The 70,818-nt window shown below is 36.7% G+C and overlaps 13 protein-coding genes and 1 non-coding gene across 14 annotated transcripts; 8 read left to right on the forward strand and 6 right to left on the reverse strand.

Moving 5' to 3' along the window:
- Positions 1–14,231: 14,231 nt before the first annotated feature.
- Positions 14,232–14,636, forward strand: B0T23DRAFT_134313 (uncharacterized protein). The gene has a single exon (XM_062832244.1). It carries the CDS (start codon positions 14,355–14,357, stop codon positions 14,592–14,594), a length of 240 nt encoding a protein of 79 aa, XP_062692565.1. The 5' UTR covers positions 14,232–14,354; the 3' UTR covers positions 14,595–14,636.
- Positions 14,637–14,955: 319 nt separating this feature from the next.
- Positions 14,956–17,090, reverse strand: B0T23DRAFT_404240 (uncharacterized protein; the record flags this gene model as incomplete). Its single annotated transcript, XM_062838879.1, has 4 exons — positions 14,956–15,624; positions 15,654–16,280; positions 16,344–16,792; positions 17,018–17,090. 4 exons carry the CDS (start codon positions 17,088–17,090, stop codon positions 14,956–14,958), a joined length of 1,818 nt encoding a protein of 605 aa, XP_062692566.1.
- Positions 17,091–17,685: 595 nt separating this feature from the next.
- Positions 17,686–18,600, reverse strand: B0T23DRAFT_379007 (uncharacterized protein; the record flags this gene model as incomplete). Its single annotated transcript, XM_062837123.1, has 1 exon — positions 17,686–18,600. A coding segment is annotated over exon 1 (179 nt), but the record flags the coding sequence as incomplete, so codon positions are not given.
- A 606-nt stretch (positions 18,601–19,206) lies between these two features.
- Positions 19,207–21,454, forward strand: B0T23DRAFT_441542 (pyridoxal phosphate-dependent transferase). Its single transcript, XM_062840779.1, has 2 exons — positions 19,207–19,392; positions 19,458–21,454. The coding sequence occupies exons 1-2, from the start codon at positions 19,318–19,320 to the stop codon at positions 21,309–21,311; spliced, it is 1,929 nt and encodes a 642-aa protein (XP_062692568.1). The 5' UTR covers positions 19,207–19,317; the 3' UTR covers positions 21,312–21,454.
- A 12,423-nt stretch (positions 21,455–33,877) lies between these two features.
- B0T23DRAFT_134332 (uncharacterized protein) lies at positions 33,878–35,159 on the reverse strand. Its single transcript, XM_062832245.1, has 3 exons — positions 34,912–35,159; positions 34,234–34,857; positions 33,878–34,178 (listed from the first exon to the last, which is right to left on the reverse strand). The coding sequence occupies exons 1-3, from the start codon at positions 35,000–35,002 to the stop codon at positions 33,961–33,963; spliced, it is 933 nt and encodes a 310-aa protein (XP_062692569.1). The 5' UTR covers positions 35,003–35,159; the 3' UTR covers positions 33,878–33,960.
- Positions 35,160–35,984: 825 nt separating this feature from the next.
- B0T23DRAFT_t219 lies at positions 35,985–36,057 on the reverse strand. The gene has a single exon. It is a non-coding gene; the product is annotated as a tRNA-Lys (tRNA).
- A 472-nt stretch (positions 36,058–36,529) lies between these two features.
- On the forward strand, positions 36,530–38,754 carry B0T23DRAFT_453288 (putative phenylalanine--tRNA ligase beta chain). Its single transcript, XM_062841171.1, has 3 exons — positions 36,530–38,016; positions 38,081–38,159; positions 38,232–38,754. Exons 1-3 carry the CDS (start codon positions 36,693–36,695, stop codon positions 38,380–38,382), a joined length of 1,554 nt encoding a protein of 517 aa, XP_062692570.1. The 5' UTR covers positions 36,530–36,692; the 3' UTR covers positions 38,383–38,754.
- Positions 38,755–52,032: 13,278 nt separating this feature from the next.
- Positions 52,033–52,635, forward strand: B0T23DRAFT_379015 (uncharacterized protein). Its single transcript, XM_062837124.1, has one exon. It carries the CDS (start codon positions 52,333–52,335, stop codon positions 52,606–52,608), a length of 276 nt encoding a protein of 91 aa, XP_062692571.1. The 5' UTR covers positions 52,033–52,332; the 3' UTR covers positions 52,609–52,635.
- Positions 52,636–53,448: 813 nt separating this feature from the next.
- On the forward strand, positions 53,449–55,142 carry B0T23DRAFT_441550 (uncharacterized protein; the record flags this gene model as incomplete). Its single annotated transcript, XM_062840780.1, has 1 exon — positions 53,449–55,142. The coding sequence occupies one exon, from the start codon at positions 53,449–53,451 to the stop codon at positions 54,745–54,747; it is 1,299 nt and encodes a 432-aa protein (XP_062692572.1). The 3' UTR covers positions 54,748–55,142.
- Positions 55,143–56,575: 1,433 nt separating this feature from the next.
- Positions 56,576–58,134, reverse strand: B0T23DRAFT_441552 (uncharacterized protein; the record flags this gene model as incomplete). The annotated part of the gene is made up of 2 exons (XM_062840781.1): positions 56,576–57,813; positions 58,047–58,134. The coding sequence occupies 2 exons, from the start codon at positions 58,132–58,134 to the stop codon at positions 56,576–56,578; spliced, it is 1,326 nt and encodes a 441-aa protein (XP_062692573.1).
- A 1,793-nt stretch (positions 58,135–59,927) lies between these two features.
- On the forward strand, positions 59,928–61,078 carry B0T23DRAFT_316632 (uncharacterized protein; the record flags this gene model as incomplete). The annotated part of the gene is made up of 2 exons (XM_062834946.1): positions 59,928–60,015; positions 60,111–61,078. The coding sequence occupies 2 exons, from the start codon at positions 59,928–59,930 to the stop codon at positions 61,076–61,078; spliced, it is 1,056 nt and encodes a 351-aa protein (XP_062692574.1).
- A 1,011-nt stretch (positions 61,079–62,089) lies between these two features.
- Positions 62,090–63,683, forward strand: B0T23DRAFT_316848 (phosphatidylserine decarboxylase-domain-containing protein; the record flags this gene model as incomplete). The annotated part of the gene is made up of 5 exons (XM_062834961.1): positions 62,090–62,383; positions 62,471–62,644; positions 62,699–62,953; positions 63,056–63,451; positions 63,537–63,683. The coding sequence occupies 5 exons, from the start codon at positions 62,090–62,092 to the stop codon at positions 63,681–63,683; spliced, it is 1,266 nt and encodes a 421-aa protein (XP_062692575.1).
- A 1,562-nt stretch (positions 63,684–65,245) lies between these two features.
- B0T23DRAFT_317229 (uncharacterized protein) lies at positions 65,246–66,935 on the forward strand (the record flags this gene model as incomplete). The annotated part of the gene is made up of 2 exons (XM_062834991.1): positions 65,246–65,432; positions 65,671–66,935. The coding sequence occupies 2 exons, from the start codon at positions 65,246–65,248 to the stop codon at positions 66,933–66,935; spliced, it is 1,452 nt and encodes a 483-aa protein (XP_062692576.1).
- Positions 66,936–69,247: 2,312 nt separating this feature from the next.
- On the reverse strand, positions 69,248–69,684 carry B0T23DRAFT_428424 (uncharacterized protein; the record flags this gene model as incomplete). The annotated part of the gene is made up of 2 exons (XM_062840133.1): positions 69,248–69,537; positions 69,612–69,684. The coding sequence occupies 2 exons, from the start codon at positions 69,682–69,684 to the stop codon at positions 69,248–69,250; spliced, it is 363 nt and encodes a 120-aa protein (XP_062692577.1).
- Positions 69,685–70,818: the final 1,134 nt, after the last annotated feature.

Consider the following 70,818-nt stretch of genomic DNA (forward strand, 5'->3'; position numbering starts at 1 on the left):
AGGCACCAGGCCGCGTATATTAGCCACCTAAGTCTCAGGTTAAAACCCTAAACGCCAGGCGCGCCTTTGTACGTTCCCCTCTTTTCTTCTTCATTTTATAATTTTTTAATAGACCTAGAATTAACATATTAATTTGTCTCTCGTAAATTACGTTATTCGTAATAATTATAAGATTAATTTTATACTTTTTAGGAGGAATTAAAATATCTTACCTTATAAAAGAATGTATTGTATTGCAATAGCGTATATTTTAGAAGAGAAGGCGTCGGTTTAGGCCTCGCCGAAGAAAGGCACTATATTGAAAGTATCCCTAGGAGCGAGTACTTAAGTTAGTAAGGTTTAGAAGTAGGTTATTAGGGCTTAGAAAGATAAGATTATTGTTAAGTAGGTTATTTTTAACGTTAATAATATCCCTATTACCCCCAAATCCGTAGTAAAATAAGATAACGCTTTCTATCGGTATTTATTAAATATTATTACTATTAAGGATAAATAGGATATTTAATTTAAGATATTGGATATATCTAATTTTAAGGACGAGGAGGCGTCTAATAATATAGAAGAAGTAATTATATTTTTCAATTAGGAAATTACCGATAAAATAGCTAATGTACGCTATACCTTCAAAAAGGAAAATTTATATATATTCTTATATATAAAGATTAATATAATTATAAAATATTATTTAAAGAAGGGCGACGGTCCCTCTTTTACCTTTGGGCTATTAATTACAATTAATAAAAAATATTAATTAAATTATCTATACCGTAATAAATCGTATATAGGATTATTACTAGTAAACTTCCCTATTTTTAAAAATATTTATTAAAACCCTATTAATTTTAAAGTAATCTTTTAAAAGATTAAATTGCGTGCTATCCTTGTAAAGGCGGCGTTCGCTTAGTAATGTAAATACTAAATTATTGCTATTAATTTAAATACTAATTTAAATAAAATATATAAATACGCTATAAATTTCTTTAATTATTAAAAGGCAGCCGAGAATAAGAACTTCGAATTTAAAAAGAAGATAATTACCTTTAAAAATACTTTAGCTAATTCGGATATTTTAATAACTACTATTAATAATATAAATAAACTATAAAAATTATATTATAAAAATATATTGCTATATAAGAAGAATACCGACCTAATAAGGGAGTTACAATTTAATTTTATTAAATTTAGTACCGCTATAGGTGATTGCGCCCGAAAAGAGAACGACTGCTTGGAATAGAATATTAGTAATATTAATTATAATAATGATAATCCGGAGGATTACAATAACTCCCGTCCTAATTATCGAAGTTCGTACGACAACCGGAATTTATTGCCCTATTACTACTATAGTCGGAATTCTACGCTAGAGTACGCCCGGGGCTACAATTAAGCTAACTTAAATAATTACCCCGAATATCCTAAATTATTAATCGAATTAAACGAAATTAAATATAATCTCTCCCTAACCTACTACGAATTATTTATAACCAAAAGCTCCCTAACTATTATTAAAATATAGGTAAATAAATTAAAAATAGAGGTAATTATAAAAGAAAACGAAATTATAAATTTAAATACCGTTATTATTCGTCTTATTAAAAAAAATATAGATTTATATAAATAAAAAAAAAAAATTACTATCGATTTAACTTAGTACTTAAAGAATTTATATAATAACTAATATAATAATAAATATAATAACCGAAATAATAAATTAGAAAGAGATAATAATAAATACGAAGGTATACTAACTTCCAACCTATTTACTATTAATACTAGTCGCTTATTAATTAAAGAGAAGGACCTACTGTATTTTTATAATAAAAAGGATAAAAATATAATTTCCTTTAATATTTAGTACCGTTGTATTTAAAATAAATTAAAATTCAATACGGATTACTTTACTAATAATAAAATTAAAAAAATATATATTAAAAACCGTACGGTTAAAAAAGTAGCCCAAAATTTAGAACTATATTTTAAGAATAGCCCGTATTATCTTAAAACCTCTTAATAATTATTAAACCACTTTAAGAATAAGTATTATAATTATAATTATAAAGAGAAGGTTATCCTTAAATTTAATAAATTATAATATAAAATAAATTAAGATTTTTAGGACTTCCGGAATATATTTATATATTTAGCCGGAGAGTATAACCGCTCTACTAATATTTAGAAGTAGGAATTTAATTAGAAGCTTCCTACTAATATTTAAAATGCCTTTCTTTTCGATTATAGGGAGGATACTATTGATTTTATAACCTTTGTACGTATAATAAAGAAATATATAAAGAATAGTTAATACCTATAAAAATTTAAATAGAAGGATAAGAGTAAGGATACTAAAGGCTCTTCTTTTTAATCGAATACTTTTAATAAAATTAAAAATTTATTTTCTTCGTCTTCGTCTATAATTAAGGGCTTAGACTTAAAATACTCCTATTCCCTTAATATATTAAAGAATAAAATTCGCAAATTATTAGAAGAAAATAAATATTTTATTTATAAATAAACCGGCTATTGTTTTAAGAATTGCCCTAATAAATATAATAATTTTAATTGTATTAATAAATTAGTCGAACAATTTATTCGCAAGGCCGAGAAGGATACGGAGGAATTAAAAAATTAATTACCTTAGGGATTGTAGATTCCCTCCTAAAGATTAGGTTAGTAATAAAGGTTAAAATATAAATAGAAATAGATTTCTTAAGCAATTATTTAAATAGGGAAGTATTACTTACCTTATATACTATAATAAATAATAGTAAATCTTTATCTATAATTAATATACTTATTAATTCGAGAGCGAATAGAAATATTTTTATAAGTAGGGTATTTACTTATCGCTTTATTAATAAAACTTAAATCGAATAATTTTAAAATTTTAAATTATATACTATAGAAGGATATAATAGGTAATATAGTAAAATAATTGATTTATATCTCTATAATACCCTTTAAATTTAGAATTAGATCCTTCCGGACAAAGTAATAATTATTATTAATTCGGGGTACGAACTAATTCTCGGTAAATACTAAATATAATATTACCGGGTATTAATTAATACGGCCAACCGTATTCTAATTTTCCTAGAAATTAAAGAAGAGGAAATAATATTAGAAAAGGCGGAAAAGGACGCTTATAAAAAAAGAAAGAAGTTAGCAAACTTAAAAAAAATTAACTATTATATTATAGAGTTAGAAAAGACGGTTAAGAAGGTTCTAGAACTATAATAAATATTGAGCCCCCCGGATCGACCTATTAAATTATTCGAAGAATTTAAAGTCCGACTAGTAGAATAGGATAAAAATAAAGATATAATTAAAATAGAACGGGAATTTTACAACCAATACACACTCTAAGAGGAAGAGGAATAAACGTTACTAATACACTAAAAATATATTACTATATTAAATAAAGAGAGGGAAGTTAATTATAAGGGAAATAACGTATAGGGTCGATACTAATTAAAATAAAACGGGGTTAACTAATATAAATACTATAACAACCTAGCTATTGTAAGTGCGGAAGCCTTCTTAAAATTCGTAAAATAAAAATATATAAGAGTAATAAATTTATACGAATTAGACCGGTTTATTAAAAATTAGTAGCGGAAGAATAAATAAATAGCGGAGGATAAGGAAGACTTATAAGAAAGGGTTAGGAAGGAGGTACTAAAATATACCTACTAATACTTTAACGTCTTTAGTAAAAAGTAATCTAATATTTTATTAAATTACTAACCGAATAATTATAAAATCGAATTAGAAAATAATATAAAATTAGAGGAATTAAGTTATAGCCCTCTCTATAAAATAATAATTAATAAATTCAAAGTATACCGGAAATACATTAATAAAATATTTCTAAAAGGTTTTATTAAAAGTAGTTCAATACTATAAGTTACCCTTATCCTTTTCGTATTAAAAGTAAATAGAGGATTATAATTTTATATTGATTATTAAAAATTAAATATTGTAATTAAAAAAGACTAATACCCCCTACTATTAATTGAAAAGACTATCGCTCGTATTAGCTAAACTAAGATCTTTATAAAAATTAATATTAAATAAACTTTTTATTAAATTCGGATATACCCTAATAATAAAGAGTTAATTACCTTCTAGATTAGGTACGGAATATATAAATATAAGGTCCTATTATTCGGTTTAATTAATAGGCTATCTACTTTCTAATAGTATATTAATAATACTTTGATGAATTATTTAAATAATTTTTATAATATTTATATTAATAATATCCTTATTTTCTTAAATAATTTAGAAGAGTATAAGGTATATATTAAGAAGGTTTTAATTCGTTTGGAGGCGGCTAGATTATAGGCGGATTTAAATAAATATAAATTCTATATAGAAAAGACTAAGTTTTTGAGGTTTATTATTAAAAAGGACGGTATAGCTATCGACCTTTAAAAGATTACTATTGTAAAGGATTAATAGGTACTTATAAATATAAGGAGTATATAATCCTTCTTAGGGTTCTATAACTTCTATTAGAAATTTATTAAAAATTATAATCGGATAATTAAACTATTAATAGTATTTACTAAAAAGGGAGAGGAATATAATTAGAATAAGGATTATTAATCGGTATTCGAAGAATTAAAAATATAACTATTAAATATACCTATATTAATTCACTTTAAATATAATTGGTTAATACGTATCGAAATAAATACTTCGGATAGTATTGTAGCCGGGGTCCTATCCTAAGAAGATAATAGGGATTAGAAACCGGTTACTTTCTTTTCCGAGACTATATATAGAACTAAATATAATTACTCTATCTATAATAAGGAGCTTATAGTTATTATTAGAACTTTACAATACTAGAGGGCCGAATTAATAGGTTTATAAATACCGTTCCTAATTATTATAAATTATAAGGCTTTAAAGTATTTCGGTATAAAACGACTATTTAATTTCCAATAGGCCGGGTAGGTAGAATTTTTAATTTAATACTATTTTATAATCTCCTATCGGCCTAAGAAGAATAATAGAGCCGCCGATACCCTATTAAGGAAATCCGAAGATTTAAAAACTTAGAAAGCGAAGTAGGAGGCCTATTGAATAATACGGATTTTTAAAACCTTCGAAGATAGTTCTATAATATATTCTAATAACCTCCCCGTTATATCGGCTATTAATATTTATATACCCGTAAGTATTAAAACTATTAATACTGTAATTATAAAAGTAGACCCGGAGGTTAGAAGGGCGCTAAAGGATTAAAAACTATTATTGGAGGGCGAACTATTAGAAGGATATATTCTATTAGACCGATTATTCTTTAAAAATAAAAACTATACCGAACTTAAAATTTATTAAAATATAGTTCGTTGGAAGGAGAACGGGTATTAATTCGTTATATATAATAAAATATTAATGCAATATAGTAAGTTAGTTGTACCCCTAGGCACCTTACGGATAAGGGTAATTTATAAATTATATTCTAGAATTATAACTATATACTTAGGATATAATAAAATTAGACAATTAGTCGTAGTATAGTATTAGTAGCCGGGAATAACCGGAAATATCGACCGTTTTATTGCTAATTACCTAATTTACTATACTTCGAAAGTCCTTCGTAATAAAACCCCGGGAGAATTCTACCCCCTCCCTATACTGGACTATAGTTAAAATAATCTTATTATAGATTTTAAATTAATATTTAAGAATTGTTAAGGATTCGATAATATATTAGTTATAGTCGACCGATTAAATAAAATTATTTAAACTATTCCGTACTATACGAATGTAATTATAAGAAATGCAGTGCGAATATACTATAAAGGTCTATACTATATTTATAGGTTACTAAGGGAGGTCGTTTTGAATAGGGGGCTGCAATTTATTACTAATTTTACTAATAAACTAGTTAAAATCCTCAATATTAAATAGAAGTTAGCCTTATTAGGATATAATTAAATAATAGGATAGGCGGAAATTATAAATAAATATTTAAATTAACGCTTATAACCTTTTATAAACCACTTCTAAAATAATTAATTAAAAGCAATTCTAATAATAAATATTATATAGATAGGGATACCCTATAAAAGCCTAGGGGGTTTATAATTATACAAGGTACTTTATAACTTCCCTATACCGGGTACCCTCGATTAGGAATTACAGACCGTCCTTAATAGAGTATAGTTATCGATACGGGAAAGGCTTAATTATAAAAACGCGTAGGGTATAGTTAAGAGGATTCGTAGATACGTCGTTAAAGTAAAGGAATTAATAATAAAGGTATAGGATAGAATAGTAAAGTAGGCGAATTAATACCGCTGTACGCCCGATTTCGATATTAGCGATAAAATTTTTATTATTAAGTAAAGTAAATTATTAAATAGGCCGAATTATAAATAAGATTTCCTAATAATAAGTAGGTAGTTTATAATTAAGGAAAAATACAATTACTCCTACCGTTTTAAAATCCCGAAAGGCTAGCGGGGCACTAACGTTTTTTATATTAATCAATTACGGAAATACCCCGACAACCTACTATTAGGGTAATAAATAGAGGAGCCGGCGGGATAATACGTAAGTAACGATATTGAATAGGAAATAAAGGAATTTCTAATATTAAAAATTTACTAAAAAAGGTTATAATATTAAGTTAATTAGTAGGGATATAATCCAAATCCGGAGTATTACAATATAAAGAACTTTAAAAATTTACTTTATTTTATTAAATCCTTCTATAATTAATATTCGGATTAGCCCGGCCCGCTTAAATAATTAGAATACTAATTATATACGGCGGAAGCGGAGGAATTCGATATAAATTACAATAATAATAATATAATTATATATAGCGGGGTATATTGTATAAAGAAGCTTATCGGGGTACGAAAATAATTATAGAAGGGAGAAGCCGCTTAGGGTCTTATTTAAATATAGTTATAAAGGTAATTCCTTTAATATATTATAGTAAATAGTTAATACAATTAATAATAGTGCGGGGGCTTAGAATTAATTAATTAATTAAAAGCCTGAAGATACCCCCCCTTTATCTAGAAAGCGATTATATTCGAATTAAGGTAATAGCGACCTTTTTTTTTAATTTTTTACGTTCTTAATTAGTAGACGTAGGCGGCGACCTACTTTATATATATTTTAGCTTTTCTTATATTTTTATATAACTCGGGACAAATTTTTTCGTACCGGGGGGTAATATTATAATACTAGCGGACGGGTTCCAATCCTAACTTAATACGGCTAGTAGCCTGGCGGCAGGCACTAGGCTACGTATATTAGCCACCTAAGTCTCGGGTTAAAACCCCAGACGCTAGGCGCGCCTTTACATATTCCCCTCTTTTCTTTTTTATTTTGTAATTCTTCAATAGACCTAGAATCAACGTATTAACTTGTCTCTCGTAAACCACGTCGCTCGTAACATCTTCTATTTTAGAACCGCTTTATTTATAATTTTAATTAGCTAGGATATTAATTAATTCGCTATTCCTTCTAATTCTTCTACTATCAAAACTATTTATAGGACTATAATATATTTATTAATAAATTCTTTAACTTTCCTAGTATTTATAAATACCTAATTATATCCCGTATTACCCTCCTTCAATTCTTCTATAATTCTAATATAAATAATTACTAATTGTATTTAATAATTCGACCTAATAAATACTTTATTTTCTATTATTTAATATATAGTATATAATAATTCTATAATTTAAATATAATTAATTGTATTATAGAATTCGCCTTTTATTATATTCCCTAATTTTATTAGTTCGTTACGTAATATTATAAAAATTAATTAATAATTAACTACTAATATTAAAAATACTCTACTACTTTAATTCTCCCTCCTATAAATATTCTAATTCGGGTAATAGAAGTTTATATTGCTTATTATAATATTTCTTCCCCTTAACCTTAATATAATCTCTTTAAAAGGGGTCCGCTAATACGCCTCAAATCCGGCGTCTTAAATTAATAAGTATATTAATTATATTTGTATTTCCTTAATACTTTTTCTTAACCGTATTATTATTTAGTTGTTTCCCTGTTTGTAATTTTACTATTCGGTTGCAAATCGTTTACTAATATATATTATTATATATTCCTAGTTAGTACTATTTAATACCTAATAATAAAATATTTTAATATTAAATATATTACTTATAATTATACTTTAACCCGACTCCTATATTACTATAATATTATAATAATCTTCTATTTTAAATATAATCTTTATTCTATTATATAATTTCGTTATATTCTAATAAAGGATTTTTAAATTTATTAAATAAACGGATAGAGTTCGGTAAATTTCTAATATAATTAGGAATTTACTTTGCGTATAATATTAATTATATTAGTAATTTACTATTACCGTCTCGTATATACTCTATCGAATCGGACTTTAAATATCCTATATTCCTTTTTATAAGTATTATACTTCTTAAAAAAACGAACTTCCTATTATTAAATTTCTAAATTTTTAAATAAAGTATCGGGGACGTTAAAATCGCTATCTTCTACGTTAGGGCGGATTTATTAGAGGGTCGTAGGGGTAATTTAAATAATTTCTTAATAATCCTAATTTAGGGTTAGTATATTATTAATAATAATTAATATAAATTATAGAACGTATTCTTTCGGTCGCTCTATAAATATTATTAAAGTATAGTTTCGTATAGTTTTTATAAGTAAATATTCATTTAATACTACAATATAACCTTTATAGTTGTAAGGGAAGTACTTCCTAAATTTAAATCGCTAATTAGAGGGGTAGTTAGCTTCAGATTCTACTATAGTCGTACCGGGGTATTTCTTTTCAGTGTAGCGGAAGTACTATACTTCTTTCTCATTAGGGTAAAACCAGCCTACTTAATTGAATTCTTAATAATTATAATATTATTAGAAAATTATATTTTATTCGAAAGGTTTATAATAGAAGGCGTTATTTATTTAGAGGAGGGAATCTCTTATTAAATATATCCTATTATTTATTATTAATATTTTAAATAATAAGGAACCCCTTTTACTTCTATATTTCTTCTATTATACCTTCGCCCAAATAATATTAACGCCATTCTTCTCGAATAGGCCCTTTACTAATGCTTTTATTTTAAAATTATTAATAAACGCCTATAGTACGCCTTAAACTATTACTAAAACTATTCTAAAAATAATTATCGTATTTTAATAAAAAACGTACGTAGCCTAAATCTAATTCTTAAAATACTAGTACCTTCCTTCTTTACTAAATATTACTATATAATTTCTACTAAAATATAATTTTATTACTATTTTAATTTCGGCTTTAGAATATTTTTTATTAATTATATTAATCATTTCTACTATTAAACATCGCTTTTTATTAACCGGTAAAGGTTTTCTATTTAATTTAATTATTAAATATTATTCAATTCGGAGGAGGATAATAATTTAAATACTTATTAATATAAAATAGGGTCTCTTCGGGCCTATAGGGGGGATGTTCGTACCCGTAGCGATTACAGCCTAAGATTTTAATAGGAGGGACTTTTATATTTTCGCTATTTTAGCAATTATCTTCTTTAATTCTTTAATATTATTCTAAAATTATTTTGTATTATAATTATTTATTTAAAAATTCTAGCCGCGGGCGCGTAGGGTAGCCGCCGCGATCCCGAAAAGTTTTTCAACCTATACTACTCGAACGGAGAATAGGTTATTAATACTAGAAAAATTTATAGCCTCTTTTATAAATTTCTCTTATATTTCCTAAAGTAAATTCAAAATTTCTAAAACTTCCGCCGGCTTTATACCAGCTCGGGGTATTATTATCGTCGCGTTAGCTCCGGTCGCCCCGGGTACGTATCGGCTCGATACTAACCCGCCCCCAACGCTTCCAGCCGCCTCGATACCCGCGCTTTCGATACGCAACTAATGCGGCATCGTAGAGGGGGGTAATCGGACGTCCCGAACACGATTCTAATATTAAAAACGATTTTGTCGCTGTCGTCGACTAAGTACCCGCGTTTTAACGTTTTCGCGAGCTTTTTTTTTTTTTTTTTTAGGGGGTAATATAAATAAGAGAATTTAACGTAAAAATATTTATAGGAGAGCTGTTATTACTAATAATAAAACCGCTAATAAAGGCTACTAGATTAATATTAATATTAATATCGCTAATACTATAATAATTAAATTTCAAAGAACCCTTATAATCGAAATTCCTAATTTGGAATATATTAAATAATATTGTAGGGAGACTATTATTAATAAATTACACCTATATTGCAATTTAAAAAGCCGTTACGGACTAATATAACTATTATAAGAGGGGGGTAAGTAGGAGGCTACTAATATTAGTAAGGCGTATAATTTTAATTACTATATTTTATATATTATTTTAAAAATTATAAATACTATAAGGGACTTTAAATATATAATAGCGTAGTAATAATGAATATTACAATCTTTTGTTGAATTTTAGAAGGAGAAGACGTTAATAAAAAAAAAGAAAAAAAAAGAAAAAAAAAAAATAGAAAAGATAATAAGGGGAAGATAATATACTTTTAATTTAGTAAGTATATGTGTTAATTAAACGGAATATTTTATATAAATTTAAAATTAAAGTACTAATGAACGCTTAGGCTAAAATAACATTATATCCTAAATAAATAAGGGGACGGATATTATTAAAAGATAAAAAAGGAGTAGCCGATTAAAAGGTAATTATAAGTGTAAAGCGAAAGGAAGGAGAGAATAGAATAAAAAGGAAGAAAATAAGGAAGAAAAGCGAATATATTAATTGGATTTATGAAGGAAATAGGGATTAGTATATAAATATATAGTAAAGATACGTACGTTTATAATGGAGGCTAGTTTAAGCGAGGGGGTAGGCGAAGTAATTATAGGATTAAAGGAGGGGGTAATAAATATAATTATAAAGGTAAGGATAGAAAAAGGAAGAGAAGAGAAGTGAAAAGGGTAGGCGGAAAGGGATATTATATAAACGAAGGAGGAAGTCCTTATATAAATATAAATTAAAATAAGCGAATATAATTTAAGGTAGGCGAATATAAAATAATATAGGGTAAATAGAGTATTAAATAATTATATAAATAATAAAAGGGGGTAAATAGAAGAATAAAACGAGGATAATAGTTAAAAGGGGAAAGATAAGACGAATAAATAATAATAATAGTTGTAAAAAAGTAGGAGAAAAAGGCGGAAAATAGGAAGGTACGTAATTCGAATTATAATAGGGAGAATGGAGGAAATAATTAAAAATCGTACTATTAAAATAGAAGGAGTAATATAAAGAATAAAGCGAAGGTAATAGGAAAGTAATTAAAAAGGAATAATATAAATAAAGGAAATTTATAGAAGAAATAGTATATAAAGTTATAAAAGGTAGAAGAAGGAAATAAAGGTCCTAAGGATAGAATTTATAAAGAGGGAAATTGTATTTAAATATTGTAATAAATTGTAATAAATATAAATAATAGAGAATAGCTTATAAGAGGAATCTTAGATTTTAATTATACAAATATTATATAATAAGTATAAATAATAAAAGGTACTTTACGAGAATATTAAGCCGCATTATAAATATAAATAATAAAAAGTGTCCGGTAAGAGGAACTATAGAGCGTAATTACGTTAATATCCTAAGGTACTTATTAATACTCTTGAATTCAATATAATATTCCTTATTGAATAAAACGAAGTTTACTACCTCGTACGCCTATAGAATAATAGTCTTAGTAACGGTCGAGAACCCGGTTAACTTTTTAAACTTAATAATAGTTTCGTATCCATATTTAAAATTTATAAGAATAGACATTATAATATTAATATTCTAGTAGGCGGAATACTAATACTTTATATCTAATGTTAGTTTCGTATCCGTATTTGGAATTTACGAAAATAAATATTATAATACTAATATTCTAACAGGCGGAACGCCAACGCTTTATATCTAATTCTAGCTTCGTGCCCGTATTTAAAACTCACAAAAATAAACCTTATAATACCAATATTCTAATAGGCGGAACGCTAACACTTTATATCTAATACCGGTTTCGTATCCATATTTAGAATTTATAAAAATAGACCTTATAATACCAATATTCTAATAGACGGGACGTTAAATGTTTAAACCTAATGCCTATTTCGTATCTATATTAGAATTATAAAAATAAATATTATAATACTAATATTCTAACGGACAGTATATTAATACTTTAAATTTAATACCGGTTTTGTATCTGCATTTAGAATCTATAAAAATAAATATTATAGCGCTAATATACTAGTAGGCGGAACGCCAGCTCTTTAGATCTAATACTAATTTCGTAGTTGCATTTAGAATTTACGAAAATGGACAATATAATGCCAATATTCTAACGGCGGTTCGCTGGTAATAGAGCGGTTATAATTTAGAATACGGCGTTGGCGGCTATAGCGAATAATACCTAATAATACTATAGTACCCGGTATTTATTATAGAGGTTTTAAAGATGGAACCTATAAGGGGGGGGGTCGTATTAAGAAGTTAAAAACTTGTATATAAAGGTACTTCAATGGCTACTACTCCCCTTCGTTAATTAAAGTGTAAAATCACTTACAATAACGCTTATATTGGGTTAGACTTACGGGAAGGATAATCCGGCACTGCGCCGAGGCGCTAGATTAGTATGAGGCTCTATAATACTTGTTAGCAGAGGAATAGAGTTTATATAGGTATAAAAGAGGTTTAACGGAGTATATCTTATTATAGTTAGTAATTATTAATATATTTTTAGATTGACCCCTAATTTATTATCCCCTACGTATAGCTACGACCGTAGTTACTTCAGCCTACCTTTCGCCTACGTTCTTAATAATAGATTAATATTTAATAGTTCTTTTATTATAAGAAATAAACTTCCGAAGAGGTCGATTTCCGGTATATACCTACTAGTAAGTAAATCGCTGATAGATTAATTAAAGTATTACTACTTAATACATTTATTAAATTTCGTAATACATTAGGACTTCGTTAGAAAATTTACCCTAATACTATACTATTACTACCTATTTATACTAATAAATATATACTCTATAGCTTTAGAACTTTATATACTCTGTGTATAACTACTACGTTAATTATTATAGTACTATAACTATAAGAATTTTAATACTATTCGATTATTTACTATCTTTCGGTTCCGTTCTATTATAATCCCTACAACCTCTATTTTAGGGCGCGTACAGCCAGACGGTTTAAATTACAATTTTCGAATTCCCGCGAAATTCATTTGTATAGGATTTGCAAAAAATCGTCTTATAATAAATTTCAACCTTTCAAAGCAAATTTACCCATCATTCCATTTAACTCGATAAACGGATTCTAAATTTAATTTCAGCTTTACTATACTTTACTTTAATAGTAAAATATAACCAAAATTACTTTAAAAAAATAATATTTTCTTTATTAATAATACAGGGACCTTTTTTCCTATTAGGTTTTTACTAGCCCGTATTTATCCTTTGGTAGTTTAAGAAGAGAGGAATACGAATAGCTTTAGTTTTTGAACTATATTTAGTTTAAGGGGGAGTATTAAATATATAACATTTTCGATCTATATATAGATAATTTATTCGCTCTCGTTTTATATTTTATATATATATTTTTATTTTCACTCCCTCCTTTTCTCTCTCTCTCTTCTCTAATACTCAATCAACAAGTTCACCACCATACTCGCTTACCCTTGTGATGTCTCACTTCACTTTAATAACAGAACCCAGCACTACCAGTACCAGGGAGTCGTCCACGCTCCACTGTCCCTCCCGTAGCCCCGTGAGTTACGCCCTCACGCGCAACCCACCGCTCGACCACTGGTCCATTTGAATGTGTTGCATTTTCTACCAGGACTTGTGCTTTATAAATGGCCTTCCCAGATCGACGCATTCACCACCACTCATCCATCATACCTTGTTCCTACCTACCTACCTGCCTGGGTACGTTTACTTTGTGCACGCCGAAAAGATAAACTAAACAAGAGCTGTTCCCAAGCCGCATTTATCATTCATAATTCACGTGGAGACTTTCTTCCCTTGCGAAAAATGCATGGCACACCTTGTTTGTTCCTGCATATTTCCATTGCCTTTGGCAATGTCGAAAGAAGACATGTTGAATGGATGGATATGTTTCGTAGTAATGGTACTGGGTAGGGCACGGATAGAACTGATTGTGACAAGGAGGTTTGCTGAAAGACGGCTGGAACGTGAAAGACGACGTCGGTTAGCCTACAGAACTGGAACCAGCAAAGTTGAGAGAGGCGATTGGCAAGTATGTTTTTGTGGTGAGTTCATTCCTTATGATGTTTATGTTGTTGGTGGTGGTTGGGGAGTGCTTGTCAAGACTGGCGACTAGTACACATAGTTGGTCTGAGCAAATATACATTGTGAGTTCAATGAAAAAGAAGCGTAGATATATCATGTTCACAAGCGGCATCCAGAATGACATCGACCCTGCCACCAATCATGCAAGAGGTCAGGATATACACACGCTGGCTGAAGTGCCTCAGTACCACTCGCCAACTACTAACGGCAATTGAATTCGTAAACAGTGAATCCTTTTGCCGCTTTATGTTGGACCGAGCAGCCGCCCAACATCCTCCCTTGTAGCACTTGCCATCTTGCTATACCTCCAAACAAAGAGCCTTGCGACACTGTCCAAGGCACCAGGGATATCTTAAACAACAGAGAGGAGAACCAGCCAAATTAACACAGACATAAAAAAAAAAGAGCCAGACTTCTTCGCTTCGACAAGCCGGAAACCTGGGATCATCCCGGTAAAACAACCAAAAGCTCCTTGCCTTGCAAGAAGCAACTTGGAACTTGTTCAACTTTCCTGTTTTTGAGCTTCGCCAATACGCGTTCCAAACGAGACATGCCCTGCACATCGGAAGCGAACATCTAGGCCAAAGTTGCTTCCACCTCCTCCGCCAGTGGTCTGCCAACAGCCGCTTGGGTTTCCTCTCTACTAATAACCTCCTCACTTGTATCAGTCTCGCCTGTGCTGCCCCCTTCGTGGTTGTGGACTGAAACCAAAACGTCTTGTAGACGGCGCTGGCACCACTCGACATACTCACCCTCCAGCTGAACATCAATCAAGGCTTGATCGCCTAGCAATGGTTCTAGCGCTGAATCGTTGTGTTCTTCAGCCGGTTGGTAAACGGGCGTCGAGACTTCAGAGTCCGGTGACGGTTCTGTATCTTCGATGGCTTCGTGGATGATGAACTTCTGGTCTTTGGCTTTGGTCGTTGGCTCGTGTTGCTCGTTCACGCTGTGAGGGGTGGCATCTTGCTCATTTTCTGCGACCTCCATTCCAGTGGACAGAAGTATGGCCGGTTTCTGGACCTCGCGTTTCACTGAGTGCTTGTCTTCCTCAACAACTTGTCGAGGGACACTTGCCAAGTTGTCCGAGACAATGTGTTCCAACACAGAGTTCTTCTCCGGAACCTGGACTTCCAAGTTGGCTATCAGCTCCTCTTGCTCTTCGTGCTGGAGACAAGTGAGCGCTTGCTCATTTGCCGAAGATTCCAATCCAATGGTTGGTTTGTTGATGTTGAGCGCTGCTGTCGGCTCTTTCCCACTATGACTTGTTGAATGACGGCTGGCTGGATGACCGCCACCCCCTGCTCCAGTTTAGAATCTCTCTCAAGGGCTTCGATCTCGATCGCAGGCTTCTCCTCATGATTATTGGCGTCAAGGGGTGTATCTTGCTTAGGCGTCGGGCTCTGCTCCTCAGTTTCGAGTGTCTGCTTCTCGGAAACACGAGGATGCTCTTCGCTTGCAAAAGAAAACGGGCGAGTGGCGGGATACTGAGGCATCTCCAAGGAACTGTTACTAAAGCGGAAGGAATGTGAAGCCCAAGGAGGTGGGCTGTAAGTCAGGTCGTCGTTGGGTGGATGCAAAGAAGGACTTGGGACGTTGTTGTCACGCGTTCGATGCGTTCTCCTGCCGTTCCTCTTGCGACGATCATTTTGTTTGCCCAAGGGTCGTGGTGGCCGTTGGCGAGCTTTCTCCGCCGCAATGTCGTCTAAAAACAGAAGATGAACGGCGGGCGGTAGTGCTGTTGCGTCCACATCCTCACCGCTGGCTACGAAAATATCTCTTCCATCCTCAATGGGACGAGCCCTTCTCGCAATGAGATCGGCTTGGTCGTTCTCTTCGACGCCGGCATGTCCTTTGACCCAATGAAGCTCCAGGAAAACATCAAAGCCGGGGATGTCTCCGACCTCATGGGACAGTTGTTCAATCAAGTCAGTGACTTTTGCTATAAGGTCTCGATGGAAGCTTACGTTAAGATTCTGATACTTGATGAGCCGGATAACTTCATGTGCATCCGAGAAAATGCACAGATTTACTCTCCGGGCGCTCGCTATATCAGCCGGCGAGATAGCGATAGCTCGAAGATGGTGAATCGCAACCTGAAGGGCTTGTAAAATGCCTACAGCCTCCCCAATGGTACTGGTAATCATGTTTGGCATCAGCCAGGCCATTTCGAGTCTTTCGCGATAGTGATGGGTGCCGGGGAAGAAATTGTCAAAAACAACAGAGTATCCGCCGGGCAAATCGAGTGTCTTTCCTTCCACCGAAGCATCCGTGAAGAAGGCGATTGTGAAATCATTTTCTGTGGAGCGTTTCGCGGAGGCTATGGCCTCCCTGGCCGCGGCAATCGCCTCTTCCTCATTCGGATTTTCGTTTTGCACGAAGATCTTGCCGCGAAAGGGTTGAGGAAAATATGAGTCTAGAGCAAGTGGAAAGTATGGTCAGCGAGTTGTGTATTTGCGCGCCTGAGCAGGCACGTGTTTGGGTACTCGGGCCATCTGTAGCCATGATGTCTAGGTACTAGCTGACTCGTGTGGTCTTTGACAGTACACCATTAAGGTAACGACCCTCTGATTTCCAGGGCAGGGTCGTTAAAAGTCGTGGAGTCTTTTGGAGCTAGTTGTCATGCAATGGGGTTACTAACTGAGAGGCTTGTGCCTCTTTGCGGGCGGCTCCTGTTCAGAAGCTGGATGGTCGGGTGGTTGTCCCTTGTCCATTGTAGCGGGCATTTCCATCAACTTGGAAACTCAAATGAATGGCGCCGCTCTAGCTAAGCTTCCAGGGTCGCGGACCAGAGGACGCGAGCAAACGAAAGGAGATGGGAGCAAACTGGATAGTAGCAACCCGTTGAACCTGATCTAAAGCAAACAAGCGCGGGCCCGAATACGCGTGTGATCCGAGGATGGGTTCAGGTCGAGGAGTGCTGCGCGTGTTGTCAAAGGACGGAAGAAATGATTTTCGAGCCGGGAGCAGTTTTTTAGCATTGGTTTGTGGCGCGGGGTTGTTTACCGAGTAAGTAGAAGGTCCCGCCGGGTCGTGTCGGTCGGGGAAACAGATGACTAAAAATTTGGCGGTTGCTCCAACCGTCACCAGCTGCCGAGACGTTGTCAAGTTCTCAAGGAAAGGATGATCGAAACAACACAGCCAAACCCGCAGTGCATTGCAACTAGTTCTTGGCCCCGTTCAACGTAGTGAACGAACAGGCATGCTACTCATAATGAGTGTATTTCAAACCAAAAAAACATAAAAAGATTGTTGGGTCCAGGGATCGAACATGGGACGTGACTGCAAACTGGAAGGGAGTAGAAGAGCCCTATTTGACACAGCCGGAAGGCGCCAGCTACAGCACTACTACAGGCTACGGAACCTAGCACTGCACCAGGGGGCGTCCTCGCTCTACCGTCCCGCCTGTAGCCCCGCGAGTTACGCCCTTTGCGCAACCCACCGCTCGACCACTGGACCAATTTTGTTTGTTGAGATGTTGGATCGAACTCTCGACTTATTAACCCCCTAGCACGTGCGGTCGCTCTCACAGCAGTTTCAATGCACATTCATCGTCCAATGTAAACAAGACATACCTTACCAACATGACCTTCCCCTTTTTATTCTACCAAACCAACTGAACCATGGCATTTTCCTTCAAACCACCGCGCCCTTGACTCTGCACAATCCGACATTTTTGCAACCCACCTCACTTCTCACTACTACCTATCCTTGTAATCCACCGTCTCGACCTCAGTCTCCGTCTTTCCATCCTTGCTGCCGCCACTACTACTATCGCTACTCGCCTTCTCTTTTGGTCCAGAGCCAGATGCGTCCTTACTCTGGGACGCCAATGAGGAGGAACTCCTCTCCTTCTTCTTCTTCCAGTTCCCGGGCCACATCATTGCATAGACTTAGGCCTGGTCCTCCATGGGCAATTAGAACAATATGTTGGTCATTTGCGGAGAGGCTCAAGGGTATGTAACAGTGCTGTGTGGTGAGCGTTGGCTTTGGCTGTACTGTGGTCTTGCGTGATGATGAAGTTGTTCTGTAAAAGGGAAAACTCGGGATTTTATAATGAATTGCTTCTGGGAATCTTATGGAATGTGGGAGGCTCTGGTTAACGGTCTGGAAAAAAGAGAACACAGGTATGCACTGCGAAAGAGGTTGGAAATGTCTTTATGGCCTGGAACTGGAAATTTGACGTTGTTTTTGACATAATTCTGGGGCTGTCGTGAATCAGGGGTATGCATGCTCGGAAGCGATTCCCCCCGGTGATCTGCGTCAGGGGTGCTGGTCTTGGCGTGGTATGGCTCCATCGACAAGGATACATTACATTGCACCACTCCACTGTATCATTCCGACTCACGATACGTTCAGGTTGATGCACAATTCGTGTACATACCTTACTCACCAAAAAGAAAGTATTCATCCGCGCTAAAACCCATGTTCTGGTCCTTTGTGCAACGATCGACAAACAGAGCACTCCAATCCCTAAACAACGCCCATGATTCACAACGCCGACCAGCCAGACTTAACCGCCCATTCCTCCTTGTCCAACTTGAAATCACGTGTACTATTCAGTTCGTTGTGTGCTTTGGCCCTCTCTGTCCATGTTCCTTTCTGTCGCACTCTTCCACCAGTTCTTCCCAACACATGAGACATGACATCAGCGTTCTCCACTGCCACATCAAGCTCCAACACAGCAACACTCCAGCGTCTTTTAGGTGCTTGGCACATCTTCAGCTCGGCGATCGGTGCTCCACTCCGACGAACTTCAAGGGGTCAATGATTGTGTCGCCTTGCTTTTTCGGGCGCTGGGACATTGGCTGAACGTGGCTAGCTGACACGCATCACCGCCTTTTGTGATATTCGCGGTGGATATATAAGATCGGAACTTTGCCCCTTCAATTTGTTGCGACGCCGACATATACGGTATATACACTAGTGACTACGACAAAGATGGGTGAAAAGGGAATCATCGAACATCCTGAACTCCTCAAGCTTGGGGAGCCTCTTCCTCCTGGAAATCCCCATGTAAGTCGGTCGCAAGTCATCTCGCATCCATTTGTTGAACAAACTGACCATTTTTACCTACACAGGGAATAAGCGTCCACCTCCCAACATGGGAAGACACACTCGGCTGGGCAAAGCGAGACCCCCGCGTGGTGGACACCATGAAAACCGGCTACCCGCGCTTCTTCATCCCGCGAGTAGTCGAACGCCTAGCCGACCGTCTTCTCGAGCACTTCGCCCAACTCCACAGCCACTCAGACAATGATATCGACCTCAAGGACAAACGTGCCTTGATCGTCTCCACCGGCCACCACGCGCTCATGTGTCGCCAATTCTTCCGCCAGAAGTTTGACCCTGCTTCTGATCCAGAAGTTACCTTCCCCATCCTCATCGCCCACTGGGACGGCACCATCACCCCCGTTCGCGAGCCCCCAACAATAAAAGCTCAACCACCACCCCTCCTCGGCCAAGAAGACATCTTCCTCGTCCCCTACCCCACCGACATGTTTCCCTTTGCCAAATCCTTCTGGCAACACACCGGCTTTGGCATCTCCAGTCGACGCGCGACTTACTGGATGGAATGCGCCCCTTTTTTTCAGTCCACTCCCCCCACCAGTTCAGACCACCCACGTAAACCACCAACCCCTTTCGACGAAACCACCACCACCACCGCCCTCTCCTTACTCCGCACCCGCCTCGCAAAAAGCTACTCCACCCCCTTTTTGCCCGTCTCTCCCTCCGACATCTTCCTCTACCCCACAGGCATGTCCTCTACAGCCGCCCTCTCCACCGCCATCAAATCCCTCGTTTTGTCCACCCCCAGTTCTACCCCTAACCCCTCAGTTCCCCCCCGTGCCCCCTCCGTGGCTCTATTCGGCTTCCTCTACGTCGATACCCTTAAACTCCTCTCCTCCCTCCTCGGCTTCACTCTTCACCTCTTCCCGTACTCAACACCACTTTCTTCCCTTTCGGAGTCCCTGGAGGGCGACCTGCAAATCGATCTATTGGTGACAGAATTCCCCGGGAATCCACTAATGCAATCACCTGATGTTTCTGGTCTTTATAAGCTTTCGAGACGACATGGGTTCGTATTGGTGGTGGATGATACTGTCGGAGGTACCGGAGCGAACGTGAATGTTTTGGGAAAATGTGATGCCGTGGTGAGCAGTTTGACGAAGATGGTGAGTGGGGGGTGTGATGTCATGGGGGGGTGTCTGGTTTTGAATCCGCGGGCGGAAGGGGGGAGGTATGGGGTGTTGAAGGGGATGTTGGAGGGGGGGGAATTGAATGGGGCGATGGAAGCTAGTAGGGAAGAGAAGAAGAGAGATTCGGGGTATGCGGCTGGTCTGAACGGCGAGATAGAAGGGGTTAGGGGAAAGAGACAAGAGATAAAGGGTGAAATTACCCCCAAGGAACAAGGGGCCCAAAGAAGAGAGGAGGAAAGAGCTTGGTTCCCGGCCGATATTGCAGTTATGGAACGAAACAGTCGAGACTTTGTCCACCGCGTCCGAAAAGCGAGCGCCAATGCCGAATGGCTGGTACACAACTTGCTTCGACCACATACCAGCGTGCAAGAAGTCTATTATCCCAAAGGGTCATTGACAGAAGATATCTACGAGCAGTTTCGGGTTAAACCTACCGATGAGAGTCTAGAAGAAGAAGGCGGGTACGGCTTCCTAGTCTCTATCAAGTTCCTCACCCCAGCCAAGGCCAGAGCATTCTATAACGCTATGGCCGTGGCTAAGGGGCCGAGTTTGGGAACAAATTTTACACTTTGTTGCGCGTATACGCTGTTGGCGCATTATCGAGAGCTGGAGTGGGCAGCCGAGTTCGGGGTGGTGGAGGATCTGGTGAGGATTAGTGTCGGGTTGGAGGGTAAGGAGTGGTTGGGACAGAGGGTGAGCAGAGCACTGAAGGCGGCTGGGGAGTGTGACGAGTGATGGTTGAAGAGGGAGGCCTGCAGGAGATGAAAGGGAATGTTAATGCTTACCTAGTAAGACTGTACTTAACGTTGATTAGCGTGTAATTGGGACTGTGGACAACTGGATGGATTAATAACAGATACCCTCTATTACCCTTAATACGGGCCTTTCGAGCAAGGCATTGTGCCTTTCGTCCATAACCATATCCCCTATGCATGCCCTCTCCGGTCTTCTCCAGGGACAATGTACCGAACAGCAGAGTTGGGAATTAGTACAGTACTAATTAGTAGTACTAGAGTACTAGACTTTAGTACTAGTACTAGTACTGCCTTAGTACTAGACTAGACTAGTACTAGTACTAGACTAGTACTAGACTCTAGTATACTAAAAATACTAATTTTTGAAAAATGATATTTTACAATATTTAACGCTGAGTTTAAATTATAGAAAAATAAATAAGTAAAAAAACGGTATAATTACTAAGTAGGGATTTTTCTTTATTTAAATAATAATTTTTTTAGGTAGATTTGATAGAAAAGTATAGTAATTAAATTAAGAAAAATATATTCAATAATCCAATTTAATATTTGAAACTTACTATTTTTATTATTATTTACTATATTTAGAATATAGATAAAATACTCTATTTTAAGTAATACTAAAATACTAATTAGTACTACTCTAGTACTGAAACTACTAGAGTAGTACTAGAGTAGTACTAGAGTAGTACTAGAGTAGTACTAATTAGTATTTTAGTAGTACTAATTAGTATTTTAGTAGTACTAATTAGTATTTTAGTAGTACTAATTAGTACTTTTAGTAGTATAAATATAAATTTCTTTTAAAATATACTATAATAGTAATAAAAAGACTAATGTAAATTTATAGATTATATTAATATTTAATAAAGCTTTATATAGTAGTACTGTTTAACATTAATTATAATATATTTATAAGTTGAATAATAAAAGAAAATTATATTATAGTTTAAATACTTCTAAATAGTATAAAATAAAGAATGTAAATAATAATAGTAGTAGTAGTAGTAGTAGTAGTAGTAGTAGTAGTAGTAGTAGTAGTAATAATAGTAGTAGTAGTAGTAGTAATAGTAGTAGTAGTAGTAGTAATAGTAATAGTAGTAGTAGTAATAATAGTAATAAGTATAATAGTAGGGTTAGTAGTAATATAATAACTTTATTCTTCTTAACCCCCCCTAATAACTAATACCCTTTGAGCCTCTACATTTCTAAAATTCCAAATCTACTATTTCACCTCCCCTAAATTCTTTTCGGTCCTTTTTTTCAATACGAGATTAAAATCGTACGTTATTACAAACCCTTGGTTGTTAGTTGACTATATAATGTAATTGTACCTACCCTCTATTTTTTAAATCCTACTTTCCTATTTTAATTAAGATTTTTATATCTTTTAATTAAATATAATACTTTTAATAAAAATAACGGTTAATTCATTTAAATATTAATATAATAAGGTATTCTTATAACGAAAAATCTAATTTATATATATAGCTTCCTTCCCTTAGAAATTCTAATTCTTTTTTTCTCCAAATTATCTACACTCTTCTTTACTACCCTACCTTCTTCTACTCTATTCCTCAACTTCACTCTTCCTCTTAACCTTCTACAATGGATTTCTTGGAAACCTTCCTTCAGGAAGGTAACCAACCTCCTTCCAATTCCTTTCTTTCGGTTCGTTTACTTCCTTTTTTCCTACCTTTTTTTCTTTTATTCTTTTTCTACTATTCTTTTTCTTCTATTCTTTTTCTTCTATTCTTTTTCTTTTTTCCTTTTCTTTTATTCCTTTTCTTTTATTCTTTTTCTTTTATTCTTTTTCTTTTATTCTTTTTCTTTTATTCTTTTTCTTTATTTTCTTTTTCCTTTTTCTTCTTCTTTCTCTTTCTTTCCCCCCCCTTCTTCTTTTCTTATTCTTCTATTCTTTTTCTTCCATTTTTCTTCTTTTATTATTTTCTTCATTTTTTTCTTTTTTCTTTTTCCTTTATTTTCATTCCCTTTTTTTTTCCTTTTTTCTTTTCTTCTTTTTTCCTTCTTTTCTTTTCTTCTTTTTTTTCTTCTTTTTTTCTTCTTTTTTTTCTTCTTTTTTTCTTTTTCCTTTCCCCCTCCCCCCCCCCCCCCCCCTTCTTTTTTTTTTCTTATTTTTCTTCTTCCCCCCCCCCCCCCCCCCTTTACTTTTCTCTTCTTTTTTCCTATTTCTTTTATTTCTTTTTTAATTCTTCTTTTAATCCTTTTTACTTTATTTTTTAACCTTTTTCTTTATTCTTTTTATTAATTTTTATTTAGAATGACGCCCTCCTTTCTCTTCCTACAATGAAAGATTTCGAACAACCGGACCCGAATTTCTTCGATTTCCAATCTACTTTCGAAGTACGTTATTTCCTTTTTATTCTTTTTTTTCTTTTTTTTTTACTAATTATTTTTTAGCCTCTTCCTACCTTCGAATTTATTTTCGAACCTCTTCAACCTATTAGTTCTTCTAATAACCAACCTATTGAACCGGTATTTTCTTCCCTTTTTCTTTTTTCTTTCTTTTTAAAATTCTTTTTATTTAATTTATTAATTATTTTTTTTCTTTTTTAGTCTTCAACAACTATCCAATCTTCCAAACTTTCCCAACCCAATTAACTTTCCGGAATTTCCCAACCGAATTAACTAATTATAGTTTTAGAAATTCCCGGTTATAGTATTATAGTAATTGGAAATAGTTTTATTTCTATTCTTCCTTCTAAGGTTGATTATTATTTATTAATTTTATTTTTTATTTATTATACTAATTTCTTTTAGACCTCTTCTTCAAAGAAGAATCCTTCTTTTTTACCTTCTCCTTCTCCTTCTTCTTCCACTGAATATTTTACCCCTCCTCGTTTACTTTCTCCAGATCCTCTTTCTATTAACCTTCCTTCTTCTTCCTATCCTTCTATTCTTCCTAAGAAAAGGGGTAGGCCTTTTGGTGCTAAAACTAAGAAAACTAGGGGGGGGGTTGTAAAGATTCGTAAAAGCCGTAGATAATTTTCTAGGATTTTTCCTTTTTTTTCTTCTTTTTTCTTCCTTTTCTTTTTTTTTTTTACTTTTTCCCCTTTTTTCTTTTTCTTTTTCCTTTTTTCTTTTTTTCCTTTTTTCCTTTTTTCATTTTTTCCTTTTTTCCTTTTTTCCTTTTTTCCTTTTTTCCTTTTTCCTCGTCTTATAGTAGTAAAATAAAAGTAGTTGCTATTTTGTAAATAAATCTATATAAATGCTTTTTGATATTTTTGTAAATAAAAGTATATATAATTAAGGAAGTATTAAGGAAATTTATTTAAATAGAAATACTATTATATTTAAAAGATTTTAATATTACTAATTTATAAAAGTTATTCAAAATTAAATTATTTATCTTTTAAAGGATATTATTCTTTTTCGTTTTCTTTTTCTCTTCATTATTATTATTATTATTATTATTATTATTATTATTATTATTATTATTATTATTATTATTATTATTATTATTATTATTATTATTATTATTATTATTATTATTATTATTATTATTATCATTATCATTATCATTATTATTATTATTATTCTTATTATTATTATTATTCTTATTATTATAATTAAACTTTATTATAATATTAGTTCAAATATAATTTATTCTAGTTACTCTATACCCTTATTAAACTTAATACCTATAAAGAATATTACGATTCCTAATTGAAACCATTTAATTATTATTTAAAATACTAGAGTTAGTACTAAAAATACTAGAATTAGTACTAGAAATACTGGAGTTAGTACTAGAAATACTAGAATTAGTACTAAAATACTAGAATTAGTACTAAAAATACTAATATTAGTACTATAATATTAGAAATAATTTATTTAAAATTGAAAATAATATAAATATAATATTTTATATTATAAATATTGGAAACTTCAATATTAATATAGTTAGAAATTTAATATTTATATAATAATAAAAGAAATATATTATAAAGAAATATAAAAAAGATTTAATAATAGAATTTATTAATTGAATATATTATACTATTATATTTGTAATATAGTATTTACTCTAAGGTTTATATTAATAATATATATAAATATTAATAATTCTTTCAAATTCTAATTTATAAAGAAATTTAATTTTATATAATTTATTATTATATAATTCAATCCCTAATACTTAAAATATATATTAATATTATAATAATTAAAAAATAATACCTTCTCTTCTATATTCTTTTAATTCTTCTTCATTCAAATCTTCCAAATTAATATCCTCACTATTATAACTATCCCCTTTATAAATAATAGTATTACTACTTCTTAACCTTTCTCGAATATTAGTAATACTACTACTATTATTTTCGTTAAATTCCTCATCCCCTTCTTCTTCCTCCTCTTCACTTTCACTAGAAATAGCAATAGGGTTTCTTTTATTCTTTCTTCTTTTTTCTAAATCCCTTTTTTCCTTCAAAGTAATAAATCTATTTTTATTACTTTCATTATTATTATTATTATCACTACTATTACTACTATTACTACTACTACTATTAGAATCATTTTCTTTACCTTTTCTTTCCTTCTTTTCTTTATTATCTTCAAAGAAATTACTAATATTATTATATAAATATTGATTAATTTCTTCAATACTAGTAATTCTCCAACTTTTTAAAAACATTATTTACTTCATTAATTTTGGATCAATTTTAGTACAGCTTCTAATTATAATTAATTGACTATAACTAAATTCACGTTCAATACTAGCACTAGTAGCTGGAATTCCTAAATATTTTCTAGCCATTATAGCTAGAGTAGGCCATTTCAAAGCTACAGTCTTCCAATAATTTAAAGGATTTATATTCTATTAAATATTTTATTAGTAAGGGAGTAATATTAATAGGGTATTATTATATAATAGTATTATTTATTATATTAAATATTTAAAATATAATAATAGTAAATATATAATATTATTAAATGATTAATATATTATATATTATTATATATATTTATTAACTTACCTCTAGAGATTCTGGCCGGCCTTCTTGTAAATTTTGGTCAATTTCATTTATTATATTCTAGCTTTTACTTTTAATAAAGAATTTATTCTTTTTAGCTTTAATCTTTCGAGTATCGTCTTCTGTAGTTGTAATTTCTTCATTTCGAAGCCGGGTAGTAGGGAGTATAGTACTAAGAATATTATTAATTATAAATATCTTTAATAAAAGAAATATTCAAAATAATAATAATAGTATTAATAATAATAGTATTGATAATATATTATTATTATTAATATTGATATTATTATAATTATTATTATTATTAATATAAAGTTTATTTATACTTACAATTTATATTCCTTTTTAATTATATTTAATACATCTATTAAAATAGTTGGGTAATGATATAGTAGGCCTGGTTCTTGGCCTTCCGAGCCATTTTCGAAATAGAATAGTTTATATCGTGGATCTAGAAATAAAGCTAGAATATAAGGTTTATACTTTTCCAAATCTTCCTTTTTCAATTTTTTAGGAAAGTATTTTTCTAATTTAGTAATACCAACCCTAATCGCTTGAATTATATCCTTCAATATTCCTTCCTATTATTAGTTAGTATATATTCCTTCAAAAATAGACACTATATATAAATATATATATATATATATATATTTATATATATATATAATTATTATTATTAATATTAATATTAATACTTACTTCACCTATTTGATTTTGGTTTCTTTCAATTTCGTTAATAATTTTCTTAAGGGTAGCAAATATATCGTAAATATATAGAAATGCTAGATTAATAGTAGTATAGACCTGGCCTTGTAATTCAATAGAGGGTTCTACAAAGATTTCAAATAGACTTTTCAAAATTTCTAAATATTTAAAATCCTTTTCAGAAATTTAGTTTGTTAAAATAATATCGTTATTAATATTTTTATAAGTATAAATAACTGCGTCTTTACAATATAGAAACCAGTCTAGCATTCTATAAGTAGAATTCCACCTCGTAGCATTATCTAAAGTATAATATTAATTAATATATATTAAAAATAACTTTATTATATATAATATAATATTATAATATTACTATTATATAATATATATATATATATATATATATAATAAAGAATAGTAATATTATAATATTATAATTTAAAATAAATAAAACTTACCAATAGGGATAGTATAACCCTTCCATTTAGAATTTATACTACCTTGCCATTTTGCATAATCGATTCCATATTTCCAAATATCTCTACCGTTTTGGGTATTCTTAATATAATTCGATAAAAGTCGAATTTTATTAACAAAATCTAATAAAATTAGTATATAATATTATTTATATAAATTAATCTTTTATATAATATTTCCTACCTTTTAAACTACTTTCTTCACTAGGTAAATAAGGATCTTTTTTAATATCCTCAATATTTAAATATTCATTAATATTTTCTTCTTCGTCTCTAGTTATATAAATAGATGATCGAGGACTTTGGCTTCCTCTTTCTTCTATTATAATATCCCGTCGACTTATAAATAAATCCAAAATATCTCTAACTACTAAATTTATAATATGAGATGCACATCTAATATCAAATAGATTATTTTTAGTAAATTCAATATAATACCTTTTAAAATATTCTTAAAGAAATTTAATATTCGAATTAGTATTATCACGAGTAAAGTTAAAAGAAAAAAATAATTAGTTATTTATATTATAATTCTAAAAAGTAATAAATATATATATAATACTATAATATCAATAAATATATATATATATATATATATATATATATATACATAAATATAATTACTTACCTTATAATAACTGAATTTCCATTCAAAGGTTTATATTCTTTAATAATCTTTAAAAAGGCTTTAAGATAAAAATAACCCGTAATTGAATATTTTGAGGGTAAGGGTTCAAATCCTAATTAAATATATAATTAATATTTTATTAAAATTTATTATACTATTACAATTTACTTATTAATTTATACTTATATTTGAAATTTTCGTTTATATAATAGATTTTCACCCCAAAATACGAATCACCACTTCTAGATTTCCAGGAATCTAAAATAATAGAGATTTTTCCACCTGAATTAATATGTTTAATTAATTCTAAATTAAAGGCTTTAAAATAACTATTATATAGTGTAGAAACTTTATTACGGAGTTTCTTTCGATTTAAAGCTATAGTATTTCTATAATATTATATTAGTAAATTATTTATATATATATAGAATAATTAATTAAATACCTATTATAATAATTTAAAAGTTCTTTAAAGGAATCGGATTCAATAACGTTAAAAGCAATATTATTATCAATAAAAAAATTAAGAATTTTGGAATAAGCTATATCTTCATTAAAATCCGAATATGTAATATTTCGAGGTCTTTTAATTGATATATTTTCCATTTGTTCAAAGGGAGTAGTTATTTCTATAATATATTAGTATTTATATTCTATATTTAATGATTATAATAAAGTACAAATATTTATATATATATATATATATATATATATATATATATATATTATATATATTTTATAAGTAATTATTAACTTACTAGCTTGCATTTGAGCTTCCATTTTCTCATTATAAGGTTTATTCTTATGGTTGGCCTTTAAATGTTTTACTAAATTCGAAGATTGAAATCCTTTTACATTTTCGATCTTACTATAATTACAACTATTAAATTATTAGTATTAATATAAGCTTATAAATAGTAATGATAATAATAATAATTTATATATATATAAATCTTATATTATTTGTTTACTTCTTTTACTTACTATTTACAAAGTAGTTTAATTCTACGAGGTTTAGTTATATTAATTGGTAAGAGTTCAACTTTAAAATGCCCAGCTTTAATAACATAAGCTTTTGAATCGAATGTAAAATCTATTGTATTTTCGTAAATATTATTAGAATTATCTTGAAAACTATTCGAAGTTGGGATAGGGGAAGTATTTTCAATTGTTCTATTTTTTCCTTTAATATTCGTATTAACATTTAATTTATTAACTTTTTGGGTAGTTTTATTTTGAGTAGAGGGGGTAAATTCAATATTATCCGATTTAAAAGGCATTGTATAATTTATACTAGAATATAATAAGGTTTAAAAGGTATAATTATATATATAAGTATATAAGATTGAATATAAATAGAATGTTGTAGATTTCTAATAGTTAAGTTTAGGAAAAAAATATAAAGTTAAAAGAAGGTGGAAAGTTATACTCTTTATATTTTAATAGTTTATTTAAAAAATAATAAGATTATTAATTTAATATAAGATTTACTTAAATAATTAATTTAATTAATTATTATTATTTAATTAAATAATTAATTTAATATTTAATTAAATAATTAGTTTATAGATTAATCGAATAATTAATTAATTAATTAATAAAATTTATTATTATAAGTAAATTGATAGTTAATTCAATTATTGAGAAAATATTAATAATTAATTAATTTATCTATTTATTATTATTATTATTAGTCTTATATACGCTAATTATATATATAGTCCGCCTAGTGGGTACGCGGTGCTGCTTCGCTCGTAGTCGGTGGGAAAAACCGTACCGTAATGGCCGGGTGAAAACCCTCCGCTTCGCTGTCGCAACGGCGCCGTGTTGGCTCCGTGCCTTCCCGATTTCCTTCCTCTCGGTATGACCTTACCGTTATGACTGAGGCTATGAACTTGTGTTGTGTGTGTGGCCGACCCGGCTCCGGCCTGTAGCCGTCCTTCCTTCGTCCTCTTGCCGTGGCTTCTTTGCGGTTGGCGGTCTTTCATCCCATTTTTCCTCAATTACGTCATCCCGGGCCGCCCAGATATTTCTATAAAGGAAACTTCGACCCGGCTTTCTCCTTCCTTCCCTTCTTTCTTCCTTACACTATGCTACCGCCTTATCTATTTATTAATTAAATGATTAATGTAATATTTTGTTTAATAATAGTAATATATTAAAGAATCTATTTAATAATTAATTAACTCGTAAGATTAGTTAGGGAATTAATTCAACGATTAACAATTAATATTAGTTTTAATTTAGTTACTATTTAATAATTAATGATTAATTGATTAATTAATTAATAAATAAGAATTGATTAGGAATTAATCTGAATAAATATTAATTATTATAATTAATTAAGGAATTAAATTAATAATTAATAGTTAATATTAAATTAATTGAATTAATTATTAATTAAATAATCAATGTAATATTTTATTTAATAATAGTAATCTATAAAGGAATCTATTCAATAATTAATTAAGTTGTAAGATTAGTTAAAGAATTATTTTAACGATTAACAATTAATATTAGATTTAATTTAATCACTATTAAATAATCAATAACTAATTGATTAATTAATTAATAAATAAGAATTAATTAGGAATTAATCTAACTAAATATTAATTATTATAATTATTTAAGGAATTATATTATATTAATTAATAACTAATATTTAATTAATTGAATTAATTATTAAGTAGAAAAATAAATGTAATACTTTATTTAATAATAGTAATATATTAAAGAATCTATTTAATAATTAATTAAGTCTTAAAATTAGTTAGGGAATTAATTTAACGATTAATAATTTATATTAGAATTAATTGAATTACTATTTAATAATTATTGGATTAATCTATTAATTAATTAATAAAGTAGAATTAATTAGGAATTAATCTAATAATATATTAATTATTATAATTAATAAAGGAATTACATTAATAATTAATGATTAATAATTAATTAATTAAATTAATTATTAATTAAATAATTAATATAATATTTTATATAATAATAATAATATATCAAAGAATCTATTTAGTAATTAATTAAGTCTTAAGATTAGTTGGGGAATTAATTTAATAATTAATAATCAATATTAGGTTTAATTTAATAATAGTTTAATAATTAAAGATTAATTTATTAATTAATTAATAAATAAGAATTAATTAAGAATTGATTTAAAAAGGAATTAATGATTATAATTAATTAAGGAATTAAATTAATAATTAATAATTAATTCTATTAAATTAATAAAAAATTAATAAATTTAAATAATTATTTAAGAATATTAGTCAAAAAATTTCTATATATATCTCCCTTCCCCTCTTTACTTTTAATCTTTCTTATTTCCTATTCTATAACGAATTTGAATACTTTATTCGTCTAATAATTACTATAATAATATACTAATTACTAATTTAAAATTTATTAAATCTTTTTAATAAATTTTATAAAATGGCTACTACTACTTCCGCCTTCCCCTTTGTTAACCACTACGGTTATACTTCCATTCAATCCCGCTTCGAACAATTAAAAGATTCTATTATAACCTTCGAATAAAACCCTAACCAACAGAAGATTATGGAAATCTTCAACGAAGCTTGGGCTTTAGAAAGGGATATAATTTAGGAAGTAAATTTTGTATTTTTATATAATTTTATTTTATTAAAATATTAATAATATTATAGTATAACCTTCGTAACGATAAATATTTTGGCTATTTTATAGCTGCTCCGCACTTCTGCTATTCGTATTCTACGGTACGTATTTATATATATATATATATATATATATATAAATATATATATATATATTTTATTTCTTATTATTTATTTTATTATTTATTAAATATTTATTAATTTATTTATAGAATAATTTCCACCCTCTTACACTCATTCCGAAAATCCATCCTTCTACCAATTTTGAAGAAGATTCTGAAGAATTCTGGGAATTGGAAGGCGATATTAATTCTAACGAACACCAAGAAATCGAAGAATTACAAACCGAAGACCCAAGCCCGATTCTTTCTAATATATATAAGGAAATTCAAGCCCTTAAAATCCGATTTACGAATTCGATTACGGTTTGGAATAATAACCTTAAGAGCCAGGAAGAGATTGAAAGAAAAATGAAAGAAGATCAACAAAAGGAAGATATTTATAAGAATTTGAAAGAAGAAAATCAACGGCTACGAAAGAAGGTCGAGGATTATAAAAGGATTATAGAATTCGGGGAGGATCTAGAATCGAATATGGAAGCCCGGGATAGAAATGCTTTTAAAAGTAAGTAATTTATATATTTATTTATTTATCTTTTATTATTTTATTTATTTACTAATTATATTATTAGAAAGTCCAAGGACTTATACAAAGCGGGTTCGAGCCTAGAGAAACAGAAAGTTCATTGTAAGTAATTAATAATTTTAAATATAGTTAAATATATATATATATATTATTTATTTATTTATTTATTTATTTATTCATTTATTTATTTATTTACTAATTATTTATTATTATTATTATAGGATGATAAGATTTTCTGGGTTTGTGATAATTCCCGTTGCAAGAAGCGCTTTCTTAACAAGCATGCTTTGCAGTACCACTGGCGCCAGCAGCAGGATTTGAAGAAGGAGGGTAAGGCTTATAAGGCTTGCTTTAAAGGAATTTAAAACTTATATTAATAAATAATAATAAGAATTCTTATTATTATTATTATATAGGTTTTAGGATTTTCTTATCTATTTGCTTTTTATTTTCTTATATTATTATATAGTATAGCAGATTGAAGATCTTTATATATATAAATATATATATACGTATATTTTATCTTTATATATATAATAATAGAAGGTATTAAAATTAAGTAATATATTAATATAAATATAATTATATAGACGTATTATATTATTATATATAATATTTACTATTATTAGTATTTAAGAATAATTATATAGATATAATAAGGTATTATAAATTAGAATTTACTATATATATTAGTAAAAATCTAAATAAGTATTAGAAATATTAGACTAATATACCTAATACTAGTCTAGTATTTTCAGTACTAGACTAGTATTTTCAATACTAAACTAGTATTTCCAGTACTAATTTTAGTATTTTTAGTATTGAATTAGTATTTCTAGTACTAATTAGTACTACTCTAGTATTATTAGTAGTACTAGAGTAGTACTAATTAGTACTAATTAGTATTTTATTTTTCTTAATAACTTTTTAGTTTTTTACTTTCCTAGAAAACCGTTACTAGTACTGAAAAGAGCTCGTTTTCTAGTATATTTTCTATACTAAAACTATTTTTTTGAAAATACTAAAAATACTTTAGTAGTACTAAATACTAGAGTACTAATTAGTACTAGTACTGGGTCTAGTACTAGTACTAGACCTCTAGTACTAGTACCGGTCAAATACTAGACTAGAGTAGTACTAATCCCAACTCTGCCGAACAGTAATCTTACCTCAGCAGCGATGAGGATAACTCAAGTTCAATCAAATAAGGGTTTAAAGTTGATTGAGTGGGTTAAGTAACCAACTTGAATTGATTGATTGCTTAATTAATCAAGTAATTGACGATAGAGCAAAACACTAAAAATTTCGAGATAGGGTAGGTCCGAGCTAGGGTAGCGATCTTTAGGGATAGAAAAGTATGGGCTTCAACCCTAACCCTAGAATTCCGCCGGGCGGCCAATTAATGTCAATCAAGTTGATGACCCTCAATTACTTGGTCAACTCTACGGGGGACCTCGAATTAATTGATTATATTTGCTTGATTGCTTGAACTTGGCTTGGCAACTTGAGTTATCCTCATCGCTGTACCTCAGTACGAGGACGGCATAACCGACAACCGCCCACCATCGTTAACAAGAATCAGACCGTTGCAGAAGCTTCCGGCACGGCTCGCAAGATACAGGACGGTGCCAGCCATCTCTTCCTCACCACCAAACTTCCTAACAGGGATAAAATGCGGACTTTCAAAGGACTCGGTCCCGGGATCACGGTTACCGATGAGTCCGGCGGCGAGCTCGGAAGGGAATACTGTAAATCTCATCAGCATCAGCATTTCGAAATAACCGCAAGGGACTACACTTACACCCCGGAGCCAACGCATTCGCCCGAATGCCATAGGGAGCCAAGGCAGAACTGGCCTGCTTGGTTAAATAGATCATCGCAGCCTTGCTACTTCCATATGCCGGCGTCGATACCGTCTTCCGGCTGAATCCCGCAATACTAGCTGTCACGATGATCTGGCTCTGAACAGACGGGACATTACTCCCGGCTACCACCGGCTTGCCAAATCCTCCCTTCTCGACAGCGTTCTTGTTGCCCGCCTCCAGCAACTCAAGGAAGGCGACCATCGAAAAGAAGGCGCCGGTGACGTTGGTGTGAAGGGCACTGGTCATCTCCTCCATCTGGTAGTTGGTGAACAGGTTCTTGCGGACTTCGGAGAGAGGGAGGCTAGTATCCCACTTGTTGGCAGGACCCAGGACGCCCGAGTTGGCGACAAAGAGATTGATGTAGCCGACATCGTTCGTGATCTTGTCGACGCACTTTTGGAGGGCGTCCTTATCAGTGACATCGCAGATGATGGCGACGATGATGCCTCCCTCGGGGTTAGCTCGGACGGCGGCGGAAAGAACATCGGCACGACGGCCGAGGATGTAGACTCGCTTAGCACCATTGGCGGCAAGGGCTCTGGCCATCATAAGGCCGATGCCTGGAAAGTTGAATGGTTAGCCAATGGACGAAGGCGAACGTCAAAGAGGTTCACCTGTTCCGCCTCCGGTGATGACTGCAACGATGCCGTTGACATTGAACAAGTTGTTCACGGCGAGGTTTGACATGGGGGTTCCGGAAGTCATTTTGACGGTAGATCTTGGTGAATTCGATACAGAAGATGTCCTTGGAGATCTGTCTTGTGAGTCGATGTTGTTTATTCTGTCACCGTCAAGTTCAAAGCCGCATTTCAGTTCACCAAACAATCGATGATGTTGTGTGGATGGAGGTTTGAGAGCTTAAGGAGCTCATGAATGGTTGTGAACGGATTCCAAGTCAACTGTTCTAGTTCCCAGTTTATGTAGCTTGCAGTGGCTGCTCTTTATAGCGCGATGCATTCAAGCTTCTTTTCTTGGTGGTGTAGATGCACTTCGTGTTCGGATTTATTGGCCAATCTCCATCATCTCCTGCTTCTGTCGCAGATATCGGAAGTGTTGGGGGATCGCCGAAATGTGATGTAGGACAGGCCGGCAGTTGGAGAAGCGACCGATGTCCAGAGCCTGGTTGGTTGCGTTAAAGCCACTTTCAATGGCATGCCAGGTGACAGTGAATGGCGATCGTGTTGGCTTAGCAGCAGCCAATCAACATTGTCAAAGTTTTGGTATATGGGGGTATGTAAGTTGGTGAGGAGAATGTTGAAAAGTCGGGAATAAGGACTAGGGAAATGCTTGATTGGCATCTTAGTTGGAGAAAGGAAGAATGGATGGCCGGCCCAGGTTTAAACACTACCACGATGAAACTTCAAGGCGGGGGGCCTCCTTCCAGACGTCAATATTCAATAATCATCACCATATTCACTCAGACTGGGGGAAAAGAGGTGCATTGACAAGGAACGATGAACCGAAAGTCAGTCCGTGATATTCGTGTTGGTGGGAATAGCATCGCTCAAAGCTTGGACCAAGAGGCAATCCTGAACAGTGTCCCGAGGCCAATACCATGCCTCGAAACCGCCATTCGTGGAATTCCATTAAAAAAGAAAATTCCACGATATGAATGACAGGAATCACGACATTGACATAGACAGAGAAAAAGTGCAAAAAGAAAGGCGTGTTTCAACGCCGGGAATTGAGCCCGACGTGGGGGTCGAACCCACAACCTTGAGATTAAGAGTCTCACGCTCTACCGATTGAGCTAGCCGGGCAGCCAAAGCTGCCGTTTGTTGACAGGACTGAACGGAACTGGCGCTCAAGAGCCCAACCGACTTGCGTTGCCCTGGTCAACAACAGGTAGGCTGAACAGGACGGGATCAAAGAGGCATTACCGAATGCGCGTTAAAGAGGAGAAGATAAAAGATGGTAGCTGCTAATGAAGTGATGCTGAGCCAGTAAGTCGGGCATTGTTGGAGTCTCGCATCAGTCAATCATTCAGACCTAACGGCGTTGCTGGCGGTGAGATGCAATGGTGAAGCTGCGGGGAGACGGGAGACGGAGACAATGACATGCCTTGACGGGACGGGTTAGGGTTGTGTACGGCTAACTCTGCGGCCTCCAAGATTTTCCGCCGGCTGTCATTGGCCAACCAAGCACACACTCACGGACTGGAAGGGTCCACATGTCCGATTCGCGGGGCCGGCCCGCGTCTGGAATTTGGGAAATTGTGAGTCAAAGCCCCACCATGCCTGTGCCAGACGGAGACTCCAGTACGGCGCCGCACCCCCCCGGAGTTTGACCACTGAACCGTCAGCTCCAAGCCCCCCACGATCCGCTTGCCGCTCCGATCGAGTCCGTTGCTTCACTTTTGTTCCCATACACACACACACACACACAACCACACATAATGGCGCCTCCAACAAACACCACCGCGTCCTCCGAGGACCTCGCGACCGACATCCTCGCTGCCCTCGACAAGTCGCAGCCCCTCCTCTCCAGCGATGCCTTCCCCAGCGCCACCTTCGTCGACCTCAAGGCCGCCCTCGACAGGCTGGCGTCGCGCGAGATGGTAAGATACGACACCATTGAGCGCCAGGAAGCCCTCCTCGAACCCGAAGCCGAACAGATCGTCGCCAATGGCTCCCACGAGGCCCGCGTCTTCGAGGCCCTGCGCAAGGCCGTCGAGGGCCTGTCGGTCAAGGAGCTGGAGGAGGCCATCGGCGACAAGAACGTGGTCAAGATCGGCCAGGGCAAGGCCTTCAAGGAGAAGTGGATCAGCAAGACCAAGGACGGCAAGTTCACGGCCGTCGCCGACAAGATCAACGACACCACGCAGGAGCAGATCAAGACGGTCCAGCAGACCAAGACACACCCCGACCCCAAGATCCTCGCCGACCTCAAGAAGCGCAAGCTCATCCGCACACAAAACATCTTCTCCTTCAAGATCCACAAGGGCCCCAAGTTTGCCCTCAAGATCCCCGAGGAGGCCACCGACCTGACCGCCGACATGATTGCCTCGGGCGCCTGGAAGACGGCCACCTTCAAGCCTTACAACTTCAAGGCCCTCGGCGCCACCCAGAACGGCGGCGCCCTGCACCCGCTCAACAAGGTGCGCCAGGAGCTGCGCAACATCTTCTTCGAGATGGGCTTCGAGGAGATGCCCACCGACAAGTTCGTCGAGTCCGGCTTCTGGAACTTCGACGCCCTCTTTGTGCCCCAGCAGCACCCCGCCCGCGATCTCCAAGACACCTTCTACATCTCGGACCCCAAGGCCGCCGACTTCCCGCGCGCCGACTCGCCCGACGACACAAAAGACTACCAGGCCTACTGGGGCAACGTCAAGGCCGTGCACCAGGACGGCAAGTACGGCTCCATCGGCTACCGCTACCCCTGGTCTGGCGACGAGTCGCTCCGCCTCGTCCTGCGCACACACACCACCGCCATCAGCGCAAACATGCTGCACAAGCTGGCCGCCACCAAGGGCCCCGACGGCAGGCCTCTCCCGGCTCGCTACTTCTCCATCGATCGCGTCTTCCGTAACGAGACCGTCGATGCCACACATTTGGCCGAGTTCCACCAGGTCGAGGGTGTCATTGCCGACTACGGCTTGACCCTCGGTGGTCTGATGGAGTTCATGGAGATCTTCTTTGGCAAGATGGGTCTGCATGATTTGCAGTTCAAGCCCGCTTACAACCCTTATACCGAGCCTTCAATGGAGATTTTCGCTTACCGTGAGTGGCACCTTTAAGTTGTGGCTGAAGAAACCGAAACGCTGACAGACAAACACAAAAATAGACAAGGGCCTCGGCAAGCTCGTCGAGATCGGAAACAGCGGCATGTTCCGCGCCGAAATGCTGGAGTCTATGGGTCTTCCGTACGTCTATCCCCTTTCCTCCCTTCTCTCACTTTTCATATCCTCGCAAACCCGTACTAACACCCCCCACAGCAAGGACATGCGCGTCTTCGGCTGGGGTCTCTCCCTCGAGCGCCCCACCATGATCAAGTACGGCATCTCCAACATTCGCGAGCTGCTGGGTCACAAGGTGGATTTGGAGTTTGTCCAGGGTAGCCCGGCTGTTTTGCTTGGCCAGGAGTAGATGTGGTCAAGATAAAACAAAAAAAAAAAAAGAGTTAATGACTGAAAGAAAGCGTACCTACTAGACGATGATACCGAATATAAAAAGGAGTTTGATGTTCAGGTTGGGCTTTTCAGTTTCCTGGGGAGTAAGGGGAAGTGATGTCATTATTGATGTTGTGGCTTTGATGATATAGTTGGATAAGAGTAACCCTCCGCGCACCCACCCCATTCCCTACATACACCCAAAAACCCCCAAGGTAGCTGGCATGTAAATAACCGTGTTTTAGGTATAAATTTCATTGTTTTACATATCAGGGACCTTGGTCAGATTTCTAGGTTACTTAATTGCGTGATTCTAGTAATATCTATATAGTATTTAGTACAAAATAATATTATTAAAATTAATAGTTCTATTTAATTAATATTAGTTATAAACAATCAAATTCAATTATATTCTACTACTAAATACTAATATCTAATAGCTTAAATAATTTAAAGAGTTCGTTAAACGAGGAAATTAATAATACCTCAATAACTCCCTACTCCTTTACTTTTTACTCCCGTACTCTCGCTACCTAATACCTTCCTAACTTATTATCGCTATCATCATCGTTAATAACCTTAATACAATTACGTACTTCGTCTTAAGTATTAAACTATTTAATTATTAGGAACGTAGGCGAAAGGTAGGCTGAGGTAACTACGGTCGTAGCTACACATAGGGGATAGCAAGTTAGGGGTTAATCTAAAGATATATTAATAATTACCGACTATAATAAACTATACTCTATTAAGCCTCTTTTATACCTATATAAACTCTATTCATCCGCTAATAAGTATTATAGAGCCCTATACTAATTTAACGCTTTAGCGCAGTACCGGATTATTCTTCCTACGAGCCCGACCTAATATAAATATTATTATTAGTAATCCTATACGTCGGTTAATAAAGGGGAGTAATAACCGCTAAAGTACTTCCGTATACGAATTTTAAACCTCTTAATACAACCCCCCCCCTTATAAGTTCCGTCCTTAGAACCTTCACAATTCGTAGTAAATTCCAGTTAAGTAGTAGAGGGCGTTAGTATCGTACTATTATAATATTATTAGACTATATTACCGGCGAAGGTACAATATCCTCGCCCTTTAATTCGGATAAACCGTTATTTATAATAACCGTTAACGCTGTATCCCGAATATTATAACCACTTCGCTACTAGCGAACTACCTATTAAAATATTAACTTTATAATATCCCCTCTCCTAAATTCTAAATATAAATACAAAGCCGCCCGCTAGAATATTAATATTATAATATCCATTCTCCTAAATTCTAAATATAGATACGAAGCTAACTACTAGAATATTAATATTATAATATCCATTCTTATAAGCCCCTAATATAGCGAGCCGCCTGTTAGAATATCGGTATTATAGTATCTATTTTTACGAATTCTAAATACGGATATAAAGCCGGCTACTAGAATATCGGTATTATAATATTTATTCTTATAAATTCCAAATACAATAAACCGCCCGTTAGAATATTAATATTATAATATTTATTCTTATAAATTCTAAATACAAATACGAAGCCGCCCGCTAGAATATCGGCATTATAATATCTATTCTTATAAATTCTAATACGGATACAAAACTAGTATTAAATTTAAAACGCTAGTATGCCGCCCGCTAGAATATTAATATTATAATGTCTATTCTTATAAATTCTAATATAAATACAAAACTAGTATTAAATTTAAAAAATTAACCAGGTTCCCAACTATTACTAAAACCGTCATTCCGCAAACATATAAGGTAGTAAACCTCGTTTTACCTACTAAGGAGTGCTATATTAAATTTAAAAATATTAATAAATAATTACAATCTACTATAATACTTAAATACAATCCCCCTCCCTATAAATTCCATCCTTAAAACCTTCATTTCCTTCCTCTACCTCCTAACTCTATATATTACTTCTTCTATAAACTTCTCTTATTTATATTATTCCTTCTTAATCGCCCTCTTATTACCCTCGCCTTATTTTTTATATTATTCCCTCTATTCTAATAATACAATTCCTAATTACTTTCCCCTATTTTCCCTACTACTATCCGAATTATATACTTTCCTATTTTCCATCTTTCTCTCCTACCTTTTTATAACCGCCCTACTACCTATTCGTCCTATCCTTCTCTTTTTAATTATTACCCTCGTCTTATCTTTCTATTTACCCCCTCCTACTATCTATATAACTACCTAATATTCTACTTACCCTATATTATCTTATATTCGCCCGCTTTAAATTACATTCGCCTACCTCAATTTATATTCGTATAAAAACCTCCTCCCTCATTTATATAATATTCTTTCTACCTACCCTCTTTACCTCTCCTCTCTTCTTCCTCCTATCCTTACCTTTATAATTATATCTGCTACCCCCTCCCTTAATTCTACAACCGCCTCACCTACCCCCTTACTTAAATTACCCCCTACTATAAATATATATATTTTTATTATATATTTATATACTAATCCCTATCTCTCTTATAAATTTAATTAATATATTTATTTATCCTTTTTATTTTCTTCCTTTTCGCTCTATCCTCTCCTTCCTCTTACTTTATACCCGTAATTAACCTTTAATTAACTACTCCTTTCCTATCCTCCAATAATATCCGCCCCTTCGTCTATTTAAAATATAATATTATTTTAATTTAAATATTTATTAATACCCTAGCCTTAAATTTACGCGAAATATTCCGTCTAATTGGCACGTATACTTGCTAAATTAAAGGTACGCTATTTTCCCTTTATTACCTCTCCTATTTTTTTTTTTTTTTTTTTTTTTTTTTTTTTTTTTTTTTTTTTTACTAACGTCTTCTCCTTCCAAAATTCAACGAGAGATCGCAATATTCGCTATCGCTACGCCACTACATACTCGAAATCCCCTACGGTATTTATAACCTCCGGAATAATATATAGGATATAATAACCGAAATTATATACTTTACTAATATTAATAGCCCCCTACCTATTCCCCTCTTATAATAATTATATTAATCTATAATAATATTTTAAATTATAATATAAATATACTTTATTAATAATAGTCTCCCTATAATATTATTTAATATATTCCGAATTAGAAACTTCGATTGTAAGGGCTATTCGAAACTTAACTATTACAATATTAGCGATACTAATATTAATATTAATCCAATAGCCCTTATTAATAGTCCTATTACTAATAATAGCAACTCTCCTATAAATATTTCTACGCCGAACTTTCCTACTTATATTACTCCCTCTCTTAATTGCAATTAGGGTCCTTAATATTAAATAATTAATAGGAGGTTAGCGTTTATAAATAGGAAATTAAACGAATTATTAAAATTCGTAAGGAAGGACTATAAATAAATAATATAGAATAGTATTTATAAATATTATTAATAAATATAGTAGCGTATAGGAATATTCTTCCTAAAGTTATAGGTTTTAATCCTATATCGACGATAATAGACGCTACTGAAGATTTTTTTATTTAGGGCGATAATAGAAAATATAGATTATACTTTATTTAATACTTTATTAATATCCTATATTAAATTAAATTACTTTCCCTTTCTATTTTTTATTTTATTTAGTATTTCTATTTTATATTTCCGCTTTATATTTCTATTATTATATCCCTACTTTACGCCCTACGTCTATATTTTACATTTATATTTTACATTTACATCTTACATTTTTACATCTATATCTTACATCTACATTTTACATCTATATCTCACATTTATATCTTATATCTACGTCTTACGTTTCACATTTACATCTTACGTTTATATTTTATATCTACGTTTTATATTTATATCTTATATTTATATTTTATATTTTACGTCTATATTTTATATTTATATTTTATATTTTATATTTATATCTTATATTTTACATTTTACATCTATATTTTATATTTATATTTTGCGTTTTACATTTATATTTTATATTTCTATTTTAAATTTCCAAATAATTATTATTCTCTTCCTACTATTTAATTAACCCTTATTAACTTAATAATCGGCTTGCTGCTAATACGCCGCTGCTATATTTCCCTAGTTTTATATTTTTTAAAAAGGTTTAAATAATTTATATCCTTTTATAAAACCTACGAATTCTTATTATTTAAATACCCCTTCTATTTAACCTAGAATTAATATTAGCAGCCGGATTTATAATATTTTATAAACGCTTTAATTTTATATTAAATATTATCCTCTTTAATATTTATAATTTCCCTTCGCAATACTACTATAGTAGGATCCCTATAGTATAATTCTAATAGAATAATAGAGAATACTAGGTAAATTTAATAATATATAGAGAGTACGAATTGGTATACTATTTTCTTTTCCCTAATAATTTTAATAATTTAGAAGGGTCCTAAAAATTTATTTATTAATTTAGCGTTTAGGTAGCATTATTTAATATATTTCGTATTAAATAAAACCTAATGTCTAACGTTGAACTCCTTTAATTTCCGAACTTTATTATATTATTTCGTATACTTTCAATTAATAACCTTTAAAGTTACTATAACTTCTAATTATTTATAAAATAATTCGTTAATCCGATTAATAATTACTATTAGAAGGACTATCCTCTACCCTTATTCTAAGTCCGCTAATCCTTAAAAATAATATTCGAAGAGTAATTCCGAAGGGGATTTTTTAATAGCGGTGTGGAAATGATTGTTGTATATTTATTGTACTAATATAATTTTTTCGGCCTAATCGATCTACTCTATATTATAGAAGATTCGGAAATATAATTCCAAATTCTAATTTTATTTCTCTATTTATCCGTCCGTTTAAGAATATTAGGTTATATTAAGGCGTTTATAGATATTTAAGAGTTTATAGTAAATTTTTTAAAATTGGTTTATAAAAAGGCTGCCTCAGTTTAATATAATAGAATCTGGGAAGTTAAATTACTAAAAGATATTTTATTAGAAAAGGAATATAAATTGTCGAATATTAATTATTTTCTATATAGGGATATATAAAGCGTATTTAATAAAATGGTTGATAATAACGAAGATTATATTATAAATCCAATTAAATATAAAATTGAATAATTTTAGTATTCTAATAATAAAATCGTACAAAATATTTTACTAAAGGATAATAGGGATAGGTAATAATTTTAATAGTTTATATAATTAGTAATTATAAGGTTTAGCCTTCTAGTATATTAGATATTTACGAATGTATAATTCGATATTAGCTATAATAGTAGACTAATAGTAGAATTGATTAATACATTTCAATATCTTCCTTTAGCCCGGATATTTAATTATCGCTATATTATAGTAAATATAGAATAGTTCGGCCCGTATCTATTCTAGAATATAGATTTAATATTAATACTATAGAGTTCTATTTTCCCTTATTTTCTAATTCTTCGCCTGTTTCCTCCCTTCGCCGTTCTTCTATATTTCTTTAATAATAAATAGGTCTTCCTTCTATACTTCTAATAATTATTATTCTAATAATAGTAATTATTCTTTATCCTTTTATACTTTTATTACTACTATATATTTATCTATATTTCCTATAATAATACTTTTATTCTCCCTCCTTAATTTAATAATAGCCTCGCCTATAAATTTTACCCTTTTCCTTACTACCCTATCCTTTCTATTATTACTCTTAATTTCCTTTTATTTCTTCCCTTCTTTATTTAATTCGCCCTCCCCCTATAAATTCTACCTTTCTTCCTATAATTCAATCTTTTTATCCTTTAATACTTAACCCTCTTTTATTTTACTTATATTCTATTACTATTCCCTCTCTTCTACTACTATCCTCTAAATCTCTTTTTTAATTAAAATAATCTATTTTACTAATACCTTTACTATTTAATTTTCCTTTATTACCCGACCCTTCTCCTCGTCCCCTTTAATAATTTTTATTAATAGGTAGTCGCCCTTTATTTTCTATTCTTCTTTTCGTAATTATAATTTCTTCGATAATTTATTTACCGGATTTAACTTTCCTAAATAATATTTAATTTTAAAGTTATATATTATTAATTCTAACGTCTACTAATTCTACTTCGTACTAACCTACTCCTTTTTTTAAAAATATTATAAATTTAAATAATTTGTAATTACTAAGAATAATTTATTCGTATATAATAAATATTATTTTTATACCTTTAATACTCTTACGATTATTAATAACTCTCTATTTCTAACCCTATATTTAATTTCCTTCGGTAATTTCTTCTTTAAAAAGAAAATTACCGGGTATTATCTATTACTATACAATTATATAAGAACTGCCCTAATTATAAAATTTAATACGTCTATTTCTATTCGGATTTATAACGCTAAATCGAAGTAATATAATATAGGAGTTTCCTAAAATAATTTTTTAAATTCTACGAATATTTCTTCTACTTCTTTTATAAATTCGAATAACTTTCGTTTATCCCCCTTTAATAATTCTATTAGGGGTATAGTTATTTTAGAATATAATATTATAAAATATTAATAGAATCCTATAAACTTTAAAAAAACCTAAATATTATAAATATTCGCCGGAACCTCCTATTCTACAATTACTACCACTCTCTTTAAATCTATTGCTATATTTTTTAAGGAAATAATATATTTTAGGAATAATATTCGTTTTATATAAAATTCGTATTTATTTAAATTTATATAGAAATTATAATTTTATAACCGTTAAAGGATTTCTTTAATATAATTAATATAATCTTTTTTATTTTTATTATAAATTAGAATATTATTAAAATAAATAATATATATAATATTTATTAACCCTATTAACGTATTATTAATATATATTTAAAATATTACTAATACGTTCGTTAATTCTATTAATATAATTAAAAATTTATAGTATTTATACTTTATACGAAACGCCATCTTCTCTTTATCTCCCTCTCAAATCCGAATCCTATAGTATGTATCCTTCAAATCTAATTTTATAAAAACTTTAATTAATAATAACCGATTTAGAATTTCCTAAATAAGGGGTAATACCGTCTAATTCTTCTTCGTAACCTTATTTAATATCCTAAAATCAATATAAAGCCTTAATTTTCTACCCTTTTTTAGTATAAAAATAATAGAAACGCCCATTAAATTAATAAAGGAATAAATCTACCCCTTTCAAAGTATTTCTATTAATTATTCGTATAATATTTCTAATTCCTTAATATTTAATATATAAATTAATCCCTAAAGCGCTAATTCCCCTTCGATTAAATTAATATAATATTTTAACCAATTATATTAGGGTAGGAGTATAGTCGAAATTTCGAATACCAACTAAAATTCTTTATATTCTAACAGAATAATTAATTTAAAGATAGTAGGTTTATTTTCTATTTCCTTTAATAATTCTAAGGGTTATAGTAGTATTAATTCTATAAGGGGTACTAGAATAGAATAGACACTATTAAATACTATTCAAAAAACTTTAATTAGAAGGGTAAGGGCCGGAGGCAATTCGGCTAATTCTATTACAATAAATAAGGTTATAAATTCTAACACTAAGGAAGGGGGGATTTTAAACGGGATATTCATATATATAGGAGGGCGGAAACCCTCCTTTACTCTTACTATTTCCCTAAAATCTAATAGTAAAATTAAATCCCACTATAACCCCACTAGGACAGCTATAGCGTTATATATTTCCTTTACCAGTATTATACTTAATATAAAATTACTAACCTCAATACAAAACTAAAACGACCATCGCCGCTAATTAATATCGGAGTTCTATTTATAAAATTAAAAGTAATTAAAAATAATTTCTATAACCAGAAATTTAACTACAATAAAAGTAACTTACTTCGTCTATTTAATACTATAAGAATTATATATTCTAATAAAATAAGTAATTATATTATATATAAGAATAAATTAAAGGGAAAAATTAATAAAATAATAGAGTATTAGATTAATTTTTATATTTAATAGGAATAGATACTTACTAATTAAATTTAATTCTACGTCCGAATTTATTAACCCTTACATACTCCGCCAATCTCTATAAATCCTTACTAACAACTTTATCTTTAAATATATTTATAATCTACCTATATTATTCTAAATAATTATAATTATTACTCTAACTATAATCGGTTCGGCGTTCGCTCTATATAAGGAGGTACCTATAGGAATAGGGTAATTCCGTACTAAATAACCAACCTGGTTATAATTGTAATAGGTTTAGTTCGAATATACTATTATAAAATAACCCGTTATACTATATTCATAGTAAATATTTAGTAATTTCAGTTAAATATACCGGCTATATATATAGCCTTTCTAATAATAAAAGGAATAAATAAAATTAGAATTTATTTAAAAAGCAATAGGGGGGCGACGGGGAAAATTGGAAGGGTTATTACTATAGAATAATTAAAAAGGAATATTTAAAAAGGAAGTAAGAGGGTACAAAAATAAAGAAAATAATAAATTATACCTTAAAAATACCTAGTATTAGCAATATAATATAGATAGTTCAATATTCTCTAAACCTTTTAACCGTTCTATATATACTACTACTTTATTTATTATATTAATACCGGCCGTTAAAAGGACGCTTTATTTAAAGAGAGGGTATAATTAATTAATTTAAATAATAACCTAAATATATTCCGGTTAATTGTATAATAAATTAAATTCTTTAGTATAATAGTAATTATAGAAATTACAAACAATTTCTAAAGTACTTTATTATATATATTCAAATTTATTGAAAGTAGATCGTTTAATAGCCTAGGTATTACTATTATATTCAATCTCCAAGAAGGTACAAAGGTCGCTCTATATAAACGTATTATAAATAGTATTATACTTAAGTTTATTATAAAGAACTAATATATATTTAATTTATATATTCTTAGGATTACCTTTAATATAATTAATAATAAATAAAAGGGAAGTATAGGGGTATTTTTAAAAATATATATCGATATTATAAAAATAATTCTATAATTATAAGAAACTTTCGCTAGTAAATTTAATAATATTATATTTAGGATAATATTTAATATAGGCTAGTATAACCGTAATTAATAAAGGGGTAATTATAATAATAACTACCGACGAAGGAATAGTAAGGAGAAATATAGTAGAAATATAAATCTAATTATAAAAAAAGTAATTTTAATAATAGAACCTAGTAGGGATAGGGGGGTAATTTCCTACTAAATCTTATTCAATAAAGCCTACGAACATAAACTACTCCTATTAAAATATATACGAAGGAAGGTAATTGAAGAGGAATTTAATTATAGCGAACCGAAATTCGAATAATTACTATTTATACGTAAATTTATCGGCTTCCGAAGTTTGGGGATACAAATAGGGAATTTAGAACAATATAGGAGGGTAGTCTTCGTTATTATTTTCTTCAATAAATTTTATAGTAAATTAGTATTATTATAATAAAGACGGAGAAAGTTAAGTTATTTTAATTATAATAACTATAAGGGTAGTAATATAAGAGGGATAAAAAATAGCCTCGGTAATATAAGAAATAGACCGGCTACTATATATATATATTTTAATAGTATTAGCTTAATTTCCAGAGGAAGAGTTATTAATTTATTAAGAACGTAAGCAAAAAGTAGGTTAAAATAACTACGGTCGTAGCCATACGTAGAGGACAGTAAATTAGGAATCAATTTAAAAATATATTGATAGCTACCGACTATAATAAATTACACTCTATTAAACCTCTTTTATACCTATATAAACTCTATTTATCCGTTAATAAATATTATAGAACCCTATACTAATTTAGCACTTCGGCACAGTACCAAATTATCCTTCCCGCGAACCCGACCCAATATAGGCGTTATCGTTAGTAATCCCACACGTCAATTAACAAAGGGGAACAGCAGCCGCTAAGGTGCTTCCGTATACGAGCTCTGAGCCTCCTAACATTAATATTAGGCCCCGCCTTATATTAAGAATAATTACACTATACTAATACTCGTATAGGTTGGGTATTCTTTAATTTACTACGGAATACTACTACCTTCTTATTAACTTTCTTACTTCGGGCTACTCTAATTAATAAAGTATTTAATAAAATAACTTTATTTCTAAACGGACTACCCTATTTAGAAAGGCGACCTTTAGGTATACCCTTAGTAGCTTAATAAAAATATAAATATTTATTTACCGTATTCTAATATAATAATTAATATAAAATTAACCCGGATAAAGGATAATAGTAGTCTTACTTATTATTAAACTAAATACTAAAATAAATAGCAATTATCCTTTATAATTAAGACCATCTTACTAGCTTCCCTCTTTACCTCTATTTTATAAATATAAAGGAGACTATATTAGGTTCTAAACTATTTAATATATAGCTTAAAAAATATACCGGGATAATTTATAGTAGGGAGGGTAACTTTTAACTAATTATATTAACGTATAAGTAATTTATATACCTATAATATAATATTAAAAGGAATATTACCTACCTATAAGCACCCAATCCAATCTATACGTATACGAAATAATAATTTAATAATAACTTCTTTAAAGTAAATATAATAGTAAATAATATACTAGTTACTAGCTCAATAAAGATCAATTAAACCGCCACAAATAAATAAACTATACGATTTTAAAGAACTATTATTAAATTTACTTAATAATATAGTCCGCTACCTACAATTAAAATAGTACTTAATATAACAACCAGCCTACTCAATCTTACAAGGGAATAAATCACTTGTAATCCAACTAATAATAATTTCCTAAGTATCCCCAAATTAATAATATAAAAATAATAAGGCACTTTCAAACTCTACTATCGATAAAGCATAAATTATATATTACTATATATAAAAAAGCCCTACTCTTATATTAGCAACCTTATTAGGAAGCGGACTAAACCTAACCTATATTCTAATAACTATTTTAACCTTTTAATATATACGGTATAATTAATCGAAATTATTTTAATTACTCTAATCGATTAGCTCTCAATATAACCGTTATATACGTAAAATTAAATTATTAGAATTATTACTACCATCCTCCTCTTTTTTAAACTCCTTATTACCCTCCCCGTTATCTTTATTTTACTTATTATTAAGTTCTATACGCTCCCAATCATCCTTAAAATACTTAACTACATTACAATTAATATACCATACATAACATTAATATTAAATAGTTAGAAAAACTTAATCAATAGCCCTAATAAATTAACTATCACCGTTAATAATAATAACTAATAACTTAAGGATTAACAACTCCTCTATCGTCTTCCTAATATTATTAATAAACTAACCAAATCCTTTATCCTTCTTATTATTAATAACTATTTAAAAGACTAATATAAACGACTTTTTAAAAGTAACTACAATACTTTATATAATTAATATATAGTAACGGTTCGTCTTATACATAATATTAAGGAGTAAAATATATAAATATCGTTTCTATATCTTCTCTTATTTTTTTAAATACTAGAAACCGTACTATAATATATTTAATTCCTCCTCTTATTAACTTTTATTATCCTTATAATAATTAAAAAAGTAATATTAGAGTATAATAAACCTATTACTCTCGAAATTGTATACGAACGTTTATATATTAATATAACCCCCGTTATCTTATCAACATATCCTTTATTATATATTCTTAAAGTCCTTATACGTAAGTAATAGTTTAAAGTAATACTTTTTAACTATTATATATATAATACATATAGTTAACTCCCATTAACAAAGGAGATTTGCAATATCCTAATAATTATTAGTATTTAAAGACTATTATTTAAAGATTAAATAGTTTAATAAAGCTTATAATAGAGAGTAGCCTTTATATATACAATCGAGTACCCTAATAGTATATTTATAATTATTCTTTTTCAAATATTATACTATAATACAGAAGGGATATTTATTAGCAATCTTTCGAATAATCGTACGTCGTTTCTTATAAGAATTAGCGTCTAGATAGGATATAGGTTCGGCGTAATCGCATTAAAAGACTTTATAATAGAATTTACTAATATATAGTCCCTTCTTAAAATAGTCAGTACAAAATATAAATACCCCAAATCTATACCGACAATACATTTTAATAACCTTATCTATTATAGAGTCTAAGTCGGTTAGTAATAAAATAAAGGCGCTATTATTAAGAGGGATAGTCCATTTAATATTACTATTAAAAGAGGTATAATTATTTACAAAGGTAGATAACGAGGAAGTCGAATTGTAACGATAGTAAAGTTACGTTAAGGAGGAGGTATTTTAGGAAATTAAAAACAATATTTATTAATTATTAATAATTATACGTAATTAATTATATTTATAGACGATTAAAGGCAATTAATTTAATTATATATATTAAAAGTATTATATTATTATATACTAGTAATACGTTACGACGTACGATAGCTAGTAGTATAAAGTAAGTGCAATTGGCCGTATAAAAAAAGGGGGAAAAAATCACTAAGGTATAGCGATGTTACATACATTAAAAAGACGAAATTTTACGGGTAAAAACGGGATTTACAATGTCAGGTGTCATCGGCTGTCTGGGCCCACTATTTTGGGTTTTTGGGTGTATGTAGGGAATGGGGTGGGTGCGCGGAGGGTTACTCTTGGATAAACCATGGAGTTTGCAGTTTGCACTAGGAGTCTGGTATTCGACCCGTTGGGGCATTCGGGACAATCAGGAGCTGGTGGAGGTCCCAATTCTGTGAGCAACACCAAAGACAACACCAAAGACAGGTACCGGATAAACCGCCCGCAATCATCCTATCTCCATCCCTCTTAATCCCATCTCATTCGGCTAGTTCCCGTCACGAACACCCCCTTCCTTCCCCTTCTCCTCAGAGTCTTCAAACTCCTGGCAATCTGTCTTGTCCCTCATAAAAAAGGTGAGACCTTTCGGGCATTATATGGGCGATCAGCGCAACTTAATGTACTAGCTTTTGTACCCTCGGCGAGCCTGGCTCTACCAGTACACTACAATAGCCTGTCTCTGCCAGTACTTCAACCCCTCTCGCTTCATCAGTTCGGTTTCCTTTGGTTTCGTTGCCTATTTGGCTCATTCGACTTCTAAACATCTCTACAGCAACTCGCCAAATGGCCAAGTAACGAACATCCCTATTCCATGCATAGCGGGCGGCATCAATGTTCACATCCTCAATGCCTAGCTACTGAGTCTTTGTCTTAACGACTGCGGCTTGGGGTGTGTCCGATACAATAGTAAATGGCCCAGTAAATGGAATCCGTAAATCTTGGAGAGTTGTGGTCCGTGTAAGGTACTTCGATAAAAATGGGTTAATTCCTTGCGAAAGTCACTTGCCTGGTGTATTCTCTAACAATTTCTCGAGATTTTCTAGGCTTTCGTTGGACCAGTAAATAGCTTAGTTAGTATGTTACTCCACTTTTCTGTAAGCGTGGTATGTGGTTGGTTAAAAAAGGTCTTGGCGGGCCAGATTTACAGAAGATTGTTTCCGGACCTTTGGAGGTGCGGAAATACCTTTTCGTAAATGCACTGACCATCTTTTTCAACGTTTGTACTTCCACAACCTGCCAAAATATTTACTGGGGGCATTTACTGCTGTATCGGACACACCCTAAACAAACCCCCTTTTCGATGCAGCCATGGCGGCTTGGCGTCGCTCTTTAATCCAACGTCGTTGAGTTCTTGCTGGGTTCAGTTGTTAGACTCCTTTTTGTCAACTTTGACGATGCGGTAACAACAAATTCGTCGACCCATAACATTCAGTACAAGAAACCCTGAGTGTATCCCATTTCAGGGCTAATGTTAGCAATATGACGGCAGATGTCATCAGACTTGGGGAACATGCCAAACCTTCATCGGCACTCCTTCAAGTTTCACAACAGCCGGCAGTCGTCGTCGTCCATCGCGCTCAATGTCCGCTGTCAGGCTCTTTCAAGTCCTGATCTCAGACTTACTTACCCCCTCCGGGGTTCTGCCCATCCGAACGCTCAACTCGCCACCCGTCTCAACTTTCTCCGTACTCCTGACACAAACAACTACGAAGTTCCCTGTTTCTTCCCCCGTGCGAACTCCCATCTCCAGACAAACCAATGTTCTCTCTCTGTCTGCAGACGCCCCGAGTCAAAACCATCCCGTCGTCAGGATTTCGAGTTTCATCCCGCCTATCCCAGTTTCTTCTCCATCGTAGAAGTACCAAAAGACCACAGGACGAAAGGAGGGAACCGAAAGAAACACGGACCGCCGGGTGATCTAGCAGTTACAAGCGACCACGAAGAAAAAGTTTTCCATACTACCATAGTGGGTAATGTCGATCCGACACCACTTCGAAAACACAGCCATGACACAAGCAACAGGACAGCCATGATTCCAGGAGTCATGTATCGAAAAATCTTTTAACCGAAACATTTCCCTGGATGGTTTCACAAGTCAACACCAACTGACATCTGATAGCTCACTTCGCGCTGCTTCGAAACTGTCATGGTTCGAGACGTGGAGATTCGGCCATCGTGGTAGCAGGTCTTGCCCTATCGGGAAACCGACCATTCCGTTTTGCGCCTCCCTTCACAGCCCCTCACGGACCCACGGATGTCAAACACTGGTTTTCTTGATTCCGGATACCGAACGCCAGATAGCGACGAGTACGAGTTTGGGTTTATATAACCATCGTTCGCTCTTTAGCTTGAAGAGGAATTTCTTCTCCTCTGTAGCAGCATCAGCAGCAACAACAACAACAACAACAAGGACACATTTTCTTGTCTCCGTTCGACTTCCTTCGAACATTCACAGAGTCGAGTCTGGTACTCCTTGACTTCCTTTCTTCTTCCGCTGCCGGTTATCAGCTTCTTCACTTACCACCTTTTATCATATACTTTTTTCGACCATACCTCCAACGCTCTCATCTGCCGGCCAGTAACTTCACAACTTGTGTCTTGACACCAATACTTCAAAAGACCCAAACTTACCTTACCCAATCCATTCCTACGACTGATCCACACAACAACCCAACAACACTCACTTCAACGTCAACATGAAGTTCTCTTCGTTCTTCCTCCTCACCTCGGCTCTCTCCGCCTACGCGGCCCCGACCGCCTTTTCCCCCGGCGGTTCCAATTCTCTGGCGGCCCGCCACCCTGACTCCCCCGGCGTCATCGCTTCTCCTTCACCCACCATCCGCGCCGGCGTTCGGCGCTCGGTACCCGTCCGTCGCGATCCTAGGGCCGTGGTCTTTGATGATGGTAGCAATCTCGAGCCGAGTGTAATCGGCAAGAGAAAACATCGTGGCGGTGCCGCTGGCAGTGCCACTGCCGCTAGTACTACTGCTAGTAGTAGTGGAAGTACCGCTAGCAGTGGTGCTACAGCTGGTGGTGCTACGGCTGGTGGTGCTACTAAGGGAGGTGCTGATAAGGGAGGTGCTTCCAAGGGCGGTGCTGCTAAGGGAGGTGCTTCCAAGGGTGGTGCTTCTAAGGGTGGTGCCGCTGCGGGTGGTGGTGCTACTGCTGCTGGCGGTGGAGGTGCTGCTGCTGGTGGAGGTGCTTCTTCTGGTGGAGGTGCCGCTGCGGGTGGTGGTGCTACTGCTGGCGGTGCTACTGCAGGTGGAGGTGCTGCTACTAAGGGTGGTGCTTCGAAGGGTGGTGCCGCTGCTGGTGGAGGTGGTGCTTCCAAGGGTGGTGCTACTGCTGGTGGAGGTGGTGCCGCAGCTGGTGGTGTCGCTGCTGGTGGAGGTGGTGCCGCAGCTGGTGGTGCTACTGCTGGTGGAGGTGCTGCTAAGGGTGGTGCTTCCAAGGGTGGTGCCGCTGCTGGTGGAGGTGCTGCTAAGGGTGGTGCTTCGAAGGGAGGTGATTCCAAAGGCGGTGCTTCTAAGGGTAATGCCGCTGCTAGTGGAGGTGGTGCCGCAGCTGGTGGTGCTACTGCTGGTGGAGGTGCTGCTACTAAGGGTGGTGCTTCCAAGGGTGGTGCCGCTGCTGGTGGAGGTGCTGCAGCTGGTGGTGCTACTGCTGGTGGAGGTGCTGCTAAAGGTGGTGCCTCGAAGGGAGGTGATTCCAAAGGCGGTGCTTCTAAGGGTGGTGCCGCAGCTGGTGGTGCTACTGCTAGTGGAGGTGCTGCCGCTGCTGGTGGAGGTGTTGCTAAGGGAGGTGCTTCGAAGGGAGGTGCCTCTGGTGGTGCCGCTGCTGGTGGAGGTGGTGATGATAGTTCTGCTAAGGGTGGTGCTTCGAAGGGAGGTGCCGCATCCGGTGGTGGTGCCGCTGGTGGTTCTGCTAAGGGTGGTGCTTCAAAGGGAGGTGCGGCTGCTGGCGGTGGTGCCTCTGGTTCCGCTGGTGCTCCCTAAAGCAGCGCCACGCAAGCTAATACGCCTCCTCCATGCGGCGGTTTTCCTTGCGATGTCGGAGTTGAGTTTGAGGCCGAAGCCAATGGCAGTCTCGTAGATGAGGAAGATTGTGCTTCACATGGGACCGAATTGAACAGGATCGGTTATTTGCTGGTAAGGTAGATGAATGGACCACAGAAATCGGCAACGGATACTAGGATGGATGACAAGTTAGCTTTGTTCGGCTTTGGCTTTTCTTGCATAGCCTTGTTATCATAATTAGGCATAGGGAGTTGGGGGCTTGTTGGATGTATTTTGGAATTTGAAGCGATACCCACGGTCGTTATTGCTTAGGGTAGTGATTTCGAGAACGGAAGTGTCCGAGACATTCGCTACTTGTAGCTGCTGTAGATAGAAACGTCGAATTGTCAATCAAGATTTGGGAACGAAGCGCGCAAGCTGTAAAGGAAACATTGCTGCAAAGCGTCCCAACAACAAAAAAGTGACGTGCGACAATGAAGCATTTCGTAATCGCGACAATGGATAGATTGTAGGTTGGTAAAGCAGATGCCGTGCATGTGTTTGAGTGGTGTGATGGGGTGGGTGGTCTTATAGAAACTCGGCACAAAAGAAAGAAGTTGTCGGTCGTTCCAAGAATTGGTGTTTGACTTTGGGTTGGGACCACCGTCTTCACCAAGAAGAAGCCACGGGTGAGGGCGAGCATGTCTTTGGCGTTCGAGTCAATGAATGCCAAGCAAGCAAACACTGTTCCTGACAGAAGATGCAGGTACGGCCCGCAGCCCCCCCACCAAGTCTCTCGCGCCTCAAAGGGTTGGAGCGACCGACACAAGAAGGAAGCAATGAAGCAATGATTGGCATTCTTCGTAGAAATGAAAATCAAAGAAGCAAAAAAGGCCAAAAAAATTTAAAAATATAGAGCCTAACGGGATTCGAACGCGGGACGCACCACTTTTAAGGTGGACGTGAACAACTGGAAAGGAGTAGAAGAGCCTTATTTATTGCGTAACCGGAAGACGCCAGCTGTAAATTACGACTGCCAAACCTAACTTACTATCCCAACGATGGCCATTTGGACAGGCAGGCGCCGTGAGGCACACTGGTGATTGTCCGGTCCCGGAGTTTGTCGTCTCTAAGGGGTAAGTTACGTCGGACAGCCCCCGCATTCGTCGGAACCCTAGTAGCCCACGAGCAGCAGTAACGCTTGCGCACCACGCCGCTCGGCCACCGGCCCATGGAAGTTTGTGTTGCAAGTAGCCACTCAACCTTTGACTTATAAACCAGCCACACACACCATGGGCAACAGTAAGTAGACACCACCGTCTTATGCGTTACTTACTCTCTGTCTGCAATGCAAAGCTCACGCATGCATCCAATCCCATCTATACACTACCACAACTTTGCACTCCTATCCCCCTTCTTTGACAGACGTCATCTGCTCAGTCCCTCTTCTTTCAACTTTGTCACAAACACGTTCAGCAAAAGTTAGCCGTCTCACAAACGGCCACTCATTCACTCAATGCGGCGTTGCTGGCACCAGTTTTCACTATCTTAGCAGAGCTTTCGATTCTCAGCTATCTCTAGGTCGTTCCAGTCATACACATGTCTAGATCAACCATCATAGCATTACTCTTGGCCCAAGCCTAAAGGGTGTCTACAAGCCCACAAAGACTCAAAACACGATGAGCGAAAGCTATACAGTATATTCAGGCCAAGGTATCATGAACAATCAAGGCAATAACGACAAATCCAGCCACTATCCCAACTTCCGAAATGCTGCAAAGGTCGTCCACCCAACGGTTTCTGCAGACATCATGCCCCCTCTCCCTGTTTAGCGCCACGAGCTTCGACCAGATTCTGCCTTGTTCTCAATAACCAGACGAAACTGCTTCAAGATATCCACCTTGACATCCTCGCGCAGCTCCCTCCTGTGTGCCTCCTCCATCTCACCCAAGAGTTGAATGTCAACTTCTAGTTGAGTGAGGCCATCATCGCCAGGAACATCTAAAGCCGCCACCTCCTCTCCTGCTGCACTGACCTGTTCCTCTTCCGCAGCTGTCGTATCCTTTGTCGCACCTGAAGTGTCCTCTGCCGCACTTGCGATGTCCGCTACTACAGGAATTGTGTCCGCCGCTGCAGCCATGTTCTTCACGGTGGCTACGGCCACTGTAACACCCGTGTAGCCCGACTTAGGGGACAGAAGGGTGGGAGTGGAGGTCAGACCGCCTGCAGCTTTTTCGCTTAGCGTTGAGCTTGGGAAAGGAGGATTGTCTCTACCAAGATGAGCATGGTGAGAGGGTTGACATTGCCTATTGGGATGATGAAAATAAGAGGACATGGTTCGTCGGGTTTCTTCCTCTAGGTCCTGTTGAAGCGGTAGAAAGACAGCCGCAGGCATGGACGCAATGCTTCTTCTCTTTCTGTCGACCGTGATAATATTACAGTGACGGGGGTTTCTAAGGATCTGCTTTGCAGCCTTGTCGGCGGTATCGTTATCAACAACACCGGCGTGCCCAGGAACCCAGAATAGGTCGAGCTTTACGTCGAGACCGGGAATACAGCCAAGTTCATGCGACTGCTCGCAGACAAGTCGAATGGCCTTTCGGTAAGTCTCCTGACGGAAGCCCTTTATGGCCGCACGTCCATCGATGTGTTCAAGTACTTGGTTCCCATCCGTGAACACCTTCACCGTCGCCGCTCTGGTGTACTTTGAGGCCAGATGTGCAGCCCGCAGCTTTTCGCCAGCTACCTGGATAGCCTGTGCAATGGCGAAAGCCTCCCCAATCATGTTGTCGATCATATGGGGCATATGCCACCCCATTACTACTTTTCTGCCATGGTCGAACTGTCCCGGACAGTGTTCGGTAAAGACAACGGCATATCCTCCGGGGAGCGCAGGTAAGTCTTTGTGGTCCACTGACGCATCGCAGAAGAGGACCAGCTGGATATGATCTGGTGTAGACCGAACGGCAATCTCCCTTTCGACTGTGTCAATGACTTGTTGGCGGCGCCTGGGATTGTCATTGCGATTGGATACGTAGTGTAGGCTGCCCCGAAAGCCCGTCCGATCTGTGAGTGGAGGCGCGTCAGCATGAGGTTTGAAGAGATTGATATACCCCGATTTGATGCCCATAAAGCTTCAGGTAGAACGAATAATCAAAGGAAGATGGGAAGAATACACAACGAAGTTGCCCCTCGGACGAATGACTGCACAGGGCGTTGGTCGTTCGTGCCAATCATGTAAACCATCACATCTTTGAAAGCGGCCTGGGCAAGATCTTTCCAAGGAATGTGGTACTCACCAACGCGCTTAGTCCTTTTTGCCGGATCACTGCGGTCCTCACAGAGGCCAGGGTCTTTGCTCCAAGCTCGTTTTATGCTCTTTTCCATTTCGAGATGGGAATGAAGGGAACAAGAACATGTGAACGGTAAAAGAAGGCCTAACCTATACCGAAGCCAGCTTTCCGGTGACAGAAGCTTGGAGGGAAAATTCAATGGATTCCAGGGTGTTTGCGGAAGTGATGGGACGGAAATTGCAGAGAAAGGACGAGTCCCGCTAAGAACCTGGGGTTGCTTCAGATTCAAACCAGGGTGGTATGTTGAGCAGTGGATCTTTCCACGAGTGCCAGTGATTGATGACTCGAAGCAGGAGCGAAGCCGTAGCGCAGCGACGAGATGTAAAATACGCTCCTTCCATTCACTAGTCTTCTTGAGTGGAGGCTCAAAGAGGTATACCGGTTACGCGTCCAAGACAGTCACGATACCGGATGAAACGCGTGCGGATTGTCTCGCTATTGCAGAAGGGAATCATTCAAGCATCCAACTTTGTAACAGTGGAAATGATGATTTCACAAGCTGGCAGATGTCTACATGGGGGCATTGGGGTTGAACCGCCATTCGATGATTTGAGTTCCATACCTACTCTTCACTCGAGTGAGGTGTTCTGGAGGATGAGCATGTCTTATCCGGTCATCATCTGTGAGTGTGATTTTGACTGATGATCACACCAACCAAATAACTGTATTCACGGCTTTGCCCTCGCATCTGAGGCACAAGAGGGTTCTCGCTGGGGCAAGAATGTTGAGCGAGATATCTGTTCATTTCTTAATAAAGGCCCTCCTGGCCTTACACATGAACATATATCGACGGTTTCCCTTCTTTCCGTTTCGTGCTTTTTTGTCCTCCCTCCATCAACAACGTCTTGAATTCTCGCTTGCCCTTATAATTACTCGTATTCACTTTGGCAAAGAGAAGTCGGGGCTCACCTGTTACGGATTCAGCCCATAGTTTCTTTGTTGGAACCAGCGACTCCTGAAAGGAAGTACATCTTAAAGGCCATCGAAAAGGCTATACAGGAGTAGGCTCCTTTCAACACACTGCCATGTTTATGTGATGATTGACATTGGACTCGTTACTGGTTCTTGTTCAGTGCGAGAGGAGTTTATGTGTAGTCCCAAAGACGTGTGCTTGCCTGATGAAGGTAAAGTTTGCTGTTCTTCTTGGAGAACAGCTTCTTCCAGCTGACTTGAAGAACACCGCAGTGCAAATGTGTCCTGATGTAACTTGGACAATTACCTACCTTAATAAGCTGAGATTTAGAGCGAATTATGTCTGTTTAAATTTGGCACATAGCTTAGCGCAAGGATCCATGGCTTTCTATTAAAAAGGGGGGCCGACAAGAGATCTGTTGTCTTTGAACCCTTTAAAGATTTGTTCAACATCCAAGGGTCGAGTGGGAGTACAAAGGTTAGTTGGTGGGGCCCCCACAAGTTTCAATACATAAGGGCACCCGTACAATACGCAGAGCCCTGGGCTACCAAAGTTTTTCTAGGTAGGTACCGTACTTATGCCTTTCAGGTTGGGTAGGTAATCTTACACTACGTTCCGTTCGTCGAACTTTGAAAGTGAATGGCACCGCGGCCGGTCGGGTATGGGTGAGTGCTTCGACAAGACACTTTATCGAACGAGCCGCCTGCCCCCGCAGTCCCACACACGGCACCAAATCGCATTTCTTCACCACGCTTCGCCGATTCTACTACCCGACCGTATCAGTCGCGTTGTTTACCAACTTTCTCTCACAGCATAGTCTACGGTTGCGTCCCATTGAGTGTGTACTACCAAGCGCATTTTACTAAGAGAACCATTCCACGCAATCGCCAACCATCAATGCGCTTGCGATCACCATGGCAGACACCGAGCAGAGCAACAAGAGCGGAAACCCTGATTCAGACGTCAGCAAGCAAGGTCGCGCTGGCGATACCATGAAGTCAGGTAAGTAATTCTTCTTGATTTCGACACACCTGACAGCCCATTTGAGCGGCTCGCGCATTCAACTTTCAACTTGCTAACCCATCCTCTCCAACAAGGCTCCAAACCCACCAGCAAATTCAGCGGACAAATCTTCGGCCCAGGCATTTCCGACAAGACGACGAAAGACAAAGCCATCTCCACGGCCGGTTACGCCCTACAAAAAGAGCTCCATCCCACCCCGAACCATATCTGGATGGCCTTCTTCACAGGTGCCTCCTGCACGAAAACAACCAATCCCACGGGCGCATACTCTGTCGTCTTCAACCAGGACAAGAAGCTGGCCAAAATGGCATGGTACATGAGCTCTTCCTCTGAAGTGGTCAACGAGAAGAGACTTGCCGGGCTGGCCATTGCGCAGGCACTCTACATCGCAGACAAGAGATTACGTGCCTTTCCCGACGATGAGGAGAGGCCAAAGAAGGCGACAGTGAAGGTGTTCACTCACTGCGTCGAGACACTCAAGAACATCGATGATTCGAGGGAAATTATCGAGGATGGAAGGGAGGCAACGCTTGAAGTCGTCAAGTTGATCGAGGATCTGTCGTACAGCCTTTGCAACATCGTCGGCGCGCGCGTGAGGCTGTATCTCCAGTGGGTGCCAGCGGACTATGGGAAGATGGTGTGTGCTAGGGACTTTGCGAAATGTTGCCGAAGGAAATCAGGCAGGAAGAATATGTATTTTGTGGGAAACGAGAAGAGGGATGATGGGCTAATACCCGAGGGTGTCTCCGGCTTTATCGAACGAGATACTGCGGAAGAGGACCGGCACGATCTGATGGAGCAGCCAGGAAAGGCCGTGGCCCTAGCAGAGACGTTAACTGCTTCGACAAAGAAAGAGGGTCAGTCGGGTGTTCACCAAGTGGCCATTCTAGGTGACCAAGAGATGGATGAGAGGAGGGCAATGGTCAGCGAAGAGGCCTCAAACGAGGAACAAGCCTCGATCAATCAACAAATCCTTGCTGATTGCTACCAGCAGCAAGTTTACTCTCTCCGCCAGCGAGGGAATAAGGACGTTACCAATTAACAGATATCGGGAGAGCGTGCGGATGGTTATGCCAATGGGCTATGCCAGTTGGTCCTGGACCATCTGTTGCCGCCTCCCCGTCGACATAATGGAGATCCATCTTGCATTGCGCCTCAAGCTCATTGGTTGCCAAACTTGTGTTGCTAGAGGAATCTGAAGAAAAACTTGTGAATGGTTCTGGTAGCATGTTGTTTTGTTTGAGCAAAGCAATAGAGTTCAGTGTTGCTCTGGGCTGTACTTGTGGAGAGATGCCTTTATTGGCCCATATATCCATGATCTGGCTACACAGCGCCAGTCTACTCACATATGTTTACAGCAAATTGCCGCCAAATCACCCAACACTTGCTTCTTCCCAAGATTCTGTTCCGCATTTCGTGGGGAAATAGTCTTGTTCCACCGAAGCTGAATGGCGTCGGTACGTCGGTCACACCGCATCATCGGCAACAAGATCTTCCCGAACAATCTGGCGAATCAGATCTCACTCCCCTGTCTTAAATGGCAAGTGCAACCCGCAGATCGACATCAGCTCTTGGGAGGTAATGGACTCCATTGGAACGAGACCCGGCATCACAGCTGAAGATGGCACAGCGCCTAGTTCCCATAGGCTTCCGACTGGTGTCTCGGCTCCTAGTTTGTCTCAGATGCGTAATGTACGATAACTTTGAAAAGGCAAAGATGGAGTTGTACGGGGATAACGAACCACAGAGCTGACGTTCTGGTAGGCTATGTTGAGGATTGAAGACATATATCTGATATATGAACCACTTCCCCCTCATTACCGCTGCTACCGTGGAGGAGAAGACACTTTGTTGTACCTTCAAGATGCGTGTTCAATATTCCCAAGTTCAAATTGCACCCAAAGGAAGAGAAAAATATGAAACGGCTCTTTTGACGAACACCAAAGACTCCAGCAACAACAATGCATTACATGAGCACCATCAAGGCACTTACGATGTACCGTCAGCGAAGATAGATTCTCATCTTTCAAGATGTGCCTGGCTAGGTCAAACGATGGGTCGCCAAGAAACAATCCCAATCATTGCTACAGAAAAGTTGCATCCTTCAGTGAACGCACTCTGGCATCTTATTGAAGACAACCGTGAAGTTCGTTTACTCTTCACCCAGATGCTACAACAAATCCCGAATGGACCTCTTTACGACAAGAATCCAACCGGTGGTCCACAATTCCGCAACTGGATGGGCCTTCTTTGCGCTTTCAACAACCAGCTCACACAAGGACCGGTATGGCTTTACGATACACCAGGCCAGCAGGGACTAACTGGCTTTCCTTTCAACGCCCTTTTGGTACGTTACCGTAATCTTACCTCCCCACCATTTTCTGGCTTCTCTCCTGTCGCCAATCGCATCTCTAACCCCGCCCAAACACAAAAGAACTGGTCCATGTCAACCCCAGCAGGCCTCCTCGCCTTCCACCGTCCCGACGTCAACGCCCACTTTCACGATATCCTCACCGCCTACGGCAAATTCCTCTCTTCCCCCGCCTCTGTTGCCGTTCTCAACTCCTCCGCGACCGGCTGGCTGAGCCCGACTGCCCTTGACGCCCTTGTGTCTACCGCCCATCTGCCTACCACTATCAACACTAACAGCTCCGACCGCGAGGCGAAGACAGATACCAGCGACGATCCCCGTCCCCAGTTTCACGACCTCTTCGTCTCTAACCCGCTTCATCCCACATACGGCTTTTCGTCCTGGGACGCCTTCTTTACGCGCCGGTTCAGGCCGGGTATTCGACCCCTCGCTTCCCCTTCCGATGACGGCGTTATAGTTAACGCTTGCGAATCCACACCCATGGCGCTAGAGCGTGGAGTCAAGCTGCATGATGAGTTCTGGATTAAGGGGCAGCCGTATAGCTTGGTTACCATTCTCGGGGCTTTGCAGGCCAGTGTAGAGGAAGAGTCATGGGGTAACTTGGACAAGAAGAGGGACGAGGACAAAAAGAAGGAGAGAGAGAAGGAGACAGACAAAGAACTAGAACAAGCAATGCGCTTCAAAGGCGGAACCATCTACCAAGGCTTCCTGGGGGCACTAAGTTACCACCGCTGGCATGCCCCTGTTTCTGGAGTAGTGGAGAAGGTTGAAAAGATACAAGGGACTTACTTTGCTGGATGTCCTGGATTAGCGTCCCGCGAAGACTTACACGATGGAGAGGAACGGGAGCTCGATCCTTCAGCGCCGGATCGAAGTCAGAGGTATCTCTGCCAGGTGGGCACGAGGGCTTTGGTGTATATACGGGCGAAAGAAAGAAGGCTGGGGACGGTGGTGTTTGTAGCGGTGGGTATGGCGGAGGTGAGTAGTTGTGAGGTTACGGTCAAGGAGGGGGATTTGGTCGAAAAGGGGGAGGAGATTGGTATGGTGAGTTCACGGAGTTCTTTGTTTGCCAAAGTTGCGTGTGTTGATGTTGAGATATGTGCTAATGATGTTTGACTGCTTGACACAGTTCCATTATGGCGGCTCGACGCATTGTCTTATTTTCGAGCCAGGTGTGCGGTTGAAGTTCACGGATGCAGTAGAGGAGGTTGATATCAAGAGACGGGGTCATAATTTGCAGGTCAATGGATATCTGGCTGAGGTTGTATCTAATTGATGATGCGCCTGCATGACGATGCAGAGACGACTTATGTACAGTATAGATACCGTCTGCCATGTAGGTAGAGACACAAAAGGCATTTGGATGCGAATCATCTTTTCAGGAGTACATTTTTTTGATGTTGGAAGTACCATGTCGGTAACAATGTAGAACATTTAGCACTGTCACAACTCTCGTAATAATCTGGAAGTCCATTGGGCGGAGCCCATAAAATAATATTTAATCTAGAAGCCTCAGCCCTTGTGTGTATGGTGTCGTAAAGAGAGAAAAATAGGTGCACGAGTATGCCGAAGGGGTGATGCATTGGACAGATTTGTGTTCGGCTTATTCATTCGACAGTTTGTTTGGTGTTGAATGCGCGTAGATGAATGAGGTGGCCTGGCCAACTTTTTTGATGATAAGTTGCATTACCGCATTGCTGTTTGTGCTCGGAAGCAGGGTGGAATGAGTACGCGTGATGGAAATACGTCGAAGCTGGGGGTTAATAGGTCAGAACTTTGTAGCAGATTATCGGAAAGGGACAGTGGTCGAACGGTATGGTGCGCAGCTTTGCGATCCACCAGGGTTAGGTCCAGGGGAAAAATGCCCGCTCATGGCGGCCGCGTCACCGTAGAACTGTGTACACTACACTAAAGTACGAATGATAAGCGCTGAGCGGTGCCCCTCTGGGATAGTTTATTGTAACTGGCGTCTTCCGGCTATGCAATAATAGGGCTCTACTACTCCCTTCCAGTTGCTCAAACGTCCCCTGTTCGATTCGCGATCGAGACCTTTCCACCTTCTTTTTTTTGTCCCTTTACTGTTTTTGCTTTTCCTATCTCAATCTGACACTACCATCCACCATACTTGCGTCTTCTTTGTGATACGTTTATTTTGCTAGCTTCAGTCAGACCTGTAATGAGTACTTTCAGTAGAGGTAGTTATATATCGGTACAAGAACTGGCAGCATTATCCTGTTTTTACCTTCCGTTTGTTAACTGCTTTTGATACCCGTCGTATAATACTGAAAATCCTGTAATATCACGAGTGCTCGAATGTCTTTTCGTATTGTGTTGTTTCACTTCAACGTAGGTTAATGTTAGGTCAATGTAACTCTCTTGCCTGCCTAAATCGTTCCTCAACCGATTACAATTTGACCAACAATGATCGGTTCAGGAACATCTCAAGTATTTGCGGTCTGTGAGCTCCTTTTGCGGCATCACTACTTTACCATACCCAGGTATCATCCGATGTCCATACAGCTGCCATTGGGCCATCCCATTAATTTGGCACGGTTGAGGGGCGATGCGGCCGGCTTGAAAGGCTGAGCAGTCCACCCACAAGGCCCTACTTTACGCACAGAACCTAATTTCTCTCCCGAAATCTTTTTTTACCCCTCGATCAAAGTTTGCAAACAGCAACTGTAGACCGCGCGTCTCAGTCTTCTTGCCCTCTGCAACACCTCGACGAGTGCGCATACATAGAGGTACTTTGATCATCTCGAGCCACAGTTGCGCGCTCCTATTGCGACCATCTCAGTTGTGCGCGTCTTTCAAGTCCCTCACGATACATTGTACAGCATGGCGTCAAATGCAACGGAAACGGACAACGCGCTCGACTCGTCTAGCCGGGCGCTCAGCAGACCAGAAATACACATTACTTCTCGTAAGATACATCCAGTCTGCAACAACACCATATTAGCATCAAAACATCGTACATTCTCTTTGTCCTTGTTAATAAATTTTATCGTAAACAGGGATTCCCAAAGTCTGCACTAAATTGCGCGGCAAAGTCCACGCTCCTGAACCAAACGAAGAGGCCTCCAAGCGTCATATTAACACCATCGCTGAGCGATTCCAAGGTCGCATGGCAACGAAAGGCGAAGTTGCGCTGTCATTCTTCACAGGAGCGTCCTGTTTGCACAAGCCAGCCTGTGAGACCGTCGGCGCCTACTCGGTAGTCTTCACCGAAATGTCCCCAAACACCGATGACCATGGCAAGCAAGCCGAGATGGCGTGGAGTTCACGGTTACTTAGGGATAACGTAGTTGCAGAGGCTCTGGCAGTGGTCCAGGCACTTCAGCTTGCCCACCAGCGGTTACTCACCCTTCCTCCTGGTTCAGGTGGTCCCAAGCTTGCTACGGTACAAATTTTCACGGGAGCGCTTTACGTGTTTCGAGACATCGTACTTATCAACAACGCTTGGAGTGCGAGCAGGAGTCCCACTGCTCACGCTAAACTCTTGAGAGCAATTCAAGCTATAATGTTCGAACAAAGTCAGAAGCTTGGCGACATTCCCGATCTGGAGGTCGATTTACACCTCTACTGGCTAACGGCGGAAAGTGGCCTCAAGAGCCAGCGGGCTGCCAAGCGCGTTGCCCTCCAATGTCGTCTACTTGATGGCGAGCAGAATATGTTTACCCTGGACGGTGAAGCGAGACTAGCTGCAGAGATGGCTCCACCGGTGTATCTCGATGTAGAACACGCCCTGATCCAGAAAAGTAAGGATCACAAAGAGAAGTTCGACGGGGGACCAGCAGTAGCCAGTGCTCCTATCAATCCTCCAGTTGGATACCACGACTCGTGGTACGGCCAGTCATACGACCCCTGCCCGGAGCCATACGTCTCCTCCTTCTCCGATCCCGAGGACTTTTACGATTCGGACTTCGAGGTCCACGAGTCCATCGATATCTCCCTCACGCCCTCTCACCCCAGCAACTCGGTGCCCTACACGTCAGACCCGCCTCTAATGGGCGGCCCTCCGGATATGGTATCGGACATCCCCTTCCCGGGAACGGACAAGCCACTGTGGTGGCGCGATCTCGGCCCGGCCCGTTCCACCATCGAGCAGACCAGCCAGATCAAGGACTCAGCCCCAAGCATCGAACAAGATGATGTTTCAGGCACCGAAAAAGCCACGGTGACTAGAACCGAAGCGACGGCTGAGGAGGAGGATGACCTAATGGAGGAGCATGTTCTAGAGCAGTGCATCCGATTCATGCAGGAGAGGAGGATGTGTGGACACAGGAATGAACCGGTTTTGGAGCACTGGCAGGAAGTCTGCCTCAAGGAGCTTCGCCTGATGGCGCCTGGAAACTCCCTTGTGCGTGCTCATGAGGCGAAGAGAGCCCGGATTAACCGCTTGCTGGACGAAATCCATGCCATGCGTGTGGACATAAGCCAGCGGCAAAAGCTGGTGAATGAGAAAGACAAGGAGGTGCGCCACTTGGCGCGTGACCAACCTTTTTTCTTTGGAGCATCCTTTTCCTAAGGTGGTTGCTCGTTCTTATCCCTGTTGCTGGGGTTTGGGGCGGTTGGGATAATCAGGCATTTGTAGTGTATTATGTCATGTTGGGTTCATATGGGATGAGGAGAAGACTTTGGTGTTGAACCATGGCGAGGTTGCCGAGCAATCAAAGATGTGTGGTGTTTGGTGTGTGAAGGATATTGAGCGGTTCTTGCAAGGATTCATGTCATTATTTGCATGGCGCAGGAGCATGGAGTTTGGATTCATTCGGTTTTTTCTCCTTTGTACGAGATACCCCTGTCAGGTAGAGACTTTAGAACATGGTAGAGGTAGCTTTGAGTCATGTTTCATTTGTTACATCCATCGCTTCCAGTACTTTGCTGTTGAATAGCTTTGTCTTCTGTGAGGGTACCTTTGATCTTCATAGCTAGGAAACCTAAAAACTACCTCGACTGCTCTTACGACATCAAGTAGCACAATTTTATTTCTCCTGAAGTGGACTTCGACTTCACTGAAACTGTAATATCACTTTTCGCTTCGCTCGGTCAATGGATGAATTTCAGGACACTCTTCCATACTTCGTGAGCTTCAAGCGTATGCGGTAATTACTATAAGTGTATCTAGATATATGATGTGTTTTAGAGGGTTTCAGGTTGACACTATTCTTGACACGCTTGTTGATACCGAGATACGTAATGCACTCTCTGTTTGACCGAACGCATTATCCTGTGATCCTGCAGTGTTGCCGACAGATAAGGGGAGGTCTGACTCGGAAAATCAGGCTAGCAAGCTAATTATCCTTGGACCAGCTGAACCAGTCTATGTACAAGGAGAAGTAGGCCGGGCACTCATACCTAGGTAGCTTTGACTTTGTATCAAGATTATAGCACGCTGCCGCACGTTTGAACACTTCTCACACAGCTTGTGTCTACAGAATATGTCTGTGGGAGACTCATGACGTTGAAAACGCGCTCAACATTATACTTACAATCTCACCGTGACTGACAGTGCTGCAGGTTTACAGAGCGATGGATCTCTAACCTTTGTGAGAAACTGTCAACAACACTATTATAAACGGGATGTTATAGTCAACCAACGATATAAGAAATATCAAGAGAGCGAGATAATAAGGTGCAGCAGAGGGAGTAGTAGATGAAGGAGTAGAAGAAGGAGGGGATTGAGGATGAAGAGGCGGATTACGAGAACGAGAAGGAGAAGATGGACGAACAACAGGTCGAAACCCGTATCAACGGGAGAAGAAAAAGCAGCACAGGTACCAAGAAGGAGAACCACAAATTGGAAGAAAACGAGGAGGAAGGGCAGAAGGGCACAGAGGGCCATGAAAAATATAAGAGAATGAAAGTATAGAATCAAGTAGTGGTGTGTATTAGAGGCTTCAAGGAATATAACCCCTTCTGCCCAACAATCATAGCGCCTCTGTGCCTCAGCGAATCAGGTATAGAACAGAATCCAATCCATTCAGTTTGGCTTGCATCTGGCTGCCTCTCATTTACGAACTTTCTCCTGATGTCAACATAGGTGTTGAATCTTCGAAGCCGTTGTTAACCCGCGTCTTCGATGTGCTCACAGGTATGGACGGTAGCCCTCCGTTAATAAAGTGAGGTTGATAGCGGGGTGGAATGAACAGTGGGCCAGGCAAGGGTGAGCGGGAAGCATCCTTACTAATGAGTTGTTATCAGTGTTTCGACAAGTTTTGGTACACTTGTGTTAATGCACTATGTCAGTAGATGTCAGCGGTGCCACTTTTGAACCGGGTATCCCTGGCGAGATTAGGAGGAACCAACGACACAGCAAGCTCAACTGGCAAGCCAGCTACACATCGGATACACAGATAACAGAAAAATTGAGCACGCGGAAAATTCAAAATCATGACTCAACGTCCAGTTGTTTGTGCCAAACAAAGAGGCTTGCTTCCGCGTTCATTGTCTTCAGTGTCGACATGCCATAAAACACTGTCGTGAAGGGTATCACAGCTGGATAATAGGGAGGGCATGAGGGATGAAAAGCCCATTTTACCCAGTAGGTCGAAGAGGCCATTCACAGTCACAAGGGATGGGCGAGACTTCTCGCGCCACCAGAAAGAGGCCACTGTCAGTGGATCACTAGATCGAACCAACGGTCAAAAGAAGAAGGGAAAAAAGCAGAGAGGAAGAAAAGTCTTGAGCTACTTGCTCGATTGATTGCCAAAGCCCAGAAACGACCGACGGCCAGTCATCTAGCCTAGCTAGATGACTGCCCAGGTCCCCCCGCCCTACGCGACATGTCACCTGATTCACGCCTCAAGTTCCGCCCATTTCCAGATCGACATCGCGTTTTTATTGTTCTCTTAAAAACAGGGTGTACCACTGTTGGTAGCAACCCTGAAACTCAGCTGACAACTGGTTCCACCGCTGGATATCCTGGCATTGATTTACCCATTGTTCGAAGCTGACATCTTGCCGCTCTTCATTGGGTTGAGGTTGGAGGTGATTATCATTGCCGTGCATCTCGTAGTCGTTCGAGCCTTTGAAGACCTCGAGATTGTTCCTTGGGCCGTTTATGTCCGCTTCGCGCGGGGATGGACCGTCGTCGCCATCCTGGCCCTCCGCATCCCCTTCTTCAGCCACTCGTGGTGTCAGTATACTGTCTCGCAACCGGCTCTGATACCTCGAAGAACCATGCGCCTCAAAGCGCACTCACACGTGATTGGTAATGTGGCAATACTCAAGCTATCCGGTCGCAATTTGATTTTGCGGTCTATAGATGTAGCCATCATCTCGTAGAGGTGTTCGCGAGTTTTGCGTATACTAGAGGCTGGGGGTCGACCGACGAATATAGTAGGGTAGCCTCGTCGTGAGGGAAGCGTTGGAAGAACTTTCTCCGTCATAGGAAGTGGTTAAGTTCTGATGCAGGTGGGTGATAAACGCGAGAATTAAAGTCGCCAACGAACGCAATCGTTGTGTGATGAGTAACGGTGAAAAGCGCGGGAGAGAGGGTGCAACGCAAGTACTGTCGAATCCGTCTGGTCCCGTGACTCGTGACGCGTTAGTTTGAGAGCGAAAGATGTGGGCAGAAAATCGTAATAGGAACCAGCTTCAGTTTTTTTCGGGTTCGGCAAGCGAAGGCGGAAGTACGATGAAATGGAATCGTTGCATGTGGAAGGCACGATGCATGCTGAACTTTCGTTATTTATACGGTTATAACCCTAACCATAAAGTGGTGCTATACTCCCAAACTTGCGAGCCCTACCGATGGTGAAATCAAGGAATTGCATGGGTCCTGGTGTTATAGATAGCCAGAAAGCCAAATTAAGGCATTTTCTTCAGTCACAAAACTTGTATCCTCTCTGTGGGCCGCGCATACTGTAGACAGTCAGCGAGGCAGCTCAGTGCAGCATTGCGCGTCACGCAGGAGCAAACATCTCAGAATTAGGGTTATAGGACCATATTGTGAGTAATACCGGCTTTGCATGCTGGTTCATATATCCGTGATTACTTGCCTGTGTTGAAGCGACGGTAATAACAGTGATATGACGGTAATGGAGGTATCATGCTTTTACCATTCACCATGAATGCCCCTCAGTTCACGAGGAGGCTGAACCAGGAATGTCACAGCACTTACATAGTGCGCTAACAGTATCAGACTTGCGCTGCAAGACTGAAAGTTAGTGCCATATCCCGACTTGTGCATGCACCTGACCCCCACCACAGATCGCAAATGATCCATGCCCGGGCCTCGCCCGCAATGCCCCCACTTCTGGCCCTTCACTGCAACCTTCTTCACTTGCATTACTTGCCCGCACTAGGTACCTAGAGTACATATCTCGTAACTCAAAATCGTTATTTGGCTTAACATTGAGCGCAAGCATTCCTCTTGCAACTTTACCTCAATCAACAACTGCCTGATT

Source organism: Neurospora hispaniola, assembly GCF_033458365.1.
Source record: "Neurospora hispaniola strain FGSC 10403 chromosome Unknown B0T23scaffold_4, whole genome shotgun sequence".
NCBI classification, from domain to species: Eukaryota; Fungi; Ascomycota; class Sordariomycetes; order Sordariales; family Sordariaceae; genus Neurospora; species Neurospora hispaniola.

Excerpts from the sequence above, each read along its gene's own strand:
- B0T23DRAFT_134313 (XM_062832244.1), top strand. The coding sequence starts at position 14,355 with ATGATGTTTATGTTGTTGGTGGTGGTTGGGGAGTGCTTGTCAAGACTG.
- B0T23DRAFT_441542 (XM_062840779.1), top strand. The coding sequence starts at position 19,318 with ATGGGTGAAAAGGGAATCATCGAACATCCTGAACTCCTCAAGCTTGGG. Across the intron at positions 19,393-19,457 it reads TTCCTCCTGGAAATCCCCAT|GGAATAAGCGTCCACCTCCC; the intron begins GTAAGTCGGTCG and ends TTACCTACACAG.
- B0T23DRAFT_134332 (XM_062832245.1), bottom strand. The coding sequence starts at position 35,002 with ATGACTTCCGGAACCCCCATGTCAAACCTCGCCGTGAACAACTTGTTC. Across the intron at positions 34,858-34,911 it reads CATCACCGGAGGCGGAACAG|GCATCGGCCTTATGATGGCC; the intron begins GTGAACCTCTTT and ends TCAACTTTCCAG. Across the intron at positions 34,179-34,233 it reads GAATGCGTTGGCTCCGGGGT|TATTCCCTTCCGAGCTCGCC; the intron begins GTAAGTGTAGTC and ends TGAGATTTACAG.
- B0T23DRAFT_453288 (XM_062841171.1), top strand. The coding sequence starts at position 36,693 with ATGGCGCCTCCAACAAACACCACCGCGTCCTCCGAGGACCTCGCGACC. Across the intron at positions 38,017-38,080 it reads AATGGAGATTTTCGCTTACC|ACAAGGGCCTCGGCAAGCTC; the intron begins GTGAGTGGCACC and ends ACACAAAAATAG. Across the intron at positions 38,160-38,231 it reads CTGGAGTCTATGGGTCTTCC|CAAGGACATGCGCGTCTTCG; the intron begins GTACGTCTATCC and ends CACCCCCCACAG.
- B0T23DRAFT_379015 (XM_062837124.1), top strand. The coding sequence starts at position 52,333 with ATGTCCGCTGTCAGGCTCTTTCAAGTCCTGATCTCAGACTTACTTACC.